At 42.4% G+C, this 72,089-nt stretch overlaps 1 protein-coding gene across 1 annotated transcript; it reads right to left on the reverse strand.

The window, feature by feature from the left end:
* Window positions 1–6,497: 6,497 nt before the first annotated feature.
* Window positions 6,498–54,100, reverse strand: LOC131224641 (K(+) efflux antiporter 2, chloroplastic). Its single transcript, XM_058219908.1, has 20 exons — window positions 51,950–54,100; window positions 48,783–48,954; window positions 48,078–48,168; window positions 47,151–47,287; window positions 46,597–46,656; window positions 46,378–46,497; window positions 44,580–44,648; window positions 43,963–44,028; window positions 41,375–41,464; window positions 39,648–39,752; window positions 39,441–39,569; window positions 30,979–31,188; window positions 28,601–28,750; window positions 17,351–17,404; window positions 17,169–17,227; window positions 12,266–12,332; window positions 12,007–12,183; window positions 11,767–11,823; window positions 10,402–10,476; window positions 6,498–6,791 (listed from the first exon to the last, which is right to left on the reverse strand). The coding sequence occupies exons 1-20, from the start codon at window positions 53,755–53,757 to the stop codon at window positions 6,666–6,668; spliced, it is 3,822 nt and encodes a 1,273-aa protein (XP_058075891.1). The 5' UTR covers window positions 53,758–54,100; the 3' UTR covers window positions 6,498–6,665.
* Window positions 54,101–72,089: the final 17,989 nt, after the last annotated feature.

Raw genomic sequence — 72,089 nt, forward strand, 5'->3', positions numbered from 1 at the left:
AGCAACAGATGATTCTCGTAGCCATTATCTGCAAGATTCAATACAATGACAAATTATCAATAAATCGTTAAACAACGAAAGCTTCTCATAAGACAAAACTCAATAAAATAATAAAAGACCGAAAACTCGCTTTCCCTTATAGATGAGAATGATACAAAGCTTAAGGAAATAAAGAATAAGCAACGCGTTAAATTTTCATGTAAACAACCAGAGCTTATATGGATTAGGCCTTCTACGAATGATTTCGTATCGTATTTTATTAAATTGAGTAAGGCAATCTAACATGACATTGAGCGGGGCAAACTGGAAAAATGGGCAAGACAACGTACAAATTGAGCAGGGCAAATATGAAATTCAGCGGGGGGGTAAGCATGAGATTCAACAGGGCAAATATGAAATTGAGCGAAATGGAATTCAACGAGCATAGCATAGAATTATGTGGGGCAAACTATTAATTAAGCTATGCAAGCAAACATTAAATCGAGTATATGTAATCCCCATCAACGCATCAAATTTAATAAGCCTAACGCATAAATTTGATTAAGTCTAACACATGCACATCAACTTGCATTAAATTGACCATAGCTAGCATCAAATAAGTACATCAATAAATTCATTGAGCTAGCATCAAATATACAACCAAAGCTCATACATTGGATATATGAGCGGGGCAAACTAGAAATTGAGCTGGGGAAACATGGAATTGAGCGGGGCCAACATGAAACTCAGCAGGGTAAACTCGAAAATCAGCGGGGCAAACTAAAATTGAGCAAAGCAAACATGAAAATTGAGCGGGACAAACTAGAAATAGAGGGGGGCAAACTACAAAATTCAACAGGAAAATCCAAAAAATCAGCCGGGCAAACTAGATATTGATCAGGGCAAACAGAAAATTGAGCGGGACAAACTATAAATTCAGCTATGCAAGCAAACATTAAATCGAGCGAGCGTCGCATGATATTGAGCTGGGCAAATGATATTTCGAGCGAGCATAGCATGATATTGAGCTGGGCAAACATTAAATCGAGTGAGCATAGTATGATATTCAGTGGGGTAAAGATTGAATCGAGCGAGCTTAACATCAAATTTATCGAAGCAAACATTAAATCGAGCTGGCATAGCATGATATTGAGCGGGGCAAAAATTAAATCGAGCGAGCATAGCATGATATTGAGCTAGGCAAACATTAAATTGAGCAATCCTAGCATGAAATTTATCGAGGCAAACATTAAATTGACCTTATCTATTATGAAATTGAGCTGGGCAAATATTAAATTGAGCGATACTAGCATGAAATTTATCGAGGCAAACATTAAATTGAACTTATCTTATCTAGGCATGAAATTAAGCTGGGCAAATATTAAGGGCCCGTTTGACTGGTCGGATTGGAAGTTAAATCCCGGGATTGGCCGGGCGTGCCAAACAGGGTCGGTAATCTGATCCCAATCCCATGGATCTTAAGACAATCCACTGAACACACCATCATTACCTTTAAATCCCATCCAATCCACCCTAGTCCGTTCAAATTTGCCTGGGACATGTTTGGTTGGAGGGATTGGAAGGGATGGGAAGGTTTAATCCCGGGATTGGTCGGGCGTGCCAAACAGACTGGATATAGCAATCCAGGGATAGAGGAATCCCATGGATCTCAAGACAATCCACTGACAACACCATCATTACCTAGAAATCCATGTCATCCACCTTAGTACCATTCAATCCCTTCCAATCCGCCCGGCCAAACGGGCCCTAAATTGACTGATCCTGGCATGAAATTTATCGAAGCAAACATTAAATCGAGCTGGCATAGCATGATATTGAGCGGGGCAAAAATTAAATCGAGCGAGCATAGCATGATATTGAGCTAGGCAAACATTAAATTGAGCAATCCTAGCATGAAATTTATCGAGGCAACATTAAATTGACCTTATCTATTATGAAATTGAGCTGGGCAAATATTAAATTGAGCGATACTAGCATGAAATTTATCGAGGCAAACATTAAATTAAACTTATCTTATCTAGGCATGAAATTAAGCTGGGCAAACATTAAGGGCCCGTTTGACCGGTCGGATTGGAAGGGATTGGATGGCACTGGAAGGGATTGGAAGTTAAATCCCGGGATTGGCCGGGCGTGCCAAACAGGGTCGGTAATCTGATCCCAATCCCATGGATCTTAAGACAATCCACTGACCACACCATCATTACCTTTAAATCCCATCCAATCCACCCTAGTCCGTTCAAATTTGCCTGGGATGTGTTTGGTTGGAGGGATTGGAAGGGATGGGAAGGTTTAATCCCGGGATTGGTCGGGCGTGCCAAACAGACTGGATATAGCAATCCAGGGATAGAGGAATCCCATGGATCTCAAGACAATCCACTGACAACACCATCATTACCTAGAAATCCATGTCATCCACCTTAGTACCATTCAATCCCTTCCAATCCGCCCGGCCAAACGGGCCCTAAATTGACTGATCCATGAAATTTATCGAAGCAAACATTAAATTGACCTTATCTTACCTACCATGAAATTAAGTTGGGCTAACATTAAATTGAGCGATGCTAGCATGAAATTGAGCAGGGTAAACATGAAATTCAGCGAGCATAACATGAGATCAAGTGACCTCTAACATGGAATTGAGTGAGCTTCAAATGGAATTGAGCGAGTTCCACATGGATTGGACCGATCAACACATAAAATTAACTAAGCCTAACACATGAAATTGAGTAAGCCTAATACATGGAATTGACCGAACTTCGCATACAATGCAATTGTACGAGCCGATCATTTTTTAAAAATATTTGTACCACCGACTACCGTAGTACAGGTCAAATGTAGGTTGAAGAGAGGTGCTTTAGAGTGAGGGAATATTTTCAACCTTCTCAAGGATTGCAAATGCAGCTACTTCATGGGATTTCACGTAACCCCAGCCAAGAAAGAAAATGGCAAATGTAGAATGATGATATCTACATGATTCATTAAGATTCGACGAGGAAAATGAGAAGAATAACCTCCGTGCGTCGGTTTATCGTTGAAAAGGAGTGAAAGACTGTTATTTTGAGAAGGGAGTGAAAGCAACAGGGGTTTAAAGGAAAGGAAACGGATTGGCTACTCACCCTGCCACCACCCAATGGCTGTGGTCGGTGGTCTGTGAGCCCCACCATGATGTATGTGTTTCATCCATTCCGTTCATCCATTTTTTCAGTTCATTTTAATCCTTCGTCCAAAAAATGAGAGGGATATAAATCTCAGGTGGACCACACAATAAGAAGATAATATTGATTGGATATTGACAATTAAATTTCTCCTGAGGCCCAATGAACTGTTTAATTGACATCTAATCTGTTGATTAGTTCATACAGGCATAAATGAAGGGAAAAAACAAAAATCAAGTTCATCCTATATTTTTATGGCCCTCTAATGGTTTCTAGTGGTTGATGCTCATTCAACATTGTTTCCTGTAACGTGGTACACTTGAGATTTGGATGTACCTCATTTTTGGTCTCATACCATAAAATGATGTGGAAGAATGTATGGACGGCATGGATGAAAAGCATACATCATGGTGGGGCTCACAGAACGCCGACAGTCCGCCATTAGCTGGTGGCAGGGGGAGTACCGAATCCGTTTTCGTCAGGAGGGGTATTTTCGTCCTCAAATTCCGACTCCGTACGAGGAGGTCCAACTGCGTATTCTAAGTTTGTATTGCTTCGAAAAAACCGCTGGATAAAAGGTGGGGTCCACAGTCGTAAATTTCTCTTTCTTTTTTAACACACGCATCCACACTCACGCTAGTGGGATTTCACACACGCTCTTTTATGCCTGAGGCAAGGATATGGTAACTACGTGTGAGCAGATTGAACCTTCCTGCGCTGGTGGACAAGGATTGTGGAAAAGCTCCATGGGCCCCACCATGGTGTATGTTGTTTATCCACATCGTCCAACCATTTTGCCAGCTCATTTTAGGACGCGAGCCCGAAAATGATGCAGATCCAGAGATAAAGTGGACCACAACGCAGGAAACATCAGGGATTGAACGGCTACCGTTGAAAACTTCTTGGGGAGTTTTGGATCGGCCAGAGAGTAGGGCAGGGGAATAAATTTTGCAATTATTGGACAATACTCACCGTCCACTTAGTGAGCTGCAAACGAACGGTTGAAAACGGACACGGAAATGGAGGTCGGATGGCTTGTATTGTTCCACCAATGTAATGTGATTCTTAGAGCATGTACCACACGTGTTGGGGTCCACCAAATGGACGGTTGGGATCCTTGTAGGTACAAGAGGGATGGAAAATAGACGGGCAATGTGTGGCCTGTATTTGTCCCAATCAATGCGATTTTTTGCGCAGTGTATCAAACACGCTGGGGCCCACCTAATAGACAGTTCGATACTTCTACACATGATAGAGATCGATAGCTATCTATTTTCGGGTGTCGCCTGAGAATCAGTTGGAGGGGCAGATCGCGCTTACACGTGTTGAAGTAACACAGGTGTATGAGATCCTGGCCAATCTTCAGGAGAGGCCCCTATCAACGCCCAAAAATAGGCCAGCCCATTCATGAGGTAGAGCAGGTCACTGAGCGGACATATGTACCCCAACTGATGATTGGACCATCTTGATTTTCCATGCATACACCAAGCATCACAAGACATCCATCTACAGATCAATCCAGACCATCCAGATCGCAGAACTCCTTGCTATAGATATGAAACATTCCAAAGGTCACACAGATCAGATGAATCAAACCATCTGATGGGTAGCTATAAAATGAACAGTTCAGGGAAATGAACGGGAAAAAAAGGATGGACGGCGTGGATAAACCACATACATTCACGGTGGGCCCAGCAGAGTTTTCTCAGTACGATAAGAGCGTACTGAGTAAGTAACTCGGTATGCAATCCGATTTCGTAATTCATCACCAATAGAAGAACCCGAGTGTGCGTTTGGCTGTTCCCATTCATCCAGATTCAGGTGAGAACGGGAAACAGCTCGGAACGGTTCTTATCTCAGTTTTGAGCATCGGTATGAAAATATGGAATCCATCCCAAGAGGTGGCAATGGGTGGGGATCAGCCCGAACCGGAGCCCGGTCCAAGAACTCCAACCCCAACCAGATCTGCGACCCAACCTGTGACCCGACAGACTCAAAAGTATGGAATCCAGCCTAACCCATTGCACTCCTGTTTTCCAAGCTGCCCAGAATGAGGGAATGGTTTTGCTGCTAGAATAAGACCATTGCCAACTTTGACCTGCATCCAAACAAGTCCCAACACCATCAGATAACAGCCTTACACAGCCATTCCCAAGGGAGCCGCTGGCACGCCTAACCCGGCTCTGGCCAGGCTTGAATCTAAATGTAGACGGCCAGTTCATTTCTTTAAAATGTTTATTTTTTACGCATGAGTGGCACACTTAAATGGATGAATTGGGAAATTTTAGGGGTGGAATAAGGATTTCTTCAATTTTCGGATTTGGTCTGGGCCCAAACAATTTTTCTGGGTCCAGCTTGGGCTTGCTTTGCTAGGTCCATGCTAGTTTTCAGGGCAAGCTCGGGCCTTGGGTCTTTAAGTGTCAGGTCGGATCCCTGGAAACCCCGGCCCATTGCTACACTTAGCCATTCCAGGTTCTTTTCATCTCCAACAGAAGGTTGGAAGCTTACACACTTCAAGTTTTCCACATGACTATACACGCCATTTCCGTGTCTTCTCATTCTCCCTACCAAAATTGGAGACAGCCATTTGCAGAGGATCGACAGGTGCACGCACGCACGCCAATTTCTTTGATCTCTCAATGGCCCCCTCTATATGTTCACTGGCCCAAAACCCAGGGCAGTCGATTCACAACTGTGTAATTGGACAAGGTGGGTATATTGAGAGCATCTGGGTTGTTCATGTAACACATTGCCATGTATGCCGATGCGCACAGCTGGTGATGGCTCATATTTTTCTCATTTGCTACATGTACTGTTTCTGGGCTGTGTTTGGATGCACAAATGGACTGAATTGCAAACAGTTAGTTCACAGCACAAGAAATTTCTAATCTTGTATTTTACATTCATTGCCAAGATTTAAAACTACACTTGGTAATAATGCACCAGCCAATCCTCAACCTTAGGAAAGGAAATGTTGATGTCACATAAGCACCCAGTCATCTAACTTTTGCCAAGCAAGCATGATAAAAGCTGACTAAACTAGCTGGGACGAGGCCATCCATGATGATGATGATGAGTTGCAAGGAAAAAAAAAAAAAAACAGTCGAATCCCTGAATGTAACAACTCGAGATTTTGAGCCAATTACAACACATGATGAGAATGAAGATGGTTGCAATTTGGACATTTACCACTTCATAATTGCAATTAAAATTGATAGTGCATCCAAACACACCATCATCGTTGTATTAAGATAACAACCCAACATCAATAAAGAAACAAATCAGGGTAACATGACAAAGCCAAAACAAAACAATGCAATCCCAAATCAAAATTCACCCGAATGGAAAAAGAGCCGATCAAAATTGAGGCAGTTTATACCATTGGTGAACGATGTGTGTGTTTAACACTTTTCCTATATTTCTGTACAATTTTATATCAATGAAAGAAATGACCATCTGTACAGATTTATCAAGGATTTCATCTATACCTGGTTTCTCTGTATGTGTGATTTAGATTGCAAGAGTTCCTTCGACAACTTGATTTTCATCAGAATCAGATGAAGACGCCTGAGGCTTGGGCTTGGTCATAACTCGAGAAAAGCCATAACCAAGAGAACTTCCAGTTGCTTCACATAGCTGCATACACCCAAAAAAAAAAAACAAAAAAAAAAAACAAAGGGTTAGTGATGTATAGTATAATACAATTAAAAAAAAAACATGGATACTTATAGAAGCTTTTCAAGGGTTTGATATGATTTGAAGATTTCCCTTCTTCAGCTGAGGGTGCATTTGGATGCTGAATGAACTGCATTGCAATTCAATCTACTCATTTTAGGGGGAATGACCACACCATTTTAACTCATAACAAAAGCGAATTCTTAATTGCAGCCAAAGCACTTTGGCATCGAGCTCACCCCACTTTGGCCATTACTCTTTATTGAAGTGGGTTATAGAAATTTAATACACCTGAACATTCGAATGCAGTCTAAGGATGTGTCCTGGGCCCCTGGCAGACCCACCAAACCGTTGGGCTTCCCAAGCGTACTCAATATGCCTGATATTTTGGGCATCAAGTAAAACGGATCCTGCATTAATCAGGATCCTGTTTTCCAGCTTCCAACCATAATCTAGTGGCAACTCGAGTCTCAACTCTCTAATTACCCTTAAACACGCCTTTGTCCACCTTGGACGAGGAATGCCCGAACATACCCAAAGCCACCCGACAAAAGTCATCACAGCAACTGGCATCAAACACTAAAACTCGGCCTCTTGCAGCAGTAAGTGCAAACATATCTAAGCTCCCTCTATATTTCTGAAACTTACTAATACTCACGTGGTCCTATCCTATGAAGGTTGATGTGTCAGTGTTCGAATTATCTCTGATATTATCTTTATCTCCAGCTCAGCGATACCGATAACACTGGTAGCAATACCGATAACGTTGGTAGTATTAGAAATTCCAGGTATTAGCAATTTTTATTTTTATTTTTTTTTAAAACACACGCACACACACCCCCACACACGCTGGTGGAATTTCACCACCTATGGGTACTCGAACCCTTGACCGGGAGTTGAAACTCCTGAGAGTCTACCACCCGGGCAAGACTAAGGACCCCAAGTATTAGCAATGTATCGCTAAGTATCGCAAACGTATCAATATTGCTAACGTAATCGCCAATATTTTCAACTATGTAAATTATAGGTATCGATTGTATTGCCAATGCATCAATATCGTCAATGTATTGCTAATATTTTCGTTTGTATAAATTCTATGTAATGCTTGTATCATAAGTGTATCGATGATATTTCAATAGTGAATTTTTATTTCAATTTTTTGTTTTCATGGGCACATGATTGTATGTAGTGTTCAATTTGTCATTGATAATATCGATAATATCTCGATATTATCAATATCCCAACATGCGCGATATTGAGACCACAATCTTTCATTTTCTTTCCAGTTGTTGATGATTTCTTGGTGAAATATCGTGTTGTTGATATTTTGCAATATCGATGGATGTTTGGATGGAAGGTTGGATGGTTAAATAAGCCGGATGGGATGGTTGGACTGATTTCTTACAACATTACATGCTTTTAAGGCCTCATTAAATGGAGACTTGTTATGTATGCATTCTTTTTGCAATTTTTTATTTTTATTTTCTAAATATGCAAATATGTCCATTTTAACATCTTCTGAAGTTTCGTTAAAAATTCCATCATTTTTCCCATGTTTCCCCACATTTCCAGTTATCAGTGATATTATCGGCGATATCGATATTGTTTCTGTATCCCTGGCCACCGAAACTTGTACCGATACCGATACTTCGAACACCAGTTACATCTCATAACAACCGTAATATGTTCCATACTAAGGTAGTATACAATGTTCTGCCCAAATTACCTGTTTGCTATTGGGGCCAGCACCATGGTTTTAAGACTTGGACGAGACAACTCGAACTTGGTATGACCCAATCTGGTTTGATACCATGAGTCACCTGACTGAGTCACCCCCCAACTTGGGAGAGTTGCAACTCGACTTGGGCCAAAAGAGTAAAATTGCTGAGTCTTTAAACCATGGCCAGCACAGCATAAAGTGGAGCCCATTTTTCAGCAATACAGACTTCATCTGGAGGGCACCGTTATCAATGGGCAATGCTGCAAAATGCTCCCCTTCCTACAATCCAAGCCATCTCATGCTTGTCCTGTGAAGGGATGGCCAGTGATCCATATGCAAACGAGAAAAAGTTCACCATTCACATGGGCAGGACTGTTTGGTGGAGAAAATATTGGGTCCATCACACATCTGAAGTGAGGCGCAACAATTGAACCGACAAACCACTGGAAGAGAGGAACCCATCTGTAAGGAACACCGGCTATAATGTAAATTGTTGGTATTATGGACCGAGCATCTTGTAGTACCTCCTCCATCATGCCTAAGAAGTAAGGATTCCTAAACAGCAAGCATGTAGTTTTTTTTTTCTTTTCTTTTTTTTGGAAAGGTATAGCATATGTTCTTGTTACGAGCATATGTTCATGTTACGAACTTAATGCAGGGACATTTTCACATTGGGCTCGAGTGGGGTGGCTTGTGGGATGCAAGGGCATACTCGGGGTAGACGGCCCGTGTGAGGCGGATGGCTCGTGCGAGGCAAGACCCATGTGATGTGGGGCCCACGAGGGGGGTTCGGCCGATGACCTAAACAATGGGAAGTGGGGCATGGGCTATGAGATAAAGAGATTGATTCGCCATGCTCTATCAGTTCGAGCTTTTAGAGCAAATGGTTAGTTGCGCTGCTGCTCCTGCATCAATTTTAGTACAGAGAAAGATGTCTCGTGTTCGAGACTCTTCATCAGGAATGATTAATGCAGAGGCTCGAGTGGAGTGGCCTATGTGAAGCGAGTGTACACTCGGGGTGGGCGGCCCATGTGAGGTGGGTCGCTCGTGTGAGGTGAGACCTATGTGAAGTGGGGCCCACGAGGGGGGTTCAACCGAGAGCCTGGCCTGGGCTACGAGACTTCTCACCAGTGGTGATTAATGCAGAGGCATTTTCACATAGGGCTTGAGTGGGGTGGATTGTGGGATGCGGGGGCACACTCGGGGTGGGCAGCCCATGTGAGGCGGGTCGCTCAGGAGAGGTGAGACGCATGTGATGTAGGGCCCACGATTGGGTTCGGCCGAGAACCTAACCCATGGGAAGTGGAGCTTGTAGGGGCACACTCAGAGTGGGCGGCCCGTGTGAGGCAAGACCCACGTGAAGTGGGGCCAACAAGGAGGGTTTGGCCGAAGGCCTGACCTAAGCTACGTGACTCTTCACCGGGCGTGATTACTACAAGAACATTTTCACACCGGACTCGAGTAGGGTGGCATGTGATGTGGGGCCCACGAGGGGGTTTGGCCGATAACCTAACCCATGCGAAGTGGGGTCTAGGCTATGAGATAAAGGGATTTATTCACCGCACTCTATCAGTTCAAGCTTTTAGAGCAAGTGGTTAGTTGTCCTGCGTCAAAACTCCATTCACATTTCTCCCTAGATCTTCCTCGATCTCGCATAAACAAGCCCACCACGTCCATGAAAAATACCTCTACAAATCCATCGACTTCCTTGTAGAAGGAAATCATCTATGGATGTAGACCAGCCAGCAATTCCAGCTATAACCATACAAAAAATTAACTCTTTCTATGAAGAGAACGGAAAGCACATGGGAACATTACAAAAATCATCAACTTGACATTGGAAATGCATACCTCAGTAAGCTCAGAAAGATGGCGGTTTCTGAACTCGTTGATTGTTGCTGCAATTTCTGACGTAGGCAACTTCGCCTGCAAGGAATGTCACCAGTTGTGATTTCAAAATAAAGGTAAAGGCAGATCGTGGATGCAATAGCATCAACTTATAATTCAAGAAAAGGCTCTAAAAGACAGAAAGCCCATGAGAAACAAGTAATTGAAGAAAGAGGGAAACAAAACCATATAAAGAAGATTGATAAGTGTAACAGATGCAATGAACAAATAATCAACATGATCTCCATGAAAAAGATAGGATAGATATTTATTTGAATCCACCTACAACTTTGAACCGAAAACCGGAGTCCTGCAGTTTTAAGGCCTAGTCAAACCTCTGCAACAAAATCTGTAGCCATTCATTTCAAAAAAGTGATGCAGACCACATGTCAATTTCATCTAACCATCCATTTTCAAAAAAGTGAGACCTGCCAGATGATCAGGCCAATCTGGTTTTTGTGTCATGACACAGACTTCGTGAGGTCCCCTTGATGAATGGCCCAGATCACACATATTTGCACATTATGTGTAGCGATGGTAGCCATCACGTTTCCCAAACTGGGTTTACACAAATGACTTGTGAATTCGAGAACCTCAATTCAATTTCACTTTTGTCACAAAAGAGGGATCCATGTAAAACAAATAAGTAGCATTGAATGTGATTAACTTCAATGACTAAGCATGGCAATACTAATGAAGAATCCCACGGAAAAAAAGAAAGTAAATGAGAATAAATTGAAAACAAAAAGGATCTTTTTAAATCATACAACATAGATGGAATGAATCATAAAAAAGTATGGTTTAAGGTACGCAGATTAAATAGCACTTCAAAAAGGATACAGTCATTTCATTTCTATCCACCAGCAATCAAAAGAATTATAAATGTAGAAACAGATGCAGATTACCAGTTAAAAGAAAAAATGGAGTTTATATAGATATATAACACAAATATTACCATTCAACATTAATATGGAAGGCAGCAAATTCCTCATATACATTCTTGTGTAGGGCCACGCTATAGCTAACATCACAAGAAAAGCTCTGGAATTCATTTTAGCCTCTCCAAAATGAGTCCCATGAACCACAAATTTCTAAGGGCACTACGGTCTCTGATGCATGAATGTTGTTTTTATTTATCATGAGATAAATTTGATAGCTAAAAGCTCAAAGAGATTCTTGCAATTTTTTTTTGGAGAAGTTTGCTAAGAATTGTACTACTCTGTGGCAACCACCACAAAAGCAGGAAAAATGAAAACAGATTTCCCATAGGACCATTGCAGCTAAAGAAAGTGACAATGCAGCAATCAGATCACACCCGTAAAGTTTTACCTGAGCAAGAACAGCAGCTGCTAATTGTAAACTTGGTTCCAAAGTCTCAGGGACAACCTACGATATTTTAGAATTTGAGACGCTTAAGCAATCATATACGGGGTAAAATTTGTCGATTATTTAAGCAAGAAATTGGAATATTGAATGTAAAAATCACAACCATGTGGTTGTACTTTTGTTTCCAAAAGATTGATAAGAGAGTCAATTAATCAAATATAAAATGGGTTTCTGAGGAAATACCGCTGTGGCTCCTGCCTTCTCCAAATTAAGGCCGTGGTCAACATCATGGGCACGAACAAAAGTCTTCACATTGGGAAAATATTTGCTCAAAGCCCAAACAGTCCTGTAATTTGCACCCGGCGTATCTAAGGTAATCGCGGCAGCACATGCTCTCTCAGCACCAATTTTGTGAAGGACCTAGTTACAAGATATACGAAGATAAAATGTAATGGAAAGTACCTAAAAGGGGCATGCTAAAGTTCTACGGTGGTTTGCTTACCTCTCGACTCCCTGCATCCCCAAAATAGACAGGAAGGTCAAGTGCACGCCCAACTGCCACCCGGTCACTGAATGTACAAAAACTTGATGTGCTTAATAGGTATTTTTGCATAGAAGAAAAACCACCCACTAGACTCAAAAAACTAAAAAGAAGAAGAAGAAGAAGCACATTCAAAAGCACTCACTAAGCCATCTTGAGAATCAAACATGAAAGATGTATAAACTAAGTGCGATGCAAAGAAAGCTCATTTAAATCCACTATTGAACCAAATTGCAATAGCTATTTTGGTTTCCTTCGTGAGTATTCATACCCTTTAATTGTGGTTACATTTCTTACAAGTCCAACTTGACAGTAATGTCATTGCACTTTCGAGCCCAGCTCCTTAATACGATACTAAAAAGGTAATTCCAATTTGGTCATTTGCACTTAATTGAACAAGTTATTGTAATTAAAACAGTAGTCCATCCAAGCACAACTTAAATGGAAGAAAAAATAGCTCACAACTATTCAAAAGAAAAATATATATATACGATCAATGAAAAGATTTTATGGTGTAAAAATCTTCCCAAAACTCAAAATTGAATTATATTAGTAGATTGAATAAATATACCATTCCATGTGTTGAAAAGAATATTTTGTTATGTTAGTTCATTTAAGACTAACTGCCATGGTGATGTCCTTTGAAGACTCCCATCAATCCTCCATTACAAATGTGTCTCACAACCCAAGGATAGTTAGAAAAGTTTGGTTCACAAGCTAACAAGAATACGATTAAAAGAAACATAGATTATTTCAAATTAGCAGCCTGTCTACTGAGGCTAAGGCATGGAGAAATAAAATTAGGTTGTCTACTTTCTCTTTTAAGCATGTGGTCATTGAGGCTGTGCACCCAAGAACATCTTACAAACCACTAACACTTCATCCTTGTGATGTGCCACTAATGCATGTCAGCACACACTAAAATAGTCATGAACACAATTTTGCAATTTATGTTGAGATGGCCCCATATAAAGAACTGAACTTTTTCCCTCTTTATATTTCTTTTATTTATTATATAAAGAAATGAACTTTTATCTACATTTAAGAACTAACAAGATAACCAAATTTTCTAGAATTATTTTGAAAATGCACATAATGAATTATGTGAATGCTTGCAAAGGAAACCCTGGTGAAATCAAACCAAGGTGATCATGCCAGATAAATTCAGTTTTATTGATGTGTTTTACCAAATAATGATGATCAACAATGGCAAGCATATCAGTCCAAGTATTAAAATACCATCTCATGCAACACAAATTCACCTTGCAATTTTATGGAAGTTAGGCGTAACTATGGTTATTAATGTGGCAGTGGGTTCCCTGCTATTTTGAGCAGCCAACTACTAGAGCATGACCTTCCATCTGTGTACATGCTTCGTGCTTAGAGGTTTGCCCTGCAATTGCCTCTCCATGACCCAGTAATCCAGCATTACTTTCCCTTGGGGCATGCACGTAACAGTTGGGCCGGGAGTCAATCCTACGAGTGACAACCCATTTTTATTTTTTTTTCTTTTTCAACGGTGGGTATCACCCAATCCCACTGTTTCCTTTGGTGTGGCCCACTTTAGCTTTGGACCGGCCTCATTTTTGGGCCCATGTCCTAACATGATCAGGCAAAACTGTTGGACAGAGTGGATTTTCCATGTCATTGCTATAAGGCCCACTGTGTGTTTGAAAAAAAAATAGGTGAAATGATGTGCTGACGCACGTCACCGCCCACAACAACCGTCTCCCTGATTTTCTCTCCTTCATTCCTTCTTCGTCAAACAATTGTGCACCACCCCAACCCATCGATCCACGTCATTCATCATGCCAGTACCCACCAGCTGATCCGAACCGTTCATTGGAATGACACTTCTGTATAACCCCAGCCGTTGATATCTCTCACCCAGAAACCTCTGGTGCGACCCACCTTGAACCCCGATCAAGCCAATTTTAAACTCATGTCTTATCTCATTGCTATAAAACCAATGGACGTTGTAGATTTTTAATTTGATGCCTCTGTGGACCCCACCTCATCTCACTAGCCTGGATTTCTGTAACTGTTACAGGGACTTTCTGTTTCGACTTCAGCAGCAATGCCGCACACGTCTCTACACTGGGCAATCTGTGTAAGGCTCTCTCCTCGAATCACGACCGTTATTTTCCCCTCATCCAACACTCCACAACCCTCCAACACCTCCCAACTTCAGAGAGCCTATCGAAAGCTCCCATCTCCCCGCTTTCTCCTCCATTTTCCTATCTTTATCGACCGCACACAGCAACCGAAAGTCGAAACCATAAATTTTCCGAACCCACCAGCAAAACGCACTGAGAAAATCTTTCATTGCACCAAGCTCCCCAGTATTGATTGCCATCAGTTGGAAGAATCGAAACCCTCAAATCCTTGCCAAAGAGCAACCCGACATTGGAGGTGGGTCTTCTCCTCCGTCAAGAACCAATAACCATAGAGTCATCTGATGGTCATGTTTATCTACCATATACGCACCAAATCGCAATAGGCATAGAAGACATATGTGCAACTTACTGACTTGATCTCTCTACCTAGCGAGTCAATATATGGTTTGCTGAATTTGGTTAATTTTTTCCCACGTTGGTTGAATCTCAGGTCAATTATTCCTCATCTACTTAGATCATGCATCTTCTTTATTGCATTGGTTTCAGTTCTTACACCACCGCAACGTGATTCACTAAGTTAACTCAATGAGTTAGCCTTTTAATATTCAGGAACTAGAAACCCTATCAATGCCTAAAGTGATTCGATGTTGAATCTCAGAATGATCTCCTTCATCATATCCGTTTTGAGTTAATCATGATCTAATAATCCCTTCGTGTTCAATGCATCGGATCGGGCCCGTAAAAGTTAGAAGGTCAAAGGTTTGGTCGTAGAGGAAACACAACTCATTGCATCAATAACGTGGTTGCATCGTTTTCCTGTTTATTATACCATGATTCATTGAGTTGACTCAGTGAGTCGGATTATTCTTTTCCAGAATGTGATTTGGGGAGCAGGGAACCCTAATAATCCAAAATCGATGTGCTTGTATTCTATCTTTAGGGAATCCAATATCGTGGGTCAAATATCAACCTAGCGGCTAACTATATCAAACGACTCCCGAGTTGGAATCTATCAAAAGCCCATAACTGTTTCACGTAAAAATCAAACCTACATCAAATGTTTATTTTCATAATAGGTAGGCAATCTTTCCGGCTGAAAACCCTACGTTAGTATGCACATTGATTCCATTAATTATTTATTTTGTATTGTTGATCTAAGTTATTTGATTATGATTATACATGATGTAGAATGAATTTTCTTGATTACCGATGTGGAATTAATTCATTTGATTATTGTTACATGCTTTCGAATGTATTTAAGTTATGAGTGCTCTACCCTTAAAAGATCACTGTGTTAATTAATTATAAGTGCTTTGTCCTGAAGGCTGAAAGGATCATTACGTTATTTTGTTATGGGTGCTCTGCCCGGGGTCATTCCCGAAAGGATGTTTATTCTATACTACACTTTAAATATTAGCATTATGAATATTCGACACCTGGCCCGTGTTCTAGGATGTCTCATATCTAAATATTCAATCATTGGCCCGTGTTCTAGGTTGCAAGTCATATTTTCTTTAACAAGTGAATTTATACATGGGTGCTCTGCTCGGACTCCCTAAAATGTTAGATGCACGGTGCCTTGCCCTGGGAGGTCCAAAATGACCACGGTGCTCTGCCTTGGGTTAATCCATAAAATGGGTGCACAGGTGCTCTGCCCTAACGAAAGTCCAAAAATGAATCGGAACTTATTTTATTTTATTTCACTTCGTTAGCATAATTTCAATGGCTATTATTGGAATGTTAATGTTCTCTTATATTCGGGTTGTGAATGCGTAAATACAGTTTTGATGTACACATTCGTGGGCCACGATCCCTATTAAGTATGGAACTATTCGGGATCTGAAATCTATCATCTTGAAATCAGTTCACATAGGTATGAGATTAACGTGAGTTGTGAACGTTGGTGTGAGGCCCTTACCGACCCGTGATACTACAGACTACGACCCAACCTTTCTTTATGTATTTGTTGTTATATGCTTATATACAATTTTCAATTTTGGAAATGATGTGACCCAACGAGCCGTCGCGCTCACACCCGCATAGATTGTTCTGCAGGGTTTGTGTATGAAGAGGAAGATATGCAAGATTAAAGACTTTCCCTTGTGTTTATTTGAAGAATTAGTCGAAATTTAATATATTTTGTTATTAGTTATATATATATATATATATATATATATATATTATTAATGTAATTAAAGATTCAAGGATTGATTAGTGGTCATTTAATGGCAATAATTATTTTCCTTTTAATTGCTCTGTTTGCCTTTAAAATGTATGGAAATTATGTGGGTTTCGATGTAGATTTTATTTAAATACAACTCAGTCTTGGAATTCGGGTTCAGGCCTGGCAAACTCGGGTACCGAATTTTGGGGTGTGACACTAGGTGGTACTACGTTGGCATGGTTGGTTCCAAGTGACTTGTTAAACGAGGAAGGCTTATGTTTGGTGGGTAGCAATTGCTAGAGAATTTGCAAACCTACCATTTAAAAGCCAAACTTGAATTGCTGGGAGAAAGGTTAAGATGATGACAATGATGATTCGTAATTTGCCCTGGCTCATATGTGACTTGTACTCAAGTCACTACCTTCTACCTCTTCATTTCTATCCTTTAGGGGTTTTATACACTTTAAAAACAGATATAAAAGATAATCAACTACACTTCATCTCTTCGCCTACTAATTTCAAGGTACAAGAACATCTCCATTTACTCGAAATACCATCATGCAATAAGAGAAACAGTGCTTACCTTCTGACATCAAGAGCGACAAAAGGAATTAATCTCTCTGAAAGAAGCTGTGCAATGATCTGAAAAGGGGAAAAAGGAAAAAGAAGCTTTTGTTACACTCCAATACTAAAATGTCTCCAAACAACATCAGAAACATACTTCATCTTGAAAGGATTTCAAGTTGATAAGAGCTAAAGAACCACCTGGCCAACACGTCCAAATCCACATATAATGATATGATCTTGCAAATCATCTGTCTGAAAATACAACCAAAATCAAAGAAATGAAAGAAATTAAATCAGTGGCTTTACCTGGATAATCACCAAAACCAACTATAGAATAAGTATTTTACCATACGATTGTAAAATCTTTGCCATTGGTAAAACTATCTTATGAAAATACAGCAGAGATGCTACCAATGAACATCACTGTTAACCATGGACAGAAACTTGATCCTAAACAATACATTGCCATGTTCATTGGAAGCATCTAAAGTTACATACAGAGTAAACACAAGGAGCACTGTGCAAAGAATTAGCAAAACATTTCTAGTGGTAAGCATTGAGGAAAGGAAAATGAATGTCATGTCTGCCTTCTTTATAGGTAGCAAAAATCTTAACAGTAAATAGAAAAGCAACATGGGAAGAGGAAGAGTTTTGAACACAGAGATAAAAACTGCTAACATCTTTGGCAAGCATGTCAGCAAAGTCGTTATGCTCTAGTCTCTACCAACATAACTACATGGGTAAAGAAAGTGTTTATAACTTGGGGTTAAGACTTGAATATCAACGAAAATAGACTCTAAGGGCCTCTTTGAAATCATGGATTCGAAGAGAATAGAAAGGAAAAAGTAATGGAAATTTCCAGCATCAGCTGAAAATAATGGATTCCAAAAGCTATGTTGTGTTTGATTTGTAAGGAAAACTCATGTGAAATCCTAATTCATTAGACAATTTTCACCTTGTTTCTTGTGTCATAAAAAAAGGACATAATATGATAACTAATGATTGAAGGCTCTAATATGAATTCTGATACAAATTAAACATGAAACAGACATACTGGAAATTAGAGCCTAAATGAGAACATATATATATATATATATATATATATATATATATATATATATATATATATATATATTAAACCCGATTATTGAATATTTTTTTAGCAAATATTAAAACATAAATAAGGAAAAGTGTAATACATGAAACGTAACATGATTTGCCAAGGTTTTACATGAAGAAAACTTCACGCAACCAAAAATCAGCCCTTCCCTTGCTCCTTGGTGGAATAGCAAAGAAATGATTGTGAACTATGTAGTTCAGCTGTGACCAGACCCAGTTCCCTAAAGCAGAAAGAAACAGGAACCCTGCCTCTGCTCTGTGGACTAGCAAACAAATGATTCCGCAACATATAGTCCAGCTGTGACCAGCCACTTCCCTAAGGGCCTGTTTGTTTCGCCAATTACTGCGGTAAAACAAAGGAAAAGTGTCATCATTACGATTTTACGACCACCAAACTAAACACGGGAATCGCGGGCAGATCACGTAACGAACAGTTTATAACAGGATTATTTTTTTCAGGATAAGAGAGAAAGAAGAGGGAATTCAGCTTTGCAAATGGATATTAACACAGCCCACTTCACTCTAGAATTTCTCAGGAGACAGGTAAAAGAATCTGTAATCTCCCAACTGTTCTCTTTTGTGTGGCCACCAGGATCACAAGTCAGCCTGATGTTTTGGCTTTGGGCCTAAACGTGGATAACACATTTAATGGTCGGAGAAGAATTCGCATACACATCATGGTGGGCCGTGACAAAAATCAAGTCCTGTTGTCCCTCTCCAACTGTACAAAGAGATTATTTAGAACAAAACGGAATTGTATGGGACACCGCTCTTTATTTTAACGGGGCTCACCGTGATGTTTATGTAAGATCGACTTTGACCATTAGATATTTAGTCCCATATTAGGCCCATATACAAAAAATCAGGCAGACATGCAATGCTTGTGGGCTACAACATAGGAAACAGTTGGGAGAGAAACAGTCACCCTTGATTTTTCCATGGCCCACCATGATAATTATATGAAATCCGCTCCAACCATTAGATTCCACACAAAAATTTAGGCATGTTGCCCAAAAATCATACTCATCCATGATTCAGGAGAGACACAGTGATGAAAGCAGTTCTGAGGGTGATCGTTGCCCTGTACACTGCTTCCAATCATGTGGTCCGCCTGAATCACTAATGGAGCTGATTGTTGGGCCCTTGGCCTAACATGGGGTAACACAGCTAGCCGTCAAGGTGGATTTTACACAAACATCATGGTGGGGCCCAACCGAGTCACCGACCCATTTGCTCGCACGAGTGGCTGTGACGGAAGGTAGTGGAATGATAATTATATCGATTAATGAGGTAGCATTTTAGAAAGGGTACCAAAACATAAATTCCATATTAATTAGGTAGTGTTTTCTAAAATTCCCTAAAAAAATGTAAAAGGCTTTTTAAAAGGCTCCAACAAGCTAATCAACTACCCAACACAATCAGAAAAAGGAACAGAATTTCTTATGACAACCAGATCATGAAGAGAACTCCTGCAACTTGGTTGACAGAGACTGAAAAAGATTATACTCATGAGAAAGATGCATGCTAGCTGAATCGCAAGGAGTGTATGGCTCTTGGTTGAAATACGTCTCTACACGGAGATAATTCCATGCCAGTTTACAATTGATACACGACCCCTGGTTTTAAGCTTTTCATCAACATTGCAGGTTTTCCAAAATGACAATGTCATAGTTACAAAGCAGTAGCCTAATCTTCACAACTTTATGACAGGACCAAGATTTTTCCCTGGTGGCATTAGAAAACATGTTTGATTAGAAGGATGAATCCATTTAGTTGGCATCATGTTGCGTGCAGTCCTATGTCTTCTGATTCGCAACTCATTAATCTACTTAATAAGCCATACTTGTAAACATTGTTTGAAAACTCAGCGAGTCAACCAGGAATTCGCCTGAGTGATTCAGATCGGCCAAAAAACTGATTGATCCATGGTATGGATCATTTTAATCCAAAACTTGCCCGAGTTTTAGGCAACTTAACCGAGTTCCACATTGACCCAGACAATTCACTGAGTCATGAAAACTTTGACCAAGTTGATCCATTGTGAAAAACGAAAGCCTAAATCAAGTAATCAATATTCAATCTTTCATTAATTTCTTTTCTTTTATTACTAATATTTCTTAATTTGACTTTTTAATAGCAAATTTCATATCAATCAATACGATTAATTAGATTCTAATATCTTTTTATTTATTTCTTAATTTTACTTTTTAATAGAAAATTCCGTATCAATTAATAAGGTTAATTAGATTCTAATATCTTTTATTTTCCATTTAATCTTTTCTTCCTCCTTCCCAAATCACATTATGGCCGGGCCATCTCAATCAGATCTCCTCCATTTTATCTCAAATTGCAACTACTCTTAGGTTACTTCTGATGTCCTTACATTTGAAAAATCTTATTGAAAGGTTAAGATAGCATAAGGCGTGCCGACGACGATCAGAAAGCTGGTGACAACGACGACGACGATGACGAGGCGTGCTGATGACGACTGGAAAACTGGTGTGACCGGCCTAACGATGCAATGACACGTAGCGAGGTGAGACGGCGAGACACGCGGGACGATGAGGAAGATGATGGGAGCGGAATGGATGGTGAGAGAGGTGGAAAGAAATTTACCGATGACTTGCATCGGTATCACCAGACTGGTTCTCGACAAGAAACAGAGGATCGGACTGGTTCTACTTCATCCTGTCGCACAAACCCTGTTGGCATCCCCGCCCCTCCTGACTGAAACCACCAATCGGAGTATACAGAAGCCTGGACTGAAGTACGGCACAGGAAAAAGGAAAAATCAACTGCAAAGCAAAACGAACGAAAGTATTCTAACTACCCGACCCTATACGTAAAGGGGTACCTGACAGATTGGCTTCCAATCAATATTGCAAGGGTTTTTGGTAGGGCTGGTGCAGTCATGGATGTCATCATACCTAGAGATCCAGTCTCTGAGAATTATAGAGGCTTTGCGCTTATCCGGATGAGCTCCGAGGATGAGCTATATAGAGCGGTGTTCATGCTCCACGGGAAATGCTTTGGGGGGTGTCCGCTACTGGTGCAAAGAGCTAGATTTGGTCCACTCGGGAAACGGAAAATCGCTACCCGACCCATCCTCACCAACTCCAAGAAGGCCACGCCCCTACCGCTCGGCTCTGCTCAAGGGTGAGTCTTACAAAGACGCTCTAATCAACTCAGACGGCGCTCTAATCAACTCAGACAGCTCTATGAAGATGATGCAGACCCATCAGAAGAACCAGAGAAGCCATAGCGAGGTGGGAAAGGATGTTCAAGATATAAAGAAGAATGCTAGCGACGCCTTCACTCTGCGCATCAACCAAGATCAAATCGATCAGTCCAAACGGGAACTACAAGACTCCGTTGTGATCTGTACCAAAGAAGGGGCCTCCATCTCCCAAGTCCGGAAGTGGATCAACGGCTGTTCCAGAATCCGCCCTGCCCAATACTCAATCAGACCCATTGGCTACCATGAGCTGTGGATTAGATTAAGTCCGAGCCTGAATCCAGAAATCCTTATCATGGTAGGGACGATTCACACTGACGGGCCAGTTTCTAGAGTCTTGAGTTGGGACGAATTCTCCTCGTTTGGATCGGAAGAAGCCTGGTTCATGATTTAGGGCATACCTCTCGAACTCTGGTATGACGAGTTCTTCATCGCAGCTGCAAAACTTCTCAGCTCAATCGTCGAGCTGGACCCCAAGACAAAGCTTGGAGAGTAGATGGCGGATATCAGAGTCCTCATCCGCAGGAAGAAGGGAGAACCACCACCCCCATACATTCGGATCCTCGTGGAAGACAAGGAGATCATTCTTCCTATCCAGAAGGAAATGAAGCAATTTCCCATCCCCAAGTGGGGAGACATCTGGCATCTGAAGGAAGCCCCCTCCTCTTCAGGCAGATCTGTCGGAGGAGTGTGTGACGGAGCACAGGTTCATTGCTCTCGAGATACTCCAATTGCTGACATAGACCCTTACCCTACCGCAGTTAATGATGGTGGCAAAGCTTCGCCCCAAAGCCAGATGCGTGGCAAGGTTGCGTCTCCTCGTCTCTCTACCCGTGCTGCTAAGTCGACACGTGGCAACGCCGGCCTCTCTCGAACGGTCGATCGCGATGCTCGATATCGCCTCGAGCCGCTCATCTACAGAAGCATTGATGACGTTGGGAACACGTCTCTGACGGTGGCAGACCCGACATGACTAATTCGAGACTCGAACCCAGACCATTTATCTCAGTTGGTTCGGACATGCTTGGACCCAAACCTCGGGTCCACTTAAACTTTTCGGGTCCCCCTTCCTTTACTTCCCTCGTCGGTTTCAATGTCCAACGCTGCTCACATAGCCCATTCTCATCCCTCTCGCTCGCTAGACTCTTTCCAAGTTGAATCCACTCCTCAGGGCAGAACCTCTCCAACAGACCCGCATATGAGGTTGTCGTACAACACTTCCCAGGCCCGTATTCTCCCCCGATCAACCCAGGCGTCAACTCATTCCTGCTCAATTTTGGGCTGCTATCAGTTGCAACTTCTCGGACACGACCAGAGGTTGAAAGCAAAGAATTCGACCAATCTTCCTTCCAATCTAATAATCCACCTTCTCCATCGTCCGCTCTGTCTTCCCCTACTCCTTCAAATAAGTCAGATCTCAACCTCCTTGTGCTCTTTCAGGAGGACCTAGCCTCTGACATTATCGAAGCAGAACCTTTGCAGATTCGTGTTGGCTTCGATGCGTCCCACGCAGAATACAGAAGCATACGGGACATTGTAGATGCTACTAGAGCGAAGCTGCTAAAAACAATCCAAAAGAAGTGGATAAGGGACGCCATGGGACACATTGGCAAAACGCTAGGTCTCTCCTTTGGAGACTCCCCAGAGGATTTCATTGCCTTGTTCCACTGCATCGAGTATCGTGGCATACCCATCTCAGCTTCGACTTCTCCCAGAAGTCGCCGATCCAAATCCTGTGGCAGCATAGATCTGCAACGGTTTGTGGCTTGCCCGAGCAACTCTGAAGAGGCGAATGGGAGGCCGAGGAGACAGGGACAGCGGGGAAGTTCGGTCAATGAAGATTATCTCCGAGAATGTTAGGGCAGTGGGTTCGAAGCAGAAGAGGAGACTCATCAAAGCTACTTGCGATCGAAAAAATCCCGATATCATCTGCTTGCAGGAAACAAAAGTCTCCAAGTTCGATGACAGGTTGATGGGCACCATCTGGAAAGCCAGAGATGTTAAATGGGCCACCCTTAACGCGGTAGGCAGCGCAGGGGGCATCTTGATTGCCTGGAACTCGTCGCAGTGGATGCTTCAAAACAGTTAGGTAGGATCCCATTCTGTTTCGGTTGTGCTGCAACAGTCTTCTTCTGGATTTAGTTGCCTCATCTGTTCGGTCTACGACCCTACCCAAGACTCTCTCAAGAACCAATTCTGGAATGAAATCACAGAGGCTAAACAGTGCTTCGACAGGCCTTGCTGCATTGCCGGGGATTTTAATATAATCAGGTATGTGGAGGAAAAATCTCATGGAAAGTCCTCGAACCCAGTGATGGCTTCCTTCTCCCACTGGATCAACAATCTAGAGTTGGTGGATCTTCCTCTCCTCGGCTCCAGGTTCACGTGGACCAATGGGAGAACTATTCCCACCTTATGCATATTGGATAGATTCCTTCTGTCCTCTGATTGGTAGGAAACATTCCCCCTCTCTTCTCAGTCAGTCCTCCCCAGAACTACATCAGACCATAGCCCCCTCATCCTTGATATGGAGGAGCAGAATTGGGGTCTCAGACCTTTCATATTCGACCCTGCTTGGCTAAAAATTGAAGGCTTCAGATAGATGGTCTCGAATTGGTGGGCTGACTTATAGGCGGTTGGCTATGCTGGTTTCAGGCTGACCTCTAAGCTGAAGCAGCTGAAGGAGAAACTGAAGCAATGGCATCGAAAGGAATTCCAAATCAGGGAGCAGGAAATGGTCACCATGCTAGCTGAGCTGCTCAAAATCGATGTTCAGGCTAAAGAGTCCCAAATGTCTTTGGACACCCAGACCAGAAGAATCCAATTAATCCAATCCATTTCAGGCAGGATCCTTGAAAATGAAATATCATGGAAGCATAAAGCTTAGGAGAAGTGGATTAAGGGGATAGGAATACGAGTTACTTTCAGAGCATCGCCAGTATGCGCGCCAGGCTAAATAAAATCAGCAGTATTGTGGTTAACGGAACCCGTATAGATGACAGAGAAAGAATCTCAGAAGAGATGGTGTCTCATTTCCGGTCCTTGTTATCAAGTGAAGAATGGCATGGGCCCACACTCGATTCCCTCCCCCTCGACAACATCTCTTCAGCCGAAGTCGATTTGCTGGAATCCCCATTCTCGGTGGAAGAAACAAAGCAGGCGATCGACTCCCTTGGTGGCGATAAAGCTCTAGGTCCAGACGGCTATCCCATCATATTTTTTCAATTTTTTTAGGAGCTTATTCAAGCATAAGTGATGGATTTTGTCCACGAATTTCACAATCGCGGCAAGTTGTTGAAGAGCCTTGGGGCTTCGTTCATCGCCCTAATCCCAAAAATCCAGGGGGCAACCTCTCTTAAGGAATTCAGGCCTATCAACTTGCAGGGAGCCCCTTCAAAATTCTCACCAAAATTTTGTCTGCCCGCCTAGCAAAGGTAATGGGGAAGATTGTCTCAGGGAACCAATGTGCATTCATCTCAGGAAGGCAGATCGTGGACGCGACCCTTATTGCAACTGAATGTCTGGATTTAAGCTTCAAATCGGGCTCGAAAAAAACATCATATGCAAGCTGGACGTTGAAAAGGCTTACGACCATGTTGATTGGGGATTTTTGCTATACATGATGCATCGGATGGGATTTGGGGATAAATGGAGACGTTGGATGGGGGAATGTATTGGGTCTGCACACTTCTCTATCCTTCTCAATGGATCCCCCATTGGCTTCTTCAAGAGTTCGAGGGGCCTCAGACAAGGTGATCCTCTATCTCCTTTCCTATTCCTCATCGTGGGAGAGGCGTTGTCTAAAATATTACTCAAGGGGCAGATGGAAGGTATGCTCCATGGCATCAATATCAAAGGCATGCCTAGCCCAATCTCTCACATCCAATATGCCGAAGATATGCTAATTTTTTCAGATGCTACTACCGACAAGGTGAATAATCTGTGCACTGCCATCCTCTGTTTTGAGGCCGTCTCCGGGTTGAAAATTAATATGACAAAATCGAAGCTAATCGGGATAAATATGGATAGTGTGGAGACCCAAGCTATTGCGACAATTTTTGGATGTGTTGTGGCTGCCCTTCCGTCATCGTTTGTGGGACTCCCGTTATGTGCTGGCTCCCCCCTTAAGCGGCTCTGGGCGAAAGTTATCTCCAAATTTGAGCATTATCTCATTAAATGGAAGTGCCGCTACCTCTCTCTCAGCGGCCGACTCACTTTAATCAAGGCGGCCCTCTCCAATCTTCCGACATACTTCATGTCCATGTTCAAATGTCCAAATTCGGTGCTGGCGACTCTGGAGAAACTTAAGCGAGATTTTTTGTGGCATGGCAAGACCGAGAAGAAATTTCACCTTCTTAATTGGAAGGAGGTTTGTGGTAAAATTGCAACGGGTGGTGCTGGGGTAAAAGACCTCAAGGCAATGAATAGAGCACTCCTCGGTAAATGGATTTAGAGGCTGGGGGATGAAGAAAGTAGTCTATGGAATTCAGTTATAAAGTATAAATATGAGAGGTTTGCTGGCGGGTGGTGGACCAAAGACACGGCCCTCCATAAATCGTCGGTGATTTGGAGAGACATCTCTAAACTTAAAAGGGAAGTGACTGCCAGTATTGGTTTTGTTCTTGGCAATGGGGCAAGAATCCGGTTTTGGAAAGACATCTGGGTTGGGGAAAGGCCTCTTAGCGCTATCTTCCCGAACATCTTCCTTCTTGCGTCTAAAAAAGAAATCTCGGTGGCTGAATGTTACGACGCAACTGACGGCAAGATTGTCTGGAATATTATTTATAGGAGGAACTTGCAAGACTGGGAGATTGCTGAAAATGCAGACCTGCTGAAGTGCATATATGCGACATTCCCCTCCCTGTCTTCAACTGACAGTATCATCTGGAAGCTGGAGAAATCCAGCAGGTTTTCTGTCAAATCCCTCTACAACTGCTTCCACAACAACCTGTCTGCATCTGTTCCTCCCTCCAAATTTTGGAATTATCCCGTCCCTCCAAAAGTGCTGGTCTTCGGTTGATTAGCGGGCAAAAGGAAAATCTTGACTGTAGACAATTTATGGAAGAGAGGAATGATCCTCACAAACATATGCCTATGTTGTATGCGGGAGGAAGAAACTGTGGACCACTTATTGCCGCACTGCTCCATCTATTCGATATGGGTGGATTTTCTTGCTCGTTTCAGCAACAGATGGTGCCTTCCGGCTACTACCACTGCTCTTATTCAAGCGTGGCACGGTGTCCACCTCAGTAAAGACAAAAAGAAGATATGGAGAATGTCGTTATTCTCCGTTTGGTGGTCAGTCTGGCTAGAAAGGAACAACAGGTGTTTCCGGGACAATTCAAACTCAGCAGGGGTAGTCTTGTACAGGGCCAATCGATGTTTGATTGAGTGGGCCACTCATGTTGAATCCTTGAAGGATACTGATTTGCTGTTTTTAGGGCCGTAGTTTTGTTCTGTTTTAGGGCATTTTCTGCCCAGTCTGCCATCTCAGCAGGCTCTTTTGTGTTTTCCTTTTGTTTTGGCTAGTTTGCTAATATAATTGTTGCCTTTCAAAACAAAAAAAAATACACTTCTTTTATTCACTCCGTCTACATGTTACTGCAACTCACCTTCCATGTGTGTGTGTGTGTGTGTGTGTGTTTACTAGTTACTACAACTCTAAGCTAAGGGTACTAAAAGTCTACAATAATTGAATGGTAAGTATGAAAAACCTCCATTTATCCTTTTACTTTAAATTATTTTTTTTGTATGTGTATGCACTCACCACTGTATATGAACAATGGCAAAATATCTCAAAATGCCAGTAGCAACTTTAGATGCAAAACTCGTTCGTTTAGTTGCTTTTCTTCTTCATGGATGTTAGTGTTGCTTTTTTTTTTTCCTTTCAGTTTTTTAATGGTAGACATTAGTGTTGCTTTCCGGTGTCCACTTTCAAAAGTGTGACCCAACAAGTGTCTCATTTACCAACCGTCAATCCTCAGAAGCTGCCCTGCTTGGGCGATCAACCACTAAAATACAGTAAGAACATTCCACAACCATGACTGTTGGTGTATGGAGTAATCACATGTTGCTCAACTTGATCTGATGGATGGATGTTCCTTATTACGGTATAGAAAATTTTTGCACCAACTTGTACTGCAACAGACAGTTTGGATTTTTGTATCATCAATCCCAAGGGATTGATGATGGCCAGTGTTTAACTTGACCAACATATTGCATTGGTCAATCTGGATTTTGCCAATGCAAGGACCCAAACGTGATATAAACGGTGTACTATACTGCATTTGCACGTGTGAAATGGTTAAGGGGTGCAAGTGATGTGCCAAAGCGGCATATGAGTGAAAGATGCCAGATACTATATACATAAGGTGCAACACATCTGTGTTCAGGCACAAAAATCTTGTCAGTCCACTTACCACGTACCCTGCCAATGAACAGTGAATAATTCCAGTATGAGAGATTCATGGTTTTCTTTTTCTTTTCTTTTTTCTTTTTTTTACAGCCGGAGTCTCAAGATATGTTATTTGAAAGACAAGTCTGATTGGCACTTGTTTGTACTGATGAACCTAATAGGTATTGAAATGAATAATTTCCTTTCATGTACTTGGAAATGTACCATAATATAGATTATTAATTAGTATTTTGATTATTACCATATAATAGACATGGTCAAAATTTACAAGACTCAGCCGAGTCAACAGGTTGACTCGTCTGAGTTTTGACTCATTGGTCGACCAAGCCGAGTTCGAGTTCCTCGTATTAAAACAATGCTTTTAAATTTTAAAGCGATATCTAAACACAAAATGAAATTTGTCAAAAATAGGAAAAGACTCAGACGAGTCAAGGTTGACTCGTCTGAGTCTTGACTCAATTGGTCGACCAAGCCGAGTTTGAGTTCCTCGTATTAAAACAATGCTTTTAAATTTTAAAGCGATATCTAAACACAAAATGAAATTTGTCAAAAATAGGAAAAGGAGTCACGAAAGGCTAGAGGTGATGCCTGGTTGGGGGTAATATTGTTCCTGCTAATGAACAAACTATAACTTTCATGAGTAAAGAGTGTAAACTTCTTGAGCAAGGTGCTTTTTTACCTCACTTTCCACCGGCAATAAACTTCGCACATCATGCTGCTCGAATCGAGACGCAATTAACTGGCCTCCGGCTGCTAACCATGGTGTGAGTGCCATCGAAATCCCAACCACCAAAAATAGTAAAGATGAAAGTTGAGGTGACATTATAGCCTGCACCCACAGGTCATAACCAAAGAGATGCAGCTTATAACAACAAGTGCCAATTTTCCATGAAACATACATCTTTTTCTACGTAACTATTAGATGCTTCTATTAGAACCAGAGTGAAAAATATACTTGATGTGAGAAAATAAAACGACTTAACACCCATAGATAAAAGGTGTCTATAACATAGAACCAACATTCTAAATATTTTATTTTTAAATACCCAATAACGTAAGAAAGACAACAAAAGGTATGACAAACATAACGAAGTTTGCGAAAGAACAGTAAAGAAATGAATGTAATAAAAATGATAACCAATGATCTATATTCAATGTGCATGTATTGTGCACTTGATGAGTAGGCTGGCCTTTCTTTTAGGATAGCATACATGCTCTGCGGGGACCCTCATGTGTTGTGAGTTCATGTTTGGGCTTGAAGACGGGGTGTCTGGAAACAACACTCTTATCCGAAACATCAGTCTACTAGTTTCGCATGCCTCACACGTGCTAGCTTGCTAGTAACGTATGTATAGCAATTTATTTATACCATACATATTCCGATGCATTAATATATTGGTTTATACGCATCATTCTTCAGCGCTATTCATGTCTGATACCAAAATGCATGTCTGATATCCAGGTCACATAGTTCATGAGAGTAAACAAGAAGCCTTATGAAAAGTCAAGTTAGCCTTTTATTAAAATAGATCCACTACAAGTTGGTACTGAAGGGTTGGGAAGATTCTCTGGGCGATCTTTCTATGGTTTGATCTCCCAATTAGAGGCCGGTGAGAGATGTCACAATACAGGCCCTTTAGGCTCTGCTGAAATAGACGCATTAAAAGCCTTTCATCAGCACCAAGCTGATAAAGGGCACAGCAATATGCCTTTAAATGCGCTATTGAGTCTCCTGTGCCATCATATTTTGAAAGATCTGGCATCATTAATTTCTCTGGCAACCAGGCATCAGGAAAAGGACAAAGGTCCTCGAACCTAGTAGGGAATACTTCAACACCATGTATCTTCTTTAACTGATCCTCTAATTGGTTGATTTTTTGTTTCAAGGGCTCGACGTTTTGCCCACCAGTAGGCAAAACCGTCCAGCAAATTGGAGCTGGATGCATCAATGGGTTTCATCTATGACAGCAGCCTTTTCCTTTTGGGAATGTTCCACCTGAGCTGAGGGTTGGGTTGACAACTAATGGGCATCGTCGAGGAGATTGGGTAGGAATTGGTGGGGCTGAGGGAGGTGGATGAACAGGCTTTTGTCTAGTTGGTCGGGTAGCCTAGAACCTAAAAGATGGAGCACTTTCCTCACTTTGATATTGATAGGGGAAATCTTCAGCATAGGAATGCTCGGCGCAGTTGGGTTGGGCAAATGAGAATGAAGGGCCCGTTGCTCTGGGTGGTGGAGGTGGAAATGCAGCCGCAGTAGGTTGCGAGACGGGTGGGACTGGTGGGGGTTGTAGGACTACTGGTGGTGTAGGAGCTACACCATAGGCTGGTTGGGTGGTGGGTAAATGGGTAGGTCAGCAGCATTCGCTTGGCTCATAAGAACAGGGTGCTCACCATCGACAACCCACGTAAAAGGGCTATGGTGATTCCTAATATCTGTTTAACGTGCATGAAAGACGCTGAATCGGTAGCCACCTTGTTATCCACTGCCCCTTTGCTAGGAGGGTGTGGGATGGTATCCTTGATTCTATTGAAGTTCCCTCGGTGATGCTAGGATCTGTTGAGGGTCTTTTTCTCACTTGGCAGAATGGCAGTTCCAGGAAAAGAGGTAGGTCAAGGTGGTGACTGGCCATGCTTGTTGGTCTTTAGACCCTTCGGGGAGACCAGAATAACCACTACTTTCAGAATCGTAGTGGCTCCCATTGAGATGTTCTTAGGAGGGCTAAAATGTAATTATTTGGAAGTGGATACCCTGCTTTCCTGGGTGTTGTATTTTTGCTTGCTATGGCTTGCTTCTTGTTTAGCTTCGGCCACTGGGCTGTTTAAATAAATCTTATTGCTTCTCAAAAAAAAAAAAAAATGTTACTACTGAAGAAAAACAAGATCAATCTAAACCATTTGAGTATCAAGATTTAATCTATGCTTCCACGAGATTATTCATAAAACTAGTCAGGTGAGATATGGATTTTCAAAAGTATAATAAACAATAATGATTGCACCGAGATCATTCAAAAAAAAATTTTGATTGCAACAAGACACTTAGCTAAAAACAAGCCGAACCTGATTTACAGCCTCCCCAAAAGCTACGAATGCAAATTCTCCACCGGGTGCAAGAAGAAGGCCAACCCTTATAGCAGCTATGGGTGAAATACCGAAAAGTTTGCCTACTAAAGCAACCAATATTGTCTTTCCTCCAATCAAAAGACTCAAAGCCCCCAAAATTACCGGAAAATTTGAAAGAAGTAGCTTTGGATCAATAGACATTCCAACCTGAAAATTCACAGCACAAAAACCAAAAAACAAAAAAAAAGCATCATGCAAAACAACACCCATAAGAAACTATAGAATGGCATTGTTTGTCTATAAAGATGATAGGTAAAAAAATCTACAAAGAACTGCCTTGAGCAATGGATGGTGTAGTCAAAGGCATTGGTTCACAATATTACATCTATTGTAAATACAAAAGAAGTGCTAAATGAAGCAGGCATTTAGTTTTTTTCCTGATAAATAAAGTTGAAAGTCAGGAAAGGAGGAAAAAGTAGTTTGAAGACAGAAGGCAGTATAAGGCAAGATTTTGCATTCTAAATGGCATTAGCAAATGAACTGCTAATATGAAGCACTGCTAATGCAGGGGCATTTTCACACCGGGCTCAAGTGAGGTGGCCCATGGGATGCAGGGGCACACTCGGGGTGGGCGGCCCGTGTGAGGCAGGTGGCTTGTGTGAAGCAGAACCCATGTAAAGTGGGGCCCACAATGGGGGGTTTCAATCGAGGTCCTAACCCATGGGATTGATTCGCCATGCTCTTATCAGTTCGAGCTTTTAGAGCAGGTGGTTAATTGTCCTACATCAACTGCCCAAAAAAGAAGGGCACAAAAACGCATGGACAGCCAATTTTCATCAAAATTTGAAGAATGAGGAGATTCTCTTGTTTCTGAAACTGTTTGCCACCCTAGAATTTGAGTCCCTGCACCTTAATGGTATTGACTGTAGAACTTGGGCATTGGCACCTTTAGGAGCTTTCTCCCCTGAATCTTTCTCTTGCTTCTATCTATGGGATCTCCAAATCATCATCTTGCTAACCTGATGCACCGTGTCTGGGGTAGAAGACAGTGACTGACCTACTTGTGGCATTTCCTTACTACTGAAAGATGGGTTTTACACTTAGTCTTGTTGGTTTGAAGGATGGGTTTTACATTTAGGCTTGTTGGTATTCGAGGGTCAATCCAGAATTCGATCCAGAACTTGGAGAGTACCTGGTCTAATGACGTTGTCTCAGAGAGGAAGCTTGTTATGAAGATTCCTTTGCAAGATGTTCTGTGAGGTATATAGCTGGAATGTAAAAAGATGGTCTTTCAATGCAATATAAACTGGGGGAAAGAAAACACGATGCTAAAGTCTGTCTCTAAAGATGTTGAGATCTTCTCTAAAGATGTTGAGATCTAAGCGTCAATTATCACTAAAGGTTCAAGTACACCCTGAGGCGAGGCCAAAACCTCCCCTTCTGGGTTTCTCGAAACCGAACTCTGATGACAGCTCATTCGAGAATCTGGACCCAGCTGGTATTGACAAAATTCTTTGTGATCATACAGGGACTTGTGTTAAAGTGTACTAGGGTCCATTGGGTTTATGTGATTCAAAGATGTGAGAACCCATGGGACATCCATCCCATGAATCACTGGAGTTCCAAAGAGCATATGACCAATATTTTCAACTATCACTGGAAAAATAGGACTAGAAGTTCAGGATATTATATAATGGAAGGAGCATTCTCATGTAAGTAATAGACAACACTTAAGGGCTGTTGGGCATGTATGTTTACATCAAACTCTTAGGCCTTCTTTGGCAAACGCCAAAAAATGAGTTCATCTTATTTTAGTCAACAGTAGTTATGGATTAGAGATCTTGATCTCTAATACATAATGAGTTCATGCTAACAGTAATCATGTATTATTAGAGATCAAAATATTGTTGAACTAAAATGAGATGCACTCATTTTTAGGCGTCTTGATGCAGGACATGGAAATTAAACATGATATGTAAGATTTCAGACTTTAGATCATACTAATTTAAAAACATTCACAAAACTTCCACATCCCACATAAAGTCAAGCATTCAATCAAGGGGAATCGACAAGGGTCCAAACCTACATATGCTAGGGATGGATCAATTAAAATTATAGACCAAACAATGATCAAATGAGAGTAGATTCATCCACACACGCAAAGGAATATTTTCCCAATCAAAGGGATTCACATGTTTCAATTCGGGAAACCCTAGGGTTGAAAAGGGGGAATAGAAATTGGGATTTAGGATAATCTAGGGTTAGGGCTAGGAAAATATAGTGAGAGAGGAGTGAAAGAGAGGAAAAAGAGAACCTGGGATCAGTCCACGCGTGTGGGCAGCAAGCGAGCCTGACGCACATGTGGGGATTGTGGCCCGCACGTGTGGGGTCCACGAACCCAAAAGGGGTCAGCAAGGGGTTGGTCGGCCAAGGGTGGGCCACCCACAAACCAATTTTCAAATCGAACAGATGACTGATTTGAGCACGGTGCTCCGCCGAAGTTTCGGCCCTCCTGTAGGGCCTGATTCTGGAAATCTGTTATAGAGAAGGATTGGCTGCAAAATAAAGGTGGATTTAAAGAGTGGATAGCTGTAAGAGATGATGATTATGGATGGTACGAGATGGGGGCAATTTGAGATGGGTGTGGCTTCACACCACGGTAGTCAGCCCTTCGAAGAAGGGAGAGTTTAGTACCCAATTGGATTTCCACAACTCAGAGAATTAGAGAAGCAAGAAAACACAGAATTTTATTCATAATATTCAAATGCCAAAAACCCTAAAAGGGGTTGCCTATTTATAAAAAAACCCATATCCCAAAAGTCGCGTCATGTGCGCACCCTATTACTTAGAGACGAAGTAACAAAAATAACAACTAATCAAAGCAATCTAAACCGTCCATGATATCCCTAATAACAATAATAAGCAAAAGTCAAAGTACTAGATCATCTAGAGTGGTGGGCCACGATCATGAGATCCAATGGTAGGATTCACATGACGATCGGGTTCATTCCAAAGAACCAAAACACAGTCCTCTAACTAGGATGCCCTCCCTGGACGTCGTCATCGATCCAGATCGATGGTGGGGCCCTCCTCCTCCTTGCGTACGTGCATAGGGGGCGTGTGCGCAAGATGTCCCCATCACGTCTACCAAATAGGGGCTTAGAGGTTGTTGCAGTTGACTTTCCTATATCCCTTTATCATAGCCTTGTCCTTAGCTATTTGTGTCAGCTTTGTGAATCCTTCGCCAATCAATACTAAGGTCCTATCCTCAATGTCCTAAGATCTTGATCTCGAACATGCTGCTCTATTTTATATCGTTATTCAAGTGTCTGCAATCTGTTCGAGAAAGGTTGGACAAACTAAGAAGAGACTTCCTTTCGAAAAGTTCGGAATATGGAAACAAATTTCATCTCTTGAAATGGGAGGACGTCTATAAGCCTATCTCTCAAGGCGGAGTTGGTCTTCGGCAATTATCGATAACGAATTATGCGCTCTTGGTAAATGGCTTTGGCAATTCGGCATGGAGGAAGGTCAGCTTTAGAAAACATTAATTGCTTCTAAGTATGGTCTCAAGGAAGGGGGATGGGAGAGTAAAGGAATCCTCGCTCTATCGGGCTTCTCATGTCTAGAAGGCCATATCGGCAGTGAGAAGGGAGTTTAAGGAAGGCATTTCTTTCAGCTTAGGTGATGATGCCCGCATCAGATTTTGGCAGGACCCTTGGTGTGGAGAACGTCCCCTTCGTCTTGATTTTCCTTCCCTAGCGAGCCTTGCAACATCTAAAGAATTGAAGGTGGCCCAGTGTTTTCATGGCAAAGGTCCTTCAGTAGATTGGATGCCTTGCAGAAAGAACCTAACAGACAAGGAGATGATTGAACTTACTTCCCTATTACACCACCTTCGCTTTCAGGTCCCTACGGGTGAACCAGACTCGATGAAATGGATCAATCATAGCTCGGGATAATTTTTAGTTAGTTCTTTCTATGAAATGTTAAGCCCGATGTGGTCTAATTCCAGTGAATCTTACACTTACCACTTTTGGCCCTACAGTGCTCCAACTAAGGTGGCTGCCTTCTCTTGGTTGGTGGGGAGAAGGAAAGTATTGACGATTGATAATCTTCAAAAGCGAGGAATGATTATCCCAAACATGTGATGCCTTCACAACCAAGATAATGAAACCATAGACCATCTTTTCATGTTTTGCCCGTTCATATTTTCAGTTTGGCTGCACTTCCTTGCCTTATTCGGGTGTTCCTGGATTATGCTGGGGAAAGTTGGAGACCTTCTATGGGCATGGCATGGGGGAGGAATGGACAACTCCACTGGAGCCATTTGGCAGCTGACAGTAGCAGCGGTTTGGTGGGCGATTTGAACCGAGTGGAATAGACGGAGGTTCTGGAACAAGTCAGGATCAAGCGAGACAGTGCTTGCGTTTGTCAAAGCTTTTGTTTTTGAATGGGCAACCAATATCAATGTTAAGCAAGATCTTTTACTTTTTGTTCTAGGGCTGTAACTCTTTGGGGTTCTCTCCTCGATTCTTTTCCGTCTTGCATGCAAGCAAACCTTTTAATAAAATTTCCCATTATTCGTTTAAAAAAAAAAAAAAAAAGACGCCATATCCTCAGTAAGTTAATAAGCCTTCAGAGCCTTTCTCATGACCCCAATCCAAGGCCTTTTATGTCTTCATCCCAACCTCTATTGAAGCCCTCAACCCTAATCAATAATCCCCTCTTCATTAGAGTTGTCTCTAGTCCTCATCACAATGACCAGACCATCTCAATCAGCTCTTCAGCATTTTATCTCATATTAGAACTACATTTATCCTTTCTGCTGGATAAAATTCGTTAGCAAAATCCATACCATCTGCTGAAAGGGGGAGTGCCCCTTTTTCCTTCTGAAAAATTGCAAATTTTATTGAAAAGGGGGAAATCAACGCGGGAAAGAATTCCCAATGCAAAGAGCCAAAAGTTTGACCACAGATTTAGAAAGAGAATCAGCAATCTTGTTAGTCACTCTCTCGACATGAGCAAATGAAATATTTAACCTGGAAGCAAGGAAGAGGTTTCATTGAAACAAAATTAAGCTTCCGAGTGTTAGATTTTAGCAAGGACGCCCAGTTGTAACATTTTCATTGTCTCCCTCCATGACCACGACCTCGCTAAAATTCTTAGAGGAAGTTCCAGCACCTCCCTTGGGCCTTAACCTCAACCTTGCTAGCATTTCCATAACAACAAAGACTACAGAGACACACATGAAGGACATGCATGTCAAATAGCCCACAAGCCTGCCAATATGCCAAGGCTCTAAAGAACCCTAACCTGCTTCCGCAATATATATATATATATATATATGATAATAAAACCCATGCCACACTAGAAGAAGATCTCCCACCGACCTTGGCATGACCCCCAATCCATGCGTAAGCTTCTAAAGATTCCGTTCCACATGCTGAATGCAAAAGGGCAATGAATAAAGAGATGATTCACCAACTACACATTTGCCATACACCCAATCAAGATCACCATAGACCACTTCTAAAGATTGTCTATCGTTAGAACTTTTTCCTTCCCAACCAACCATACAAATGCTGCAACTTTTAGTGAGGCCCCATAAGACCGCACATATCGAGTCTTCCCCACCTCTTTTCCCCCCAAGGATTCATATAGGACAAAATAGAATGACGACCACATTTATCATTACGCCACATAAATTTATCCTTCTCCACCCCAATCGGGCAACATAACCAAATGCGGTTTAGCAATGCGACACACTCTTCCATCTTATCATCAAGAAGAGCTCTTCAATAAGGAGACCATATGACATGACCCCCAATATGAGAAAAGCATTGCACCACACCAGCTCTAAAATCTTTATTTAGGAGGGTCAATTGAATAATGCAACTTTCCTCTCAACAATCTTCAGGACAAGGGAACTCATGTCATTGAACTTTTGATTGTTGCTTTCCACAACTCCCAACAAACCACAAATAGAATCATTTGACACACCCACACCATTCTTCATCTTCTCTTATATGGCCCAATCCCCACCTTTTTGAACACCTCCCTGAGTTTCTTGTCAAACACCCTCCTCCACAATGGCAGAGGCAAGCTTCCAAGATCCTCTTGCACCTCGCAATGAAAAAAGAGGTGGTGGACCGATTCTTCATTTTTTGCATACAAAAGCATATGATGACAACTTTTCAAATGGCCCAAAGTAAGGATCTTGTCTATGGTGGTCTTCCAAGAAAAAGCCTCGACCTTGGGCAAAACCAAGGAGCCACAAAGTGAAGAACAAAGGGGCAACTCATGCTTATATGCCATGACTTTGAAGGACCTACAAAAGGAACTTAAAACTGAAGTCACCTTACCTCTTTTACCCAAACTCGAGACTAATGAGGACATCCGACCATTTAAAATGTACCCGATGAGGAGGAGATCGGCCCAGCCTTCACTTTAACTTAATGACTTACATGGGCCCGGGTGGGCTGCATTGAGGCCTTGAAGACCCTACATGCATGATCGTGCATCTTCGAAGACCCTACGCTAGGAAGATGTATTTGGGTTGCTTAGTTAAGGAGTCTTGACCATTGGACCGTGAGGACAGGACGATCAGACCATTGGATCGTGTGGATCCTTCAATCAGACGGTTGGATCATTGTGATCCTTGATCACTTCGGACATGTGTTCTTGGATTAGCATATTTTATGTTTTTTCTTATTATTCATAGCTTAGGATTAGCATATTTATCTTTTATGGCGTCATAGGACATGTGAGACATTTTTATTTGAGCTGCATCATTGTAAAAATGCATTATTGAGACTATAAAAGGGGGGACGTCCAGCCCTCGTCCTTAGATTTTGAAATGAAAAAATCTCTTTTGCTTAGAAAAAGCATCATCTCTCATATGAAGTGAGAATCTCTTGTGAAAAGAGGCTATTCTTCTCTCTCATTCTCTACAATCAAGGTATTTTCTTCTGCTTTCTCCTCCTCCATCTCTCTCAATCCCTCTTTATTTCTCTCCACCTCTTCCTTTTTCCTTTTGTTCTCAACCAAAACTCATCCCCATAACATCCAAGACCACCAAAACCTAGCTCATTCAAACTGTACGACCAAACGAACCAAACCCCTAGACCACACATCCGTACAGGTGTGACCGTACGACCAGCCCTCTCTCTCTCTCTCTCTCTCTCTCTCTCTCTCTCTCTCTCTCTCTCTCTCTCTCCTTTTCCCTTTTAAGATCCCTTACCCTAAGCCTAAAACCCTAACCCAATACCCTAGCTCTCAAAACCGTATTTCTTCACAAACCCTAATTCTCCCTAGCCCTAATTCCCAAATTTCCTAACCCTAGAATTGTGTCAAATCTGCCCATTGAATTAGAACCATGCCTATGCTAATGTGAGAGTTCCAATCTCTCATTGGGCCTTAGGTTTTCATGCTTACATGATTCATGCTTGTGTGGGATTGTGATTTTAACATAAATCTGACTTTTATTGCCTCTTTGGTACTCTTTTAATCATGGTAGAATAGCATGTTATCATATTTGATTTACTTTGATTAATATGTTAATAATATCTCGCATCCAAATAGTTAGATCATACGTCCTGCATCAGAGACCTGCTCAAAATGGAAATTAGCTAAATTAAACATATATGATCTCTAAAATCCCAACAGAAAACCTAAAAAAATCATCACTACTTTTGTCACTGGTTTTTTTTTTTTTTTTTGTCATACTTATACCTTGCTGCAGGAACTGTTTACCAAGGTGCTGCTCTGGCTGCCACATTAAGACACTACATGGTTTCCTAACCAACTTCCAAGCACTTAAAACTATATTATAAACAAACCCAACCAACTTCCTAAACAGGCCAACAAGACAAACTAACCTCTTTTTTTCTTTTTTTTTACACACGCACGTACACCCCACACACTCACGCTGGTGGAATTTCACCACCTACGGGTACTCGAATCCTTGACCGGGAGTTGAAACTCCTGAGAGTCTACCACCGGGGCAGAGTACCTCTTTAACCCACCACTCTACTTAAAAGTAAACTCTAAGTTACTAAACCTTTCTTTACCCTAATCCAAAACTGCTAAAGCTACAAAAAAGCAAAACAACATCTGTATCACTAAAAGCCTAGTAAATTTTTTTAAAAAAAATTTAAAAAAAAAAAAAAAAAAACCCATAGTTTGTCAGTATTTTGTCAGAACTGATCACCCACAAGCTTATTATCTGATTCAACACGTAAGGAAGACTCAGACAACTTCACAGACACAATATCACGGAAAAAGGAATCAAAACATGGGCTAACATTGAAGCTTTTTAATGTGTGCTGTGCCAAGGAAGCAATATGATCACAAGTAGCACAACAAATTTATTAAACTGCATAACCCTTCATGGCCAATAAACTCTACATGCAGACAACTGAACAGAAGCATTAGATGTGTCAATGTACAGTACGTACCGTCATGAAAAATAGACCCAAAAGAAGGCCACGATATGGAGCAATATCTGATTCAACTTGTAAGGAAAATTCAGTTTCTGCTAGGAGCAAACCGGCCAAAAATGCTCCCAATGCCATAGAAAGCCCAGCCTATTCAGGGAATAAAGGACTTAGAATTATTGCTTGGAGAATGATGAATAGAGAAGTTAACATCATGAATCCACATACCCTGGCAGTAAGCAGACTAGTCCCCAGAATAACAAGGAGGGTATTTGCAGAAAATATCTCTGCGTTTTGGTTCTCTGCAATTTGCTTATAAATCGGCCGAAGCAACTGCCAGATTGCAAAATCAGAAGGAGAAAAAAATAAAAAATAAAAACAACAACAACAACAATTACTTCAAGCATAAGTTGTAAACTAAATAAATGACAAGTTGACAGCTACATAATAAGAAACAATGTAATTTAAGTTTTCATACAAAGATGAAACTCAGTTCTTGACAATGGGATAAAAACAAAGATCCTATTCTACTCGGTTCTACTCTGCATCCATTATATAATAATAATAAAAATAACTCTTCTGAAGAAACATAGTCTGCTTCGCGTCTTAAGATCGAACCAATGCATGATGGCAATAAGCAACTGGTTACAACAACCTAATCAGTGGATCTCCACTATTATGGCTTGTAGATTTCAATCGCCAGCTACTAGTCCCACCCAGTGTTTTAAGTATTGCCGATATCACCCGATATATCGTGTGTCTCCCTATGCGATACGAAACGCACAAGTAGTGGGATATATCCCAAATGTTCGATCCGGTGAGCATTTTTTATTTTCGATCCTTTTTTCATGTAAATCACGTTAAATCAGTGTCAAATTGTTACAAATCCATGATTTTCATGTTTTGCATGAAAAATCATGGATTGGGAGCTTCGGTTTCAAGATTTGGAGGAGATGGGCCGAGTTACAAAAAATTGAAAAAATTAAAAAATAAAAAATAATAATAATAATAATAACCAATTTCTCCCAAACTGGTTACAATCTTTGTGTCCAAACATAAAATCAAACATGTATGTAACCTGACCTAGTGATTCTTCTTTTGCTTTTGAATATATTGCTTGTGTTTCCACCCGTCTTCTTACATTTATAAATTATATGAATAGACTTTGAATATACTTACATCAATTCAGTTAGACAACGCATAGATTAGGACCCCATACAAAGAAAACCTACTGTGTGCATTTGTTTTTTGTGATGTTTTAATTTGTAAGCGTATATTGATGTCCTTTTTTTTAACAATCACTGAAGTTTCATTGAAAAATTCAACCAATTTCCCAATGTTTCCCCATGTTTCCGACAACAACGATACATTATGCAATACAACCGATATATCCCATGCAATAACGGATACGTATCCATATCCCAAGAGTGCGACACGTAACATGATCCCAAGAGTGCGATACGCAACGCAATACCGATATTTCGAACATTGGTCCCACCAATTGAGTTGAAAGTAAAATGGGAGTAAACATTGATTTTCTGAAATAATAATGAAGGAATGGAACTGTCAACTCTAATAACAATAGCACTTCCGAATCAAGGATAAATTTCAGCAATCCATGGATTTCAACCGTCACAAAAACTATAGCAGTATGCTAATTTCAGGTTAAACTAATAGCACGTGTTTACTGATGTGTTGGTATCAAGATTCAAACAATCTGAAGCTAATGCAATAAAAACTAGAAAACATCCACATGTTAAAAGAAGTGACCGCAGGCCCATGGTTCCAGATGGTAATATCACACCATGACACCTTTGATAAAAGTGTCTTATTCACCTTTAATACAAAACTTACAAATGCATAATAAATCATGAAGTGTTAAACCATGTTCACAACCATAATTTGGATATCTAGTTCTACTAAACACTACAAATATAAAAACATGATCATATTACCAAACGTCCTCCAGCAATTATGGCTGTGATAGCAACTATCGCTTTTACAGCAGCCAGTCCAAGAGCTTCTGCTATGGCTTGAAAACCAAGCTGAAAGAAACAGAGACGCTTAGCCACAGAAAATAATAACAAGTTCCAACCCACAAGATGGTAGTGATCTATAGAGGCATGATTCATGCTTAACACTAAATATTAAGTTGATCCAGTTCACTAAATCAAGGATGATAAAACTGTAAGAATGACTTGGCTTAGGATTCATCTATAAGCATGGCAGAAAGAAGGGGGGAAAAAAAAAAGTGGCTGTGGTCTCAAATGAAATGACCCAAAAGTACAAACTCGAAAAATTGGAGCTGAAGACCAACGTATAAGGGACAGAAGATTAGCAAAGGCAAGCACAGCTAAATGGCAACACGTTTGCAATGCAGTTTTTCAAGTTTATAAAGCAAAGATTTATGGTATGTTCTGGAGTACCTCAGAACCAGGGGCAAGCAGAATCTTTTTCCACCAATTGAAATTTTATTTGCTATGCTTCTATAAAAGAGCAAAAAAGTTTTTTTGGGGGGCAGAAAAGCAGAGATTTATAGTGTTGTGTTTTTATAATAAAAATAAATTTCAAAAATAAAAGTTTGTTTTTAGTAAGTAAATAAATATATTGATCATGAAAACTTTCCATTAAGAGAGTGTATAGCCAGTTGGTAAGAGAATGGGTTTTTGCTTATACAACCAGGGTTCAAATCTCCTCAAGGATGGTTTCACACCGTCCATGCTCGCGCGCGCGGCGTGGGTTGTAGGGCTGCTTGGGTGCTTTATTAGGCGCACTTAGCACTCCGCACGTGCACATCGTCGCAAGGAGCCAAAAGAGTCTTAATCTTTTTGGCACGTGGTTCAAACCTATTTGAGCCATGGTGCAACTTGAATTCAACTAGGGTATTTTAACCTTAGTGTTGATTGAGAGTGACTCTAACATGGTTGTACATGTGGCACCTAGGCCACATATTCCTCATGTGGCAACAGTTAGGATGATTAGGACCTAGGGTACATGTGGCAACAGTTTTATACTGTTGGATAACTATTTTTGTCTAAAAGGGTACAGAAATAACTACCATGGGACAAAAGGTCATGTCTTTTCATGGAAGAATATTTTTTGTTGTGAATGGGTATAGATGTCATGAAGAGGCACATGAGTATCTCTTCAGGAAGAACCCCATGACCCTTCAATTGCTATAAATCCTGGATACCATAATCCAGAAGATTTTCTCTCCATGTCCCAGATAAGGCCATTCATTGTGCAATACTCTCGAATATGACCTCTTGCTGTATTTTTTCTTAACGTTTTAAAGGCATATCGGTGTCAAAACTAGAGATCTATTCAACACTTAAATGTGCAATTTTTCATGTTGAAATTCAGATTAAGAGTTCATTATATCATGAAGACAATTTACATATTTCTTTTGTTAGCACTTGCTGGAATTACCAGAAAAAGGGCAACAAATTTGTTTTGAGAAATTGACTATACAAGTCGAGCCTTGAACCCGATAGATTTGATTGTCTCATTACCTTTTTCTTCTATCATCCATTGTGTACCACGTTACATTGTGTCCAACAGAGAGCATGCCCAACTGTTTTGTTTTCCAAAACAGCCCCAAATGCTTAGTGAGTTCAAAATGAAGTCACAGCACCCAGAGTCAACTAAATGCCTATTTGGGGATATTTTCAAATGCACCCTTAATCTAATGAAAGGAAACCATCCGGCATTTGGTAGTGGCAAGTTATGCCATGCTGTTGGGAAATGGTGGTAGCAGCATGAGTAAGCCAAAACAACCTTATCTCCAATTTATCCACACTGATTTTTATCACAAGTAACCTGAATGCTAGATTCTATCAGCAAAGCAGAAGAAGCCTAGAAAATTCAGTGCATCAAGCCATCTTCGGCTCCCATTTCACTGTCTATACAGTTATGATTTTAGAATAGTCAGGAAGCAAACTAAACACATGCATTTATTGATAAAAAGAACAATGAGAAAGGAAGCAGTCAACTGCTCATTCATTGCCAGGTTGCTAGACAGCTAGGAACATTTCTATATCCGAGTTTAATATGGCCAGGTCAATGTGTTTCGCGTTGGAGGATCAGTTTCTTAGCTGGAACAATTGTCCTTTCAACAGGAAAGTCTAGATCGTGGAGGCCGGCACCTTTCGCAATATGTTAGAAATCTGGTAAAAGAGAAACAACAGGATTTTCAAGGACATTCAGATCTCCGTAAGGTTTTGCTAGAGAAAATGAAAGGGGCAATTATCAAATGGGCCTCCCTCTCTCTTCATTTCTCAGGGATCTTGATTTGTGATATTGAAAATGCTCGGTCTTGTCTTTTGGCTTAGTTTCTTTGGATAGTTTAAACACTTTATTTAACCCAGCCCCTTAGGTTTTTGTTTTTTCCTTCAAGCCTTCTGGTCTTTGTTTCAATCTTTTGTACCTTTTTTGGCTTTTCTTTATCATATTCACAGTTATTGGCTCAAAAAAAAATTTTAAAAAAAAAAAAGGAAGCAGGAAAGCATGTATGAGCCAGTGAAGAATTAAATAAAAACATTACCCCTCCTTTGGAAGAATTTGGTGAAATAAGAGGTATCAGTATTAGCAGAACCACCACAGCCAAGTCCTGGGATGGAAACAAGGTAAAACAATCCCATAAGGATCAAAGGCGAAGAAAATATCAAAATACCCTCAAAACAAGCCACCACCAGCTATCTACCTCCATGGTATCAACTATGCAACTACAATGATCTCTTCACAAATAATGAACTCAAAAGGTGCAAAACAACCTATGGATATGCATATAAATGTGCAGCTTGAAGCATATTTGTACAGTAAGTGGTTGGCTTTGCCTTGTCTGACAACACGTGTGGACATGTCAAACCTAGTGAACAAATAAATGTTTTGAAGTCTTAGGCCATATTTGGCCACGTGGTGAAATCTTGCTTCTGCCAAATATTGCAAGGGGAAAACTATTAGATCCACCTGGCAATAATGGGCAGCAATCATGAAAGAGTTCTTGCAAGACTTCTGCCTTGACATTTGTTTAAGCCAGAAATGAAATGTTCTAATGTTGCCACAGTATGTACCCTTATAAGCTTGATTGCAGCTTTCTTTTCATGATAATATCACTACTAACAAAACTATAAGGCTAAGAGTCATCTCAACAGAAGAGACCTGAAAAAGTAAAACAGAAAACGTTGCACGCCCGTGGCGGGATGTGCTCTCCCCTCGTTCCTGCAGGACCTGCAGAAGAAGTCCAGATGATAGCAATTAAATATTTGTTGCTTGACCAGTTCACTATCTCTATACACTTGGGTGCATAGTGCATACATCACCATTCCAGAAATACAACAAGTGTGGAGCACAGTAAAATGCAGATACTAAAGAACCATAAAAACACTATTGAAGAAAACAAGTATAAATGTAGTAAAATAATACATAAGAATACATAAGCAAGCGATAAGAAGTGAACAAATCAGACATGATATGACGAAAGAGAGATGCTTGAAAAGCACAACAAAGTACGGGCAACCAACCTAGTGCAAGCTAGATGTGCTTACACATTCTAATTTGAAGAAACCATAATAATGTTTTTTTTATTTCTGTTTTTACACACACACACACACATCACATAGGCATTTGAACCCATGACATCAGTGTTGAAACGCACTCTTGTCTACCACTGAGCCATGGGTTGGATCCCAAACCATAATAATGTACCTTGGTTGCATCTGGAGAAAGAGATGCTGTAATGACACATTTATTGAAGGCTTTAGAACTGCCCACCTCACCTTACAAACAGCAAACATTCATGCCAATAGAGACAGTTGATCTGGTGGACCGCCATGTGGATGGGTTACTGGCCAAATGTAGTGATCCGACAACACTAATTAACCAATTGTTGTGCCTAATTCCCATTGAATGTGGACAAATTGCACCTACTATTTCCTCCCAGCCCAACTATTACATGCATGGCCAAATGGACAAGAAAGCAAAGTAGGTGATTAGGGGGGCAATTGTTAGGAAGCCAAAAGCATGAAGCACCCACATACCTGAAAAGTCATGCTCGAGTAGCTGGCTGCCAAAACCAAAAAAAAAAAAAAAAAAAAAAAAAAAAAAAAAGCGAAAGCGAAAAAGCCAATAAAATCATTACCAAGAAAACCCACATGCGAACACGGACAAGCCCCATGCTGCACCTCAGCACAACTATTGCTAGCTACCCACAACAGGGAATCTGCAAACAATGATGTCTAGAGCATGAAGTTCAAAACGAGCCCACTGAGCACCTCTTCATCGTTCTTATTTGAATATTTGCTGGTGGCTACTACCACCAAGATCAGCATCAATAGCCGCTGAGCCCAAGCTCATGCCCCAGGTTTTATAGCAGATGCCCTACAACTCATCAGGGCGCGGCAATTGCCCCACAGTGACAAGGTACCAGCGACACACTTTGGTGCCATCGATTTCACGTAGTCAGGTAAGTTGTTGCACACTCCTTAGCAGACTTTAACTTCCATCACGAAAGGATTATGTAAGAAAACAAAGAAAGAAAGAGTAAAAAAAAAAAAGGAAGCGATGAAATCTCGTTTCAGAATTGTGTAATGCCTGAAAATCTTCTTCTTTTTTCTTTTAATGTAATCTGTATCATCATCTGCTAATGCCCGAATCATGACTTACAAGATTAGGAAAACATAAATGACATTATGACCAAGGTTTAAAGTACCATCCAAAACCCGATACGTACAGTATTGCCCATGGACAATACAGGTGTATCAGTCCAAAAAAAAAAGCCTAATACAGGCCAATATGGGGCAAGACAGCGGTATTGGTAGTGAACAATATACTATGTAACACACTGACTTCAAACATTGATTATGACCACATTTCACCCATTGAGGGCAGACGAATGCAAATCATGGCCGCATGACTGTTCCAATGATGACAAAAAAAAAAAAGTGGCAGTGACTCTTACCTGCAGGACCACGGCAGTTGAAGACAATGCCAGGCCATTTCCAATGACAATTGCAGCAGGACCCGGAAGCCCAGCAACATAATGAGCAACCAAGCCAATCACTACTGCAGTCGCTAGAACCTGATTTTCATCATGCACATCAAACAAATGAACTATAATCATATCGAATGGTGCAAAATAAAGCCGAAATATATGAAAGCAATGACGCTTGCCAATCACCTGGGCAGAGCCTAATCCGAAAACATACTTCTTCATAGAACTTAGTCTTTCCACAGAGAGCTGCAAAATGTAAACTGCAGATTTTAGCCTTTTCTACAAATGGAATGTATACACAGCTACGTACAAGCCCTTACAAGGGTACTTCAAACATAGGATCTCGAATCCTACTTTCCCCACATGAGACAAAGTGGAACATGCCAGTCCGTTCAGTCAGTCTGTTCACAAGGTGGACCCGCCATACACATGTATGGCCAACAGCCTGAAAATCAGGTTGGTCCAGTCATCATGTGGAGCCCAAATGTACCTTGAATGCACATGGTTGGTAGATTCTCTTTCACTTCGCATATGTGGTTCACATGATTACCATACCATCCCAATTTTTAGCTTAGGCGCACACAACAGGGCTAACCAGGTGAACAACCTAGATCTTGTGGATACATCGCATGACACACTGGCAAGTGTGGGGAGAGTAGAATTCCAAGTAGACTTCACAGTTCTCGAAAGCACTTATTGTAAACTCCAATGTGAAGAACAGGACTTTTAAGGATTCCCACCTCAAGCCCAATATTGAATAGCAAGAAAACTACTCCGAATTCAGCAATAGCCTTTGTCCCATGAACATGACGGATAATAGAGAGACCGTATGGCCCAATCAAGATACCAGCAGCTAAGTACCCAAGTACAGGACTACCTAAAAGATGCAAGCAAATACAAGAGAACAGTTAAACTGAATCCAATTTTGGATGCATGCAAGATACCCATTTTTAGATAGGGATCAGACAGCCTGGTAAAAAAGTCACTCTGCTTCAATATGTGAAGATACAGAATAAACACCAAAAGAACCCCCAGGAAACATATCCATCACCCAAACACGATAAGTTAACAGAAAGATGATATCAACAAACAACAATTCAGCTAGGAGTATGTTCAAGGACTCCAAGCAGTAAATCCAGACCACAGGCATGGTAAATGAATTCTTCCAAATTCCAATCTTTCGAACAAAGGTTATCAATATTTCATATACAGAACATGAAAGCTAACCACCACATGAAAAAAATTCAGTGATAAGATGGTAAGATGTAATTATAACAACCAAACAGCTGAAAATGTGAATTGTCTAGAGCTGCTCTGACCACTTTTCTCATGACATACAAAAGGGAAGAAGTAATTGTTCCTTGATTGACGATGAAATAATTGAAAATTGAAGAAAAGCTGGGGAATAATAAGGATTCAAACATCTCTTTCAGCATTCATCATGTTAGAATTATGAGATCAAGACAAACGAAAACAAAGGAATGTGAAACAGAATTGAGAAAAGCAGCTAGCAACATCATGAAAGAACAGTAAACATACTAAACCGCTTAACATTGAGAAATGATTTTATTACTCAACAATAAATAATTCTACAAAAGAAAAAGATAGGGCAAAAGGGACAGTTAAGAAGCATTGTGTTTCTGTAATTAACAAGGGCAGAAACTCACCACCAGGGATTTTCTGAAATATGGGTACAAATATAACACTTGCTAGCAGTAGCCATAGCATGTCAAAGAGGGAAGCTTCCTCTTCACTTATCTAGAAATTAAGAAGAGAAACAGTTAGACAGGACAGGAAAAGAAGTCACTAAAAGGCCCCCAAAAAATGCTAAGGACAAAATCAAAGAACCTGCCAACTAAAAGCAACAATCAGTAAAACATCAATGATAAAAGGATTTTTTTTTTAAAGGGGGGTGCCAATCATGACAATCATGCAATCCTTGACTAAGAATGCACATATTATCATCATGTACTCCAGGAGGAGGGCATCGTTCATGATCCAGACCATTGATCCGATGAGCCCCACTGTGGGTGGACCATGCCCCAATGATCTCATACTTTAGAAGGTCCACGCCATTCAAAATTTTTTGGTCTTTTTGCAGTTATGGGGTTCTGAAGTATTTCTTTTCTTAACCATCCATCAACAGAAGGGATAAAAATTAAAATAGTCCAGTCAAGTAGATTTGGGGCCAGGATCCATCCAGTGTAGCCCATCAGAGCAATGTTCAGGATCGCCTCACCACAAGCCCCACTTGTACAAACTAAGCACCCCAAGGAAATTATACACATCCTCAGGTAGAGGATCGAATGATTCATTGCTAACCGTAGGTCCAAATCACAACTTTCAGCCAGGACAAGTGAAAAAGAATGTACCTCTTGATGAGGTAACATCTCGATCAATTTCTTCACTCTTTTAGGAAATCTCCGTATCTCTCGGACCAGAGGCTTAGCAGTCGAGGTTACTTCTTCGATGCCAGTAGTAATGACATCTGGTTGTTGAAGTAACGGAGTACTCCTCTCTAGTCGATTGCTAAAAAAGGCAGCCCTGTTATAAATAGCACTTCACACGATCAAATAAAGTTTCCTCTATGTCAGGTGATGACAAGATCAAATAAGAGAAATGGAAAAGTAGGGAAAATCTGTTCAGCGAACAAAGCACTTTTTAAAAATAATTGCATGTATGAAATGTCCACACCATGGCAGGTGATGGATCCTTTTATATCATGCTGAAGGGGTTTTCTTCAAACACCATTCGTGCGCACACCTTTTTTTGCTGGCATTGCGGAGCTCCTCTTAAAATCTCCACTTTTGCTTGCTTGATTGGATGGAATAAGGTGCTCACTATCGACAATTTGCGGAAAAGAGGAATGACTATTGTTAACACGTGTTCCCTTTGCTTACGCAATGAGGCGACGGTCGACCATCAATTCATTCACTGCCTTTATGCAAGGAAGGCATGAGATAATTTTTTAGGCAGCTTTGGAATGCAGTGAGTGAACCCCGGATCTTTGAAAAGTTTCATGTGCTCGTGGAGTGAAGGGGGCATCGGCAAAAATGGGCAAGGATATTGGAGAGGTATACAGGAGTTGTAGGGTGACCAAAACAATCATTGTTTTCGGAACACTTCCAAGGAAGCCTTGAAGGTCATTTCTAAAGCTAGGTTGGATGTTAGGTATTGGGGGTCTTTTTCTTTTGGTGATGCCAGCCTGAACTTAATGTCTTGTTAGATTTTGGTTTGATTTGTATTTTTGGGCTTTTTTAGCCTTTTGCAATAAAACGTCTCTGTTAATGCTCACAACAACAACAACAACAACAAAAAAAAAAAAACTTGAAATGTCCAGTCTCAGGAGTACAAAAGAACAAGCATGCCTCAGAAGGCCATGCACATTATGTATCATTCTCGTCTTCTGGAATGGTACTCTATTTTTGCCGACCACGACTATTGCCCTAGTTTCGGGGTTTAACAATGTCGAAACACGATAAAATTGCTCCTCTTGAAAGTTCATCAAGTTGTGTTTTCAACAAGGCCAAGATCATGCAATTCTAACAACTAGCAAAATGTGGCCAAAAAATTATCATTGAACTGTCTGATAGCGGAAATCTAACTATCCGAGACTCTTTACTAGGGTGGGAAAGGTTTTAAAAAGTTTTAGTTTTACGAGAACTTGATGTGTTATTACTTCAGAATTAAAACTTGGTTTCTAAGTCCATTTGTATGGTTATAACTATGGCGGAGTTGCAGTTTTCTCCATTTCTTTTTTGTCATCTTTTATTACATATTCAACAACATCATCATCTAAGCCTCATCCCAACTAATAGGGTTCGGTTTATTAGATATTGAACAATCTAGAAGAAGAAAAAAGGGTGGTGGTGTATATTGCATGCTTGAATTTCATCTTTGGTTATCCATCATACTAGGGATAACATTGAGGAATTGGATCTGTGTATGCCCAAGGTATTCAACTCGGTTAATAGAATCACAATCCAGCTTTTGGATCTAATTAATAATCGGGTCAGATTCAGGAGAAACTCGGATCCAATCAGAAATAGGGTCAGGTCGGATACCAATCATATACCCAAATACATTGAAATTGTAGCAAGAATTAGAGAATGGGAAGACACCGTGATGGCCCAAATGTGGATATCTTGAGTAATATATACAAAGTTTTCAAGAAAGGAATTTGTTTACCTGTTGGCAAAGGGGAAAAACTATAGTTTGGAAAGATACGCAGTTGGACGAATAAAAGCTGGCAAAATCCTTCCAAGAGTTGTTTCTCCTCTCGTGCCAACATACAGGACTCCCACATTCTGCCTATGGTTCAAGCGTTCACCTAGGTTTCCTAACACTAGGGAGTTTAGTCCTCGTTTGGATAGGCGGAATACATTGTGTGAGAAAAGTAAAGATTTAGTGATATTGCCATCGGCACTGTTCGTGAATGGATTCCATTTTAATGGGTTCACAAGCGCAAATCCCAAATTACAAGTCCAACGAAAACTATTTTGCAAAACCCATGGTTTTCTTTACAATCCAAATATCAGAGAATGTCAAATCATTGATTAATCGGGAGTTGCCTTCCCTCACTCCTTTTGCAAGAAAGTCAGCCCAGGAAATTATTGAAGGAAGCTCTCAGACCTCTTGGAGTATTATTCGTTAGGTTTTGAGAGATAGGATGGGACCTGGGAGACTGGTATACAAGAGTACTTTTATTCTGGGAATTCATTGTTCCTTGGTTTCAGGAGGTACCACTATGGTGGCCAATGGACTCACTTGTGAGGGAGTGACAAGCAAGCACTCTTAGTATCATTTATGATGTGTTTGTGGTTTCTTGACTAGAATCTTGTGCATTCAAATAAAACAAGTTAAAATTTTTTTTAAAAAAATTAAAAAAAAAAAAAACAATCCATAAGCTTCAAAATTCCTCCATGATAGAGGAAAGCTGCCATTCTCACCCTTGAATGGCTGATTCTGGCTGCTATGTCTACAGCTTCAATACAAAAAGCTCTTAAATGCCACTCTGCCCAATATTCACAGAACCCATATGGCCCTCCATGAAACCCACCCAAGAAGGCAAGCAGATCTAATAAGAATAGAATAAATGAACACAATGTCCATTTGGGTAGTGGCATTACACTCAATGGGTACTTAGAAACATCCAAACACACCCCAACACCACATTGCCTGTCACACTTTCTCGTTTTATGGATAATGCTAAGGAAGACAAAAAATAGCAATTCCCTCTAACGTGATTATGACAATGAGTGCCAAAAAGAAAGAAGGAATTGTGCTTTGTGGTGCAGTTTTCATTCTTTATTTTAGTTGTGCTCATTGCCCCTGTTGTCAACTGTTTTTTTGGTTTTCTGTTGTGTTCTTGTTGTTGTTGTTGGCTCCCTTTTTTTTTTCTTTTCTGTTGTTTCCCTTTTTTTTTCTCTTTTTTTTATAGTATCATCCATCAAAAGAAAGAAAGAAACGAAGAACAAGGATGAAAAAATATCATCAGCTGAACAAAGGCAAAGGTAACAGTGGAATTGGAAATGCTTACCCTGCCCCAAGAAGCAATGCACCAAGTACCAGCTTTGGCATTTGCTTCTTCACAGTGGCGAGGAGCCCATGGAAAACAGATGCTGGCGTGGACTCTGTCCCATCCACGTCAAAAGAAAAGAAGGATGCAGAAAAGAACCGAGAGGATTTCTTCAACAGTGCTTTTGGGGCACCGAGAGACGACCCATCTTTCGTCAAATCCTTCTGTGTTTCCTGCTTCTTCATCTGGAAAGCGGGCAGCTTTGTATTCTCTGCCTCGACCTCCACTTCTTTAAGAGACTCCCCACTCAACTTCCTGTTCTCCTGATCATGATGCACCTCATCAGACAGCTTAGACTCTTCGACACCTGGCTCAACAACATCCAACAAAATCTCCCCATCTCCCGCCAACTCATTGACATCAGCCACAACCCCATCACCCACCTTCTCTTGTTCATCTCCTGACTCACCACTTGAAAGCTGCTTTTGGGTGGAAAGTACATCCACAGAAGCCGAAGCATCTGGCATCTCAACAACTGTGAGCAATTTCTCTGCTCTCTGCAATGCAATCTCAGCATCATTCAGACGCTGCGTTGCCTCGAGCTCGAATGCAACCGCCTGCTCTGCCAGCAGCATTATGTTTGCGACATCTTCCTCGGCCTTCAATGCATTCATCTGCGCTTCTTCCGCTACCTCACTCAATCTATCGACCTCCTTCTGAAGCTCTGTTTTTCGAACCAGGAGTCGTTTTAACTCCGCCTCACAATTCGCCAACGTCATTGTACACTCTCGAATCTCATCCTGGGCTGCTAAAATTGCCTCTTCCTCATCCTGTAGCAAACATGATGGCCCAGATGCAATTTCGCCATTTGGGTCACCCTGGATTGGTGTTTCTGCAATAACTGTGAACTCTTTTGCAGAATCCAATGCCTTAACGGCCAGCTGCAGACGGGCCTCGGCCATCGAGAGGGCCATTGTGGCCTTCTGGACAGCCTCCTTCACGGCCACCTCCTCACCTATGATTATCTGGATGGTGGAGACGGCTGACGTGACATCGTTCCAAGCATTTGCCGCCTCATCCTTCAGTGCGATAGCAGATTCAGAGATACTCTGGGCCTTCTCTTCAAACATGGTGCTGTTGAGTTGTGCGACTTCCAGCTCTTTTACAGCCTTCTGCAGCAATTCCCTCAAATCCTCCAACCCCAGGGCATCACCATCCGCAGGGCCCACTTCTTCCACAGCACCAGTATCTTCAGCAGGAGTGGGCCCCGCCTCCAGCATTGAGGGAGGATCCTCCGTCCCCTCCGACAGGCTCTCTGTGAATTCAAAATTCCGCCCGTTGCTTCCATTCACATAGGCCAACGACTCATTGGACTGGCACCTCACCCGCGTAAATGCCCTCAATGGATTCGAAAAATTACCGAAATTGCCAGCCACAGTTCTGCTCTTTGCCTTCTTACACAGCAGGCCTGAAGTGGGCCCCACCAGGTAAGAAGGACCTACAATTTCCTCCAACGGGCTCCTTAGGAATTCAAAATTACGGCCATCGCCATCTACGAAATCTACAGACTCACTACGTTGACACTTGACGGAAACAAATGCCCTCGAAGATTTAAAGAAATTACCTAAATTGCCATTCAGAGTAACACACCCGGCAACAGGCAGCATCATTCCTTTCTTCTTCTTCGACGAAGATGAGAAAGAAGGTCTGTAAAATACCCTCGAATCGTTGAGAAAATTACGACAATACCATCGGTGCTGATGCCTGGAAGAATCCGAACTGAGAGAAATCGAAGCCCTAGAGCTGGGGAACGTACAAGCGAAGTCCATATCTGCCCCTGCTACTAAGAAGAAATTACGGAAATGCCACTGCCTACCTCAAGAATCTGAAATCCTTCTGTTCCAGCAGCATCGATTCTTGGAGAGTGAGAAAGAAACCCTAGATATAGCAAGAAATGGGAAAAGAAAGCGAGATTTTGAGATGAGATGGAAGCGGAAAGAGGAGAATAGGTATTTATATGGAGGTTTTAAACTGACACGATAAATTGGGGAGATACTGAGACGATAAATTGAAGAGAAATGGTGGCGCGATTCTGTTTTGGAGGACGAAGAAGAAATAGGTGTGGTTGCTATCGTGCGCAGGTGGGTGTTGGGATAGTTTGATCGGAGCCAATCGGAGCTTATTCTCGGGAAAAACGTGACTGTAATCTGTTTTAAGGATATGAAAATTGACTCGCTGGACTATGATGATCCATATGCATTCAGACAGATAGTTTGGATGAAGTAATCGATCGAGTAAATCCAGACTGTCAAATTTATGGATTCTGTTTTATATGGAGGATTTAAACTATTATTTTATTGATGATTAGATCTTAACCTCATTTTGGTTTTATTTATTTTTTTGAATTACCCGGTTTCAAATTTTGATCATATTATCAATGAATTTTCTGTATATTTACAATATACAGTTTTCATGACGATTTTACAGTTTGGATTGAATTATATTTATTTCAAGTGTACAATGACAATGTGAACGTGTAAATGTAGTTTCATACGACTCTGGTGTATCAGATAACTAACCATGTTATAATGTTTCCTGACACTGCGGTGATATTCAGCCTCTACTTTTTAAATTGTGGTGTCTTGTCCACCAAACACGTGGCATGCAGGACGCCAATCCAGATATCTAGTAGCAGGCCCACTTTTGATGATCTCAACTTCATAATCATTTGGATCGGCACGATTTTAACCGTCCAAATGGTGTTTACAAAACGGATGGCCAAAACAAAATGATCGGTCCAAATTCAAAAATAAAATAAGAAGCTATGGTCATTAAATATTGAATTGTGAATAAGTGTCCAATACAATGAGGGCGAGTATTTGTACGGTCTAGATTGCCATAGTTGCATGCCAGGTAACCACTTACTGAAACAGAACCATTCAAAAATGGTGGTAAACTTTTATTATAACTTTCTTTTTTCTGTCCGTCTTGAGCTGCAGATGTACATTTTGCCGATGCGAGGAACATATTCAAGCGCCAAAGACAAACGCCCCACATGTACGTGGGATCTGGAACGTTCATCGAATGGTTCTAAAGTGAACTTTTTCCGGCCAAAATATCCGACGTTTATCAGGCAGGCAAAGCATGCGCGGGGAAATGGACGGTCAGAAAAAAAAATTGAGGCGCAACGGTCTGCAACGTACACGTGCGGCTCGTGTGTGGACGAACTCGCCTGACACATGCGAAAAGACGAGTGGAAGCGGCTATTGTATCCTGCACGCATCCGGGCACGCGTGGCTGTTTATGGGAAATGGATTGGCTACTCCCCTGACACCAGCCAATGGCTGATGGTTGGTGCTCTGTGGGCCCCACCATGATGTATTTGTTTCATCCATGCCGTCAATATATTTTTAAAAATCATTTTAAGGTCTTAGACCAAAGATGAGATATATATCATTCTCAAGGGGACCACATTAATGGAAACAGTGTTGAATGAGCATCGACCATTAAAAACATTTTGGGGGCCATAAAAGCTTTGGATCAAGCTGATTTTTGTTTTTTCCCTTCATCTGGGCCTGTATGACCTAATCAACAGATTAGATGTCAAGTAAACAGCACAATAGGCCTTAGGAGGATTTTAATGGTGGATATCCAATAACCATTGTTTTCATGTGGTGTGGTCCGCCTGAGATTTATATCTTTCTTATTTTTGGAATCAAGAACTAAAATGATCTTTAAAAATGGATAAAACACATACATCACAGTGGGCCCACAGAGCACCGACTACCAGCCACGGGGCTGGTGGCAGGGCGAGTAGCCAATCCGTTTCCATGTTTATGTTTGCTTATTTGCCGTTGATCTAAGTGGGCCCAAAAGTACATGAGATGTCCCAAGAATGTGGGAGTGAATTCTTTTGCCACCAGGTAACACTGAGCTATGTATGGACAGTCGGTGAGCTTGGGACGGAAACGGATTGGCTACTCCCCCGCCACCAGCCAATGACTGGTGTTCAGTGGTCTGTGGGCCCCACCATGATGTATGTGTTTCATCCATGCCGTCCATCTATTTTTATAGATCATTTTATGATATTACATTGAAAATGAGGTATATCCCAATCTCAAGTAGACCACATTACAAGAAATAGTGTTGAATGAACGGCGACCATTAAAAACTTTTTGGGGCCATAAGAGTATTGGATCAAGCTGATCTTTGTTTTTTTCCCTTCATCTGGGTATTTATGACCTAATCAACAGATTTGATGTCAGATAAACAGTACAGTGAGCCTTATGAGGATTTAAATGATGGACATCCAATCACTACTGTTTTCCTATGATGTGGTCCACCTAAGATTTATATCCCTCTTATTTTTAAGATGAAGCCTAAAATGATCTTTAAAAGTGGATGAACAGAATGGATGAAACACACACATCATGGTGGGGCCCACAGACCATCGAACACCAGCCACGCGGCTGGTGTCAGGGGGAGTAGCCAGTCCGTTCCCGCTTGGGACCACCTTGATGTATGTTTGCTACGTGGTTACACTCATTTTTCCAATGACGTGACATGAACTAATACGAGGATGCTACATGGAGATGTTGTCTGTTTGGCATATACAGAGAATTAATACTGGCACCCAAAGAGATTTGTAGTTGATCTTCTTTCAACATTACGTATTTTGTTATTACTATAATGATATAGACTCTTATTAGGCCCTTTAAGGAGATGAATTGTCGCATACCACATGGTCACGATTAACGTGCCCATTAAATGAGATTTCATGCATGGCAAGTCTATAAAAGGCCCGTTAAGCAAGTGTATCTTATTTCACAATTGAATATGATTCCATATGTGAGAATGTCTCTCACAATCATTCCAAAATAAGAAATTTCTCGAAAGATGTTTGGAGAACCAACAACGATTCAGATTATTCTAGTCAAATCGACATTCGAGTCAAACTTAGATACGATCCGAGGCCCAAATCATAAAAAGATGGTTGAACTTATATTAGGTAATGTTCTACACGATTATGATAATCAATATAATGTGAGAACTAGATCCAACTTGGTCCGATTGATATCAGGTGTTAAATCTTATCTCACTACAAATCATCACCTTATGGATGGTTAGATGCAAGAGGCAGTTTGATCCGAATTGTCTAACACCTCGAAGTTGACAAGGTGGGCCATCGATAAAGACGTCAACTGACCATGATTGGTCTAGGTAGAGTTAGACACACCGAGCTAGCTCAATTAACTCGCTTGACTCACTCAGATCGAAAGATGAGTTCAAGCCGAGTCAAGCCTTTTTTTTTTAGTCAAAAGCTCAATTCAACTCGACTCGAAGCTTGACTTGGTTCGATTCAACCTATATACATTTACAATTAAATATAAATGTAATATGTATATATAAAATATCTCCCTGAATCATCTCTCTCTCTCTCTCTCTCTCTCTCTCTCTCTCTCTCTCCCCTCTGGTCGTCCTTCCATGTTCGAGCAATCAGCCATCCTTTCCTATTTGAGCAGTCGGTTGTCCTTCCCTATTCGAGCACTCAACCATCCTTGTCCGACCGCATGCCCTTGTCCGAACACTCGATCGAGCATTTAGCTTCCCCGCTCGGTCGTCCATCCCTATCAAAGCACTCGAGGCAGTAACCCCCTCTCTCTCTCTCTCTACTCTTTTCTCTGTTCTCTCTGTCCATGGCAGCTCGACCATTGATTATGGATTGAATTTTATGTACAAACCTGAACTCGACTCGAGCTGGGCTAAGTTGTTAGTCGAGCCGAGTTGGCTAGTCAAGCTCGAGGACCAAGCCGAGAGGTTGTTGCCTGAATTGAGCCAAGCCGTGCTAAGCTTAGCTTGGTGTCCAACTTTAAGTATAATTCTAACCCCTGAGGTTCACATACTTTGGTTTGGTTGTTTTCATCAAATAAACTCTGGTGGTCTCATGCCTAATATTTAGTGGGTCACAAACATATTGGCAAAAGATTATATGCTAAAGAATATTTGAGAAGTCAGCGAGTCAAAAACCATTTATTTCCAAGGCAAGTCCCAATTTGTTAAGGAAAATATTACGTATTGGGAAAGCCCGCATGAACGACTCAGAAGCCCAGCGAAAGGCTCTTGTCGCCTCGAGAATGCTATGAAAGGAGCACGTGGAGGAGAGATTGAAGGCCCACGCTAAATACACCTACCTACTTTTATATCTACCTTACTTTCATGTCTATCTTACTTTTCCTTGTTTAGTTTGTTATTGCCCAACGATTTCCATTGTAGTACATTTATCTTATGAGTAAGCTAAACATCTGTGACCTTAAGTTGCCAGATCTCTGTATTCATATAAGTTTCGATTCAATTGTTTACACCTTAATTATATTCTGTTGACCACTCACCTCAATTGGCTATTTAAATATGTATATCAAGTACTTATTTTATTTCTCACTTTTATTTATATACAGTCGTAAGAGCAGGATAATTATAACGTGATCAAATTATTAATAAAATCGGTGGTATTTAGTCCAGCCTTTATTTATTCATATATAAATTTTGTATTCTAATTAAGAAATACCACACTAAAGCATCGTTATATTATAAAAAGTTTTTAAATTGGTCAATTATGCAATTGACGCCACGAGTTAAAAATAACTCATTCGCGAGGGCTAACCCATGCCCCAGCACTAATTGCTCGAGTACGAGACGCATTAATCAGTAATCGAGAGGACCTTGAATCCCGATCCAATCTCCAACTTCTCCATCCCGGCGCAGGGCACCAACAATTCAAATTCACTCTCCGATTTGTCTATCTTGACACTTACACATAAATCAAGACAGTGTGTATGCGTATGGTTAAATGCATAGGGAACCAACTTTGGAGGTCTGACCTCAAATAACGACCTCGGCCAAAATTAGGATTATCTTTCGAGATATTCACACGATATAAGGAAATCAATCATGACACATCTGGAGGAAGATCTCTTTTGCAATACGCATCCACCATAGAAAGGCATTGCCATATATGACACCGCCCCCAAAAAGTTATAAATAAGTACTCCGCATACTATGAAAGGTACACAAAATCTCTCCTCGGAACCCTTCAAAACTATTAGACCCATATTCTTAGCCTGACTTTGGCATCAAAGGATAGGGGTGCACATTTAACCAGTAGAACCGTAGAACCGGACCGGAACCGACCAAACGGTCTGGTTTGGTCCGGTTCTAGAGTGCATCGGTTCCGGTTCCAAAAATTAAAGAACCGGTGACATCGGTTTGGTTCTCAGTTTGGGGGTATGTAGAACCGAACCGAACTGTGAATCGATCCGCAGAACCAAACCATGGATCCGATCCGTCGAATCGAACCGTGGAACTGAACCTTGAACCAAACCAATGTATTTTTGCATACCTTATAATTATTTTCGTAAATGTATTTTTGAACACCTTATACAACATCTAAACCATTCATCAAATGGACCACAACATGGATGGACATGAGCTTGCAATTGGGCTGGATTATAAAAAGTCAAGAACCGTGGAACCGATCTGGAACCGAACCGGTTTTAACGGTTCGGTTTTGGTTTGGTTCTAGGGCGCCAACGGTTCGGTTCCGGTTCCAAATTTCCTAGAATCGTTAGGAACGGTTCGGTTCCGGTTCCAAATTTCCTAGAATCGTTAGGAACGGTTCGGTTCCGATTTCACCCCAAAATCGGACCAAACCGAACCGTGTGCACCCCTATCAAAGGTTCCCCGACTCTAAACAGGTCTCCTTTATTTTGTTCATGTGCATGTATTCAAAGATTTAAAGAGGTTGAACCTCCACCAACACCTTTTAAATATTATCATGCATGTGTTGTATTTAAAAGAAAAAAGAAAATGAAAAAATAAAACACATCCAGATCTCATGTGCATCATGTGTACCAACAGGTCACCAAAAGGTGTATTACATTTCAAGAAAAAAGAAGTGATAATTATCCACCCACCATTAAAAACTCTCTCATGCCCATCATAATATTCATTTTCCATCAAAGCTGTTAATTAGGTCACAAAAATGATTGCTTCATTTTTTGGTCCATGCGTTTTATTTTAAGCAAAAAAATGCACTAATATAAAGCGCATACATATGACACGGATGGAAACGGATCGGCTACTCCCCGCCACCAACCCCGTGGCTGGTGGTTGGTGCTCTGCTAGCCCTACCATGATGTATGTGTTTCACCTATTTTGTTCATCCATTTTTAAAGATCATTTTAGGACTTTATCCCAAAAATTAGAGGGATATAAATCTCAAGTGGCCTACACCATATGAAAACAATAGTGATTAGATATCCACCATTAAAATCCTCCTAAGGCCTACTGTACTGTTTATTTGACATCCAATCTGTTGATTTGGTCATACGGGCCCAAATGAAGGGAAAAAACAAAAATCAGCTTGATCCAAAACTTTTATGGCCACCAAAGTGTTTTTAATGGTCGATGCTTATTCAACACAGTTTCCTGTAATGTGGTCTGTTGATGCAAAAATTTGGTTCGTCTTCTTGGACCTTCGTATACCTGCACGGAAAGAGGACAAAGGAGACCCTGGCTTGAGCAGGGGACCCTCCGATGCCAAAGTCAGGCCTGGATTCTGGGTTTAAATGTATTGAGGGGTTTTGAGAAAGAATTTTTGCCTTACTTCACAAGACGATGGAGGTTCCTCTTTTATAGCTGCTGGAGCATTTAATCGTACGAGGATTCTTCTTCTGATATTGTGTGCGGGATCCTCTCCTGGTATCACGGAGACAGGATCGTGCCCATCTCCAGCCTTCATCCGATCCCGTGAGCTTCGGGGTCGGGGATCTTATCCCAAGATATTCGGGATGAGGCTTTATCTTGCGCTGGCCGATCTGATAAGAAGATCGGCCCGATGCATGCCCGGATTGCTGATGTGTCGTCCGAACCGACTTAACTTCTGTCTCGGTTTAGTGAACCATGCCTTGGATCTGACACATCCTTTGGCGACCCGAGGCATTAAGTCCGAGTCTCCGAACTCTGTATCTTTTGTCCTCAACAGTAAGCCTCCTTACTCCGTGTGTTTCATATGACACTTAGGAGTAGCGAGTTTTGAGTCGGTTCATAACTTAGTCCGAGACAATAAGTAGTCATTTAATGCATTCTGTGTCGCCTTTGACGGGAGACGGTTCAATTTCTGACATCGCATGCGCCGTCAGCCGTCAAATCGCTCACCCCGCCAATGAGGGTTGGACACGTAGCAAGGGCATTATTGTCGTCAGTCGACGTGCGCCACGTGTCTGGTGGGGGAGTCGATGCAGGCGTCGAATCATTTTTTCATTAATTGCTTCCGCCACATGGCGATCTTATAAAATGGTGGGGGTCCCGCATTTCGAACTTCTACTGCCATTCCCGCTTTGCATTTCCTTTGGGGCTTTTTCGGTCTTTCGTCTTCTTCCTTTCCTCTTTCTTAACTGTCAGCGGCTCCTTTCACCATTTCCGTTTACCTTTCTCCCTCCGGTGAGTCTCCCCTTCCTCTTTATTTAGTGATAATGGCGGCTAGAGGTTCTCGAAGTCCCCAGGAGGGAGTTTCCGGAGATGAAGGCGAAGCGCAACGTCTTTGGAATGTTGCGGAATCGCCTTCCTTACTGACAGAGATAGCAGTTGATACGAACGCTGCTTTTCTTTCTGAGAGGGTCACTGAAGCTCCGGCGGAGCGCCCTGCTTCTGTTGATCATTCTCGTGGTGGGTCGTCTTTAATAACCCGCCCGGGAAGGCCTAATCTTCCAAGGGGCATGGAGGAAGAAGAGGAGGAAGAGAAAATATTGATTGCCGAGGGAACCTCTGGGCCGGTTCCTGTTGATAAGTCGGCACACGCCGAGTCTGAAGGAGAAGGATCGGGGGATGATCCAAGCGGCCCGGTTCCTTCAGTTTTAACTAAGGCGGATTTAGACAGAATCCAAATCGGTTATCACTTATCTCCCCCGTCCGAATGACTTGCCGGATCATCCTCCTGCTGGGGCGGTCGTGATCTACCAAGTCTCGATGCAATGCGGCTTGCGTCTGCCCCTTCAGGCCATTGTCCGGAGAGTTTTATCTCGTATTCAGATTGCCCCGGGGCAAATAGTTCTGAATGGGTGGAGGAACTTATTCGGGTGTGCGGTGTTGTGGGCTGAGATGGAACAACCACCGCTAACAGTCGACGAATTTCTCCACTTATACCAAGTGCGCGTGAACCCGAACTACCCCGGCTTTTATGTCTTCGCTGCTTGGCAGGGCGGAGGCGGCTCCCTAATAACTGACCCTCCCACTTCCAACAAACATTGGAGAGAACGTTGGTTTTGGGCCTGCGGTCGCCTGAGTCCGGGTCCTGCGAGGCTCGTGTTCCTCGGGCGTTCCAGAGCGGTGACTTAGGTCTTCTCTCTTGCCCTTCTTTATTTTTGTAATATTCTGAGTCCGACGGGCTTGTGTCTGCAGATATTCCGAAGAAGCGGCAAAAGCTCGGATCACTGCCTCGTCTCGGATCAAAGAGTTGAGGACGTTGGATCCGGCAGATAGGTCCTGGAAGGTGCTCTTACAGCCGGAGCGTCTTCATCTCGCAGGTCTAGACTCGGCCGTCACAGGTAATTGAAAATGTATTTTCATGTATCTTCTGAATTTTTTCTGATTTACTTCATTTTTTTTAATTATTATTATTTTTAGATTTGCCCGAAGCTCGACCCCATCTCAGGATTGTTCCCGAATCGGCCCCCTCGAAAATGACTGGAGTTCGTCCTCCTCTTAGGGCGGTTTCGAAGTTAAAGGCTCCTCCGCGATCAGTTCTTTTGTCGGAGCCTCGGCCGCCGAAGAGACAAAGAGTGGTGCGGAAGGAGAAGGAGCCTGCGAGTTCTTCTGCCCCTACTGTCGTCGTAATTTCTGACCCGTAAGAAAGGGCGGAAGTGATGGTGGCCGCAGCCTCGGAACCTCAGGCGGCACCCGACTCGGGACACGTTGTGACGGATGTTCCGAGACAGGAGGAAGAGACTAGGGCTGCGTTTTCCAGAGGGGAAGAAGAGACGAGGACTGCATCCTCCAGAGGGGAGGAAACGAACCAAGAAGGGTCGTCCGTCCTGCACAAGGTGGTGTCGGGGATGGTTCCCTGGGCCTTAGCCCATGGGAGCGAAAAAGAGTTTATCAGTCTCTACAACGCTCCTTCATCGCAAACCATCGGCCATGCAGCAAGGGTGCTTTTTGAACTCGCTCCCTGCTTGGTTAAGGCCAGCAAAGAGTTATCTTCGACTCATCGGCTGCAGACTCTTCTGTCGAAAGCCGAAGGGCGACGCGAGGATGCCGAAACTCGGGTCGGCGTTCTGATAGGCGAGGGGGCCCTTGCCCGGAAAGCTGCCGAAGACGCAAAAGCAGAGGTGGCTTTCTCCAGGAGAGCCCTTGATGAAGCGCAAGCCGATGTTACTCGGGTATTGGCTCTCCTTTCCAGAGCTGAAGAAGAGAACCGACGAGTTCTCGCAGTCCATGCTTCTTGTGCAGATGACTTGGCTCGGGTCAAGCTTGAGGCGGCGAGGCATATTCAGCAGGCCAACGAGAAGACTCGGGAGGCTGAGAAGGCTAGGGACCAGGCCGTCCAAGCTTTCCTTGAGTCAGCGGAGTTCGAGGATGAGAGGGATCGCTTGTTCCAAAGCGGATTTCTGGAATGTGTCAAAGATATAAAGAAATCTTTTCCTGACCTTGATCTCTCAGAAATCGAGGGTGGAGGAGCCTCGGAATCCGAGAACCCGAAGTCACTGCTGGGGATGAGGCCGGTACGTGCGAGGATGCTTCGGGTACCGTTCCTACCGGAGGACAGTAACCAGGGCCCCTTGTGTTTTTTTTAAATCGATGTATTCATATGTTGTACTTCGCATGTGGTTGATGAATGAAAGAAAACGCTTAGTTTTATTCATTTGACTTGGCTTTAATCTTTCTTAGTTCAGAGTCTTTAAACATTGAGTACCGAGCTAAGGATAGTAAATCTTGAGGTGCTCAGCGTTCCAAGGATGAGGCAATGATTGTCCGTTTAGATCTTCTAGCCGATACGTTCCTGGTCGGATGGTGCCCGAGACGATATAGGGTCCTTCCCAATTGAGTCCCAACGTACCCGATCCAAATTCCTTGGTATTGGAAAATACTTTTCGGAGAACCATATCTCCCATTCGAAACCTCCTGATCTTAACTCGGGTATTGTAGAACCGAGCCACTTGTCGTTGCCGTGCCTCCGTGCGCAGCCGCACCACTTCCCTTTGTTCGTCCAGAAGATCGAGCCCGAGTGTAAGGAGTTCTTCATTTTCTTCCGCATTGAACGAAGTGATTCGAGCCGAAGGTAATCCGATTTCAACGGGAGTGACGGCTTCCGAGCCATACGCAAGTGAAAAGGGAGTTTCTCCTGTGGCGGTTCGAGCTGTAGTTCGGTAAGCCCAAAGAATTTTCGGGAGCTCTTCAGCCCATGCTCCTTTGGCCCGGTCAAGCTTGGTCCGAAGATGTTGCTTGATAATCTTGTTAACCGCCTCGACTTGTCCGTTAGTTTGAGGATGATAAGGTGAAGAATAGATGTTTCTGATTCCGAGGTTGTCGCACATCTCGCGAAACCTCCTATTATCAAATTGCCTTCCATTGTCTGTAATAATGGTACGGGATACTCCGAATCGGCAGATAATGTTTTTCCATACAAACTCGGTGATCTTCTGCTCGGTTATTTTAGCTAATGGCTCTGCCTCGGCCCACTTCGTGAAATAATCCACTGCTACCACAGCAAACTTGGTCTGACCTTTTCCCATAGGGAGTAGACCTATGATGTCGACACCCCACTGTACGAAGGGCCAGGGACCAGTCATCGGCGTCAGTGCCTCGAGGGCTTGCCTCGGAATTGCCGCGAACCGTTGACATTTGTCACATTTTTGGACGAGCTTGCGAGAGTCGTGTTGGATAGTGGGCCAGTAATATCCCTGTCGTAGGACCTTGTGGGCGAGAGATCGCCCTCCAGAGTGGTTTCCGCAGATTCCTTCATGGATTTCACGTAATACATAGTTCGTCTCACTGGGTTTGAGGCACCGCAGCAACGGAGCGTAGTAACCTTTCTTATAGAGGATTCCGTTGAGTATGGTGTAACGGGAGGCTCAGATCTTAACTCGTCGAGCCTCGGCACGATCTTCAGGCAGCTTTCCCTTGTCAAGGTATTGGAGGATTGGATCGATCCAGGATGGTTCCGAGTCGATTGTATTGACGGCCTCGCTAATTGGTTCATTTATGCTCGGCTTATCGACGTATTCGACAGGGACGGACCTGGGTATATCATCTTCATCGGCGGAGGCGAGCTTTGCTAATAAATCGGCTTTGCCGTTTTCTGTACGAGGGATCCGAGTGACACGACAGAGTTGAAATCCATTGATAAGTTCTTTCGTTTTCTCCATGTATGCTCTTAATTGGTCTTTCCGTGTCTGGTATACACCGGTAACTTGATTAACAACCAACTGAGAATCGCTGAAAACACTTAGGTGCGTGACTCCCATGCTAGCGGCGAGTCGGAGGCCGAGTAACAATGCTTCATATTCTGCTGTATTGTTCGACGCTTGGAATCCAAGTCGTAAGGCATACTGTATATAGGTATGATCGGGGGTTTCCAGCACAACCCCAGCCCCACTTGCCTTCGAGTTGGAAGAACCGTCGACAAACAGTTTCCAGGGAATAGGGCAGGGTAGGGTCGGGGGAGCGGTTGTTGTTAGAACTGCAACATCCTTTGGCATATCGTTGACCGGGAGTTCGGTTGGTGGTGTTCCACATCAGACGACGATGATGGTCGAATTCTTGGTAGTCGATTAACCCTCAGTATACAACGCAATACTCGGCCGACCTTCATTGAGTCTCCTCCAGGCCGGCAATAAAATCAGTTACGGCTTGCCCTTTGATTGCTACCTTCGGTCTGTATTGAATGTCAAACTCACTCAGTTCGATAGCCCACTTCGTGAGTAGGCCGGAAGCTTCTGGTTTCTGCAATACCTGGCGAAGTGGAAGATCGGTCATCACGATGATGGTATGGGCATGGAAATACGGCCTGAGTCGGCGAGAGGAAGTTATTAAAGCCAAGGCCACCTTTTCCAAGCTTGGGTATCTCGTTTCTGCTGGCAATAACGCTTTGCTGACGTAATAAACCGGCAGTTGCTTTCCTTCGGATTCTCGTATCAAAGCCGAGCTAACCGCTGCCTCGGATACTGCTAGGTAAAGGAGCAGGGACTCCCCTGATTCGGGTTTTGATAAGAGAGGTGGAGAACCGAGATATGATTTTAATTGTTGGAAAGCCGCTTCACATTCTTCCGTCCAACCCATTGTTTGTCTTCCTTTCAACTGTTTGAAGAAATGGAGACATTTATCCGTGGCTCTGGACAGGAACCGATTAAGTGCTGCGACTCGTCTAGTCAACCTTTGGATGTCCTTAATGGTTTTAGGGGATTCCATATCAATCAAAGCCTTTATCTTCTCAGGGTTTGCCTCTATTCCTCGCTGACTAACCAAGAAACCGAGGAACTTTCCAGAGCCCACCCCAAAAGCACATTTACTCGGATTCAGCTTCATCCGAAACTTCCGTAGGATGAGAAACATTTCTTCCTAATCATTCACATGATCTGCCGCGTGTATACTTTTGACGAGCATGTCGTCAATGTATACTTCCATGGTTCGGCCTATAAGCCGAGCAAAGATTTTGTTAACTAATCTTTGATAAGTTGCGCCGGCATTCTTCAGACCAAATGACATCACTCGGTAACAATAAAGGCCTTTGTCGGTGACAAAAGTAGTTTTTGATTTATTTGTTTGATGCATTGCAATTTGATTATACCTTGAATATGCATCCATGAAGCTAAGGAGCTCATGTCCGGCGGTACTATATACTAGCTGGTCTATCCTCGGAAGCGGAAAGCTATCCTTCGGGCAGGCTTTATTTAAGTCAGTATAGTCAATACAGACTCGCCACTTCCCATTGGATTTCTTTACAAGCACAACATTCGCGACCCATTCTGGATAGTGTATTTCTTCTATGAAATTAGCCTGGAGGAGTTTGTTGACTTCTTCTTCAATGATGGCGTATCGTTCAGGGCCGAGCGGTCGTCGCTTCTGTCGGATCGGTCGATATAACGGATCGATGTTGAGTCGGTGAGTCATCACAGAGGGGTCGATCCCGGGCATATCTTCATGACACCAGGCAAATATGTCGGCGTACCTACGGAGCAGGGCTATCAGCTTTTCTTTCAAGGGGGACTGTAAAGACGAGCCAATTCGTACCATCTTGGATCCATCTGTTTCGACCAAGGGGACTGAGATAAGATCTTCGACCGGCTGCCCTCGTTCTTGACTCTCGCCCCGAGGGTCCAATGATTCGATCGTTGATATGTTGATCGGACTTTTGTCGGCGGTTCCCTTTATAGCTATCATGTAACAACGCCTCGCATCTTGCTGGTCTCCTTTGACAATTTCTACTCCCGACTCAGTCGAAAATTTCAGTGAAAGATGGTATGTGGATACCACGGCCTAGAGGAGACTCAATGAAGGTCGGCCGAGTATTGCGTTGTATACTGAGGGTTGATCGACGACCAAGAATTCGACCATCATCGTCGTCTGATGTGGGGTACTACCAGCGGTGAGTGGTAACGAGACAATCCCTTCGGGCAGTACTTGTCCTCCGGAAAAACCGATTAACGGGGTTCGAACTGGGCGTAGCATGGATCGTTCGATCCCCATTTTATCGAACGCCCGAGTAAACAACACGTCTGCAGATGACCCCGTATCGACGAGTATCCGGAACACTTTTCGGTTAGCGATAGTTAGGGTGACAATCAACGCGTCATCGTGGGGGTGATAGATACCTCGGGCATCTTCCTCTGTGAACGAAATACAATATCTTTCCCTTTTCTTCTCCTTTGGTGGCCGATCTATAATCATAAGCTCGGACTTAGGCTGACTAAGTTTTCTCGCATGATTCCTTCGAGCATTGTTTGAGTCGCCCCCACCTCGCGGACCGCCGATAATTGTCCGGATTTCTTCCATAGGCTGACTCTCGGTCGGACGTCCCTCAGCTATTCCAGGTTTAACCACATGTTCTTTGTGTCGGCCGTCCTTTATGAGTCGTTCGATCTCTTCCTTTAGGTGACGTCAATTACTTGTGTTATGCCCGTGATCACGGTGATCCCGCCGATTAGGATTACTCCTGAGCTTACTGGGCCAGTTGACAAAGCCTTCGCTTTTGATTTCCATCAATAATTGTTCCTGAGTCTTGTTCAGGGGGGTATATGTGGAAAATCTTCGATCTGGTCGTTTGCCTGACCTTCGCTCATCATGCGCTTGATCATCCTTGCGCTTCCTTCCTCCGGCCGAGTCGGCTTCCTTTTTGGCCGACTCTTTGACCAAAGTTTTGGTTTCACGCAGAATTCGCGTTTCTTCGGCGTTTGCATACTTATCCGACCGTGCCATAAATTCTGCCAGAATATCGGGCGGAGTTTTGTCTAGAGAAGCTAGGAATGGCTTATCTCTAACTCCTTGCATGAGCGCATTGAGAGCCGTTTCTTCTAAATGTTTTCGAACCTGAAGGGATTCGAAATTGAAATGCTTGATATAATCTTTCAATAGCTCTCCCTGCTTTTGAACTATGTTGTTCAGATGTGTAGGGGGTTTCAATTTCTTTTTTCCACTGATGAAGTTGGTGAGGAAGGCGTCGCTTAGCTCAACGAATGAGCTGATGGACTTTGGTTTCAACTGTTTGAACCACAGTCGAGCTACATCGGTCAATGTAAGAGAAAAGGCCCGACACATTACTGCATCCGAGGCATCGTGGAGCTCCATATAGGTTCTGAAGCATTCGATATGCTCCGTCGGGTCGGTCTTGCCGGTGAAAGGAGTGATTTGAGGTAATCGAAACCTCTCGGGCAACCGAGCCTTCATTACCGAGTCCACAAAGGGGGACGCCTTTGCTTCGGATATGGTCGAATACATATTCCGGCCATGCTTCATGTCCGCCATCTCTTTCGCCATTTCTTCCCGCACTTCTCTTTTAAAATTTTGAATATCGGCTTTCCAAGGTTCACTGCTCTCTGCCGTGCCTTCCATGGAAGGGCGGTTGCACTTTCTTCGCTCTATCTCGTGTCGAAGATCGGTCGGGGGCAGGGAAGCGTTGGCCGACTGCGCTGGAGATGGTTCTGATTCGCCTTGGGGTTGGCTCGGCCGAAAAGACTGCGGCGCGGAAGGTTGAGGATCAACCGCCGCAGTCGGTACGTGCGCTGTCTCCCCTTGAGGATGCGGGAGTGGCTGCATTTGCTGCTGATACATTCGTTCCAGCATCTGCTTCATCATATTCATATCAGACCGGATTTCTTGAACCTCCTGGTCCAACCGCCCATCGTTGCGACCCCGCTGATTGTTGCTTGTTCTGGCCGCTCCTCGTTGGCGGTTGTTAGGTGGGTTCTGGGCCTTGGGGACCGCGACTGGACCCGCTGGCCCTGTAATCGCAATCTCATTCAAATCTTCTTCTGAGACCGTCCTTCTAGTCATCACCATGGAATTCAATATAGAAATATGAGATGGCTTTTTTGTACGGTTCCCACAGACGGCGCCAAACTGTTGATGCAAAAATCTGGTTCGTCCTCTTAGACCTTCGTATACCTGCACGGAAAGAGGACAAAGGAGACCCTGGCTTGAGCAGGGGACCCTCCGATGCCAAAGTCAGGCCTGGATTCTGGGTCTAAATGTATTGAGGGGTTTTGAGAAAGAATTTTTGTCTTACCTCACAAGACGATGGAGGTTCCTCTTTTATAGCTGCTGGAGCATTTAATCGTACGAGGATTCTTCTCCTGATATCGTGTGCGGGATCCTCTCCTGGTATCACGGAGATAGGATCATGCCCATCTCCAGCCTTCGTCCGATCCCGTGAGCTTCGGGGTTGGGGATCTTATCCCAAGATATTCGGGATGAGGCTTTATCTTGCGCTGGCCGATTTGATAAGAAGATCGGCCTGATGCATGCCCAGATTGCTGATGTGTCGTCCGAACCGACTTAACTTTTGTCTCGGTTTAGTGAACCATACCTCGGATCTGACACATCCTTTGGCGACCCGAGGCATTAAGTCCGAGTCTCCGAACTCTGTATCTTTTGTCCCCAACATGGTCCACTTGAGATTTGGATATATCTCAATTTGGTATCAAATTGTACAATTATCTGTAAAAATAGATTGACGGCATGGATGAAACACATGCATCATGGTGAGGGCCACTAAGCACCGACCATCAGCCATGTGCCACTGTCGGGGGAGTAGCCAATCCGTTCCCGACCCGGATTGTATTCTACCCCTCCCTGTCTCTAGCTGGGAACGTGCAAGAGCTTTAAGTGGCCATCGTGGCGATGTATGAGTCTTATCCTGACCGTCCATCCATTTTTCTTATCATTTTAAGGATATAAAGGCAAAAAATGAGGCAGATCCCAGACAGATGTGGACCATGGGAATTAAACTCTTACCGTTGAAAACTTCATGGGGCCACGGAAGTTTTGGATGGGGCTGATATTTGCGTTTTCTCTTCATGCATGTATATGTAACTTTATAAATAGGTTGGATGGAAAGTAAACATCAAGGTGGGCCCTAGAAAAGTTTCAACGGTGAGATCATTATAACCGCTGCTTCCTGTGGTGTGGTCGACTTGAGCCTTGGATCTGCCTAAAGCTTTGAATCCATCTCCTAAAATGACACGAGAAAAAATGGATGGACGGTGTGGATAAGATCCATACATCCCGGTGGCCACCGAAAGCTCCTGCCCGTTCCCAGCTGGAGACGGGCGCGGGTAGGACACGCAATCCGCGTCCGCATACAAAAGGTGGCCCCACCCGTTGTTTCCTCGGATCCGCAACCCCCAAAATATCTGGGAGGTCGCTACGCTTTCTATAAGTCGCCTCAATGCAATCAGTTAAAAGGAAGATCCATGTGTTAGAAGAGTATGGGGAAGATTTATCTGCTGTTGGGCCCATCGAATCAACGGCTTGGATTATAATCCGTTCCTACGTGAATGAACATCTCCCGAGTGGCCTTGGATTCTATGGGCACTGGTACATGTTTCTAGATTCTCTCCCTTCGATAACCGGTGCGCTTCCTTCAATTTCTTCCACTTTTTAGCCTTGCTACTGAAGGGTTATGATATTCCGAAATAAGATTTTCGGATCATGACTCATCCATGTAAGAATCCACTAGATAAACGGTCTAGATCATTATAACTTAGGCCCCAGTGTCATGAACTAGAGGCCGGAGGTACATATCCTTCAGTGGACGACCATGTAATTCCCAATAAGAGATATATATATATTTTTTAAAGATTTGATATTGCAAAAAACTCGAATAAAAGAATATTCTGTTTTTGTTTATTGATACGACTATACAAAGACAAAAATGACGTGTTGTATGGTAAAGGGACGCGGAATTATACGTAGACACATATGGCCTGGAATGTGAGTTTTTCATGTTATGCTCCATCCACGATGGGGCCCATGATTTGGACGGTTGGATTAACCTATAGGTACACCGGTTTGTACGATGACGAGTTGCCTCATAGTACTAAATGGTGGTGATGCAGTCCATGTCCTGCCGGGCAATAATTTCTTTCTGTCCAGGGTCAACAGCTTAGTGGGGCTCACCTTGACGTATGTGCTGTATAACCACGCCGCCTATTAGATTCCCTCGCGCGTGGTTACGAAAGGAAACGTATTGGCTACTCCCCCTGACACCCGCCTGGTGGTCGGTTCTCCGTGGGCCCCACCATGATGCATGTCATGGTTGTTCATCCGTTTTTACATGTCATTTTATGGCTTGATCTCGAAATCAATAGTGACGGGAAATCATCCTAAGGCCCACTGTAATGTTTATTTGACATCCACACTCTATTGATTAGGTTATATGATGAAGTTAAAAATCATATATTAAGTTGATCCAAAACTTTTATGAGCCTAAAAAGTATTTAGTGGCCAACTTCAACAGTACTTTGTTCTACGTGTTCCACATGAGAGTGTAATGTTCCTTGTTTTTGGTCCCATATCCTAAAATGATCTATGAAAATAAATAAACGGCATGTATGAAATACATACATCATGGTGGGGCCACGGAGCACCTACCATCAGCCATCGGCTGGTGGTA

This window comes from Magnolia sinica, chromosome 14 (assembly GCF_029962835.1).
Source record: "Magnolia sinica isolate HGM2019 chromosome 14, MsV1, whole genome shotgun sequence".
In the NCBI taxonomy this organism is placed as follows: domain Eukaryota; kingdom Viridiplantae; phylum Streptophyta; class Magnoliopsida; order Magnoliales; family Magnoliaceae; genus Magnolia; species Magnolia sinica.

Bases quoted from the DNA above. Each gene is read 5' to 3' on its own strand.
- LOC131224641 (XM_058219908.1), bottom strand. From the start codon at position 53,757: ATGGACTTCGCTTGTACGTTCCCCAGCTCTAGGGCTTCGATTTCTCTC. The intron at 46,657-47,150 runs GTGGGAATCCTT...TACATTTTGCAG, and splicing joins TATTCAATATTGGGCTTGAG to CTCTCTGTGGAAAGACTAAG. The intron at 28,751-30,978 runs GTTCGGCTTGTT...CTGTGGGTGCAG, and splicing joins TTGGGGAGGCTGTAAATCAG to GCTATAATGTCACCTCAACT.